The sequence below is a fragment of the Rhinolophus hipposideros genome, assembly GCF_964194185.1.
Source record: "Rhinolophus hipposideros genome assembly, chromosome: 18".
Classification (NCBI taxonomy): Eukaryota; Metazoa; Chordata; class Mammalia; order Chiroptera; family Rhinolophidae; genus Rhinolophus; species Rhinolophus hipposideros.
Window position 1 is genome coordinate 495,925 of NC_138064.1, and position 67,583 is coordinate 563,507.

At 56.3% G+C, this 67,583-nt stretch overlaps 4 protein-coding genes and 1 long non-coding RNA gene across 10 annotated transcripts in view; 1 reads left to right on the forward strand and 4 right to left on the reverse strand.

Annotated features, from left to right (window-relative positions):
* The window catches only part of PURB (purine rich element binding protein B), a 10,738-nt gene extending 1,099 nt beyond the window's left edge, over positions 1-9,639 (reverse strand). Inside the window, exon 1 of the mRNA XM_081079750.1 lies at positions 1-9,639. This exon is cut by the window's left edge and continues 1,099 nt beyond it. Coding sequence (XP_080935876.1) covers positions 6,346-7,257 — 912 coding nt within the window. The 5' untranslated portion in view covers positions 7,258-9,639 and the 3' untranslated portion in view covers positions 1-6,345.
* An 8,525-nt stretch (positions 9,640-18,164) lies between these two features.
* MYO1G (myosin IG) lies at positions 18,165-34,826 on the reverse strand. Its single transcript, XM_081080139.1, has 22 exons — positions 34,605-34,826; positions 33,193-33,401; positions 32,968-33,061; positions 32,099-32,264; positions 31,789-31,842; positions 31,187-31,282; positions 30,865-30,984; positions 29,914-30,123; positions 29,671-29,816; positions 29,173-29,287; positions 28,889-29,059; positions 28,617-28,687; positions 27,742-27,816; positions 27,465-27,597; positions 26,646-26,812; positions 26,142-26,349; positions 24,268-24,491; positions 23,588-23,732; positions 22,979-23,083; positions 22,709-22,822; positions 22,007-22,161; positions 18,165-21,917 (listed from the first exon to the last, which is right to left on the reverse strand). The coding sequence occupies exons 1-22, from the start codon at positions 34,697-34,699 to the stop codon at positions 21,761-21,763; spliced, it is 3,030 nt and encodes a 1,009-aa protein (XP_080936265.1). The 5' UTR covers positions 34,700-34,826; the 3' UTR covers positions 18,165-21,760.
* Positions 34,827-37,090: 2,264 nt separating this feature from the next.
* LOC308510600 lies at positions 37,091-41,262 on the reverse strand. Of its 2 annotated transcripts, none has more exons than XR_013995378.1 (5): positions 40,137-41,262; positions 38,368-38,432; positions 37,881-38,150; positions 37,320-37,444; positions 37,091-37,201 (listed from the first exon to the last, which is right to left on the reverse strand). It is a non-coding gene; the product is annotated as an uncharacterized lncRNA (long non-coding RNA). The 2 variants fall into 2 exon arrangements; XR_013995379.1 differs by having other exon boundaries at positions 37,881-37,976; positions 40,137-40,604.
* A 1,310-nt stretch (positions 41,263-42,572) lies between these two features.
* CCM2 (CCM2 scaffold protein) lies at positions 42,573-62,337 on the forward strand. 2 transcript variants are annotated; one of them, XM_081080143.1, is made up of 10 exons: positions 42,573-42,735; positions 51,575-51,748; positions 55,948-56,031; positions 56,426-56,609; positions 57,141-57,277; positions 58,244-58,379; positions 60,391-60,448; positions 60,721-60,859; positions 61,017-61,155; positions 61,848-62,337. In XM_081080143.1, the coding sequence occupies exons 1-10, from the start codon at positions 42,709-42,711 to the stop codon at positions 62,120-62,122; spliced, it is 1,353 nt and encodes a 450-aa protein (XP_080936269.1). In that variant the 5' UTR covers positions 42,573-42,708; the 3' UTR covers positions 62,123-62,337. The 2 variants fall into 2 exon arrangements, with proteins under 2 accessions (XP_080936269.1, XP_080936270.1); XM_081080144.1 differs by lacking the exon at positions 42,573-42,735 and adding an exon at positions 49,158-49,334.
* The window catches only part of NACAD (NAC alpha domain containing), a 7,775-nt gene continuing 2,494 nt past the window's right edge, over positions 62,303-67,583 (reverse strand). For 2 of the 4 annotated variants that reach the window (XM_081080138.1, XM_081080136.1), the window contains exons 2-8: positions 64,785-67,583; positions 64,581-64,693; positions 64,439-64,510; positions 64,007-64,153; positions 63,787-63,927; positions 63,589-63,711; positions 62,303-63,502 (exon numbers count right to left, since the gene is read on the reverse strand). The exon at positions 64,785-67,583 is cut by the window's right edge and continues 903 nt beyond it. In XM_081080138.1, the coding sequence (XP_080936264.1) occupies positions 63,488-63,502; positions 63,589-63,711; positions 63,787-63,927; positions 64,007-64,153; positions 64,439-64,510; positions 64,581-64,693; positions 64,785-67,583 (3,410 nt within the window). In that variant the 3' untranslated portion in view covers positions 62,303-63,487. Of the gene's footprint in view, positions 63,503-63,588; positions 63,712-63,786; positions 63,928-64,006; positions 64,188-64,438; positions 64,511-64,580; positions 64,694-64,784 lie in introns of all 4 variants that reach the window. The other 2 variants (XM_081080137.1, XR_013995377.1) reach the window with 2 other exon arrangements.

A 67,583-nucleotide genomic window follows, 5' to 3' on the forward strand; every position in this document is an offset into this window, starting at 1 on the left:
TGAATGTGCTCTGCATTCATTTAAAACCAGTTTCTGGCCTGGCCCATCCATTAACTTCTAGGAATCCAGAGCTTCTGTACAGAGGTGACAGGTGGTCTGGGAGAAAAGGGTTTATGCTTCACATCTGAACAGTTTATAAGGAAACTCCCAAATTCCTACACACAAATGTGCTTAGTGATACCGTAAAATCCTGTTTTTATCAATTTTCTTAGGACTCTCCCTGCGGTTATACGTCGCTGAAAAAGTAATTTTAAAAGGGAAAAAATGTACTACTTGCCATGCAATTTCCAAATATACAGACTTGTGAACCAGCCTGCTGCTGCGACAGGGTAAGACTGGGGATGAGTCTGTCTCTAAGAAGGAAGAGATGGTCTAACTTAGTTGTCTTCACAGACTTAGCCGTGGAAGTTATTGAAGGTAGGATAAAAAAGACAGACTGTCTTTTGCAATATGCTCATGGACAATGAACTTGGACAGATCTATCGCTTTCTCTCCAACAATCCACGTGTCTTCATGCGAGAGATGTGCCCAGCCCTCTTCTCCACGTCGAGGGCGATTTTACATATGACACAGGCAAAGTGAGACTTGCTCCACGACCCAAAGTCTCATGTTAACTACACCGACAGTCTCTCTTTTATCAAACCTTTTGTTAGAATCACCTGTAGAAATAAATGGTAACATTTGAGCTTCAAATAAAGCTCTGTCCTCCCTTTACTAGAAGTCCTACTGAGCAGCGAAACTACAACATGGCATTTGCTGTTGTTTTAACAGGGCGTTACCTCTCCCAACTGGAATGTCTAATTCAAAAGGCATGAGTCAGATTTTCAAGTGAGAAGTAAAACAATAAAGGTGATTACACTGATGGCATATTCCCTATTTCATTAGGAAATATAACATACATTCATAAAGGTCTTACGTGGATAGACATACAGATATCAGTTGGAAATTACTTAAGTTTTCATGATGCAATTTTATTATTTTCTAAGTTTAATTTTCAGTACTGACAACCGGACCGCATTTGTTAACATGAGTCTGTTAAATGCATTGGTAATGAAACTAAGTTTTAAGACTGAGGACTGGGAATGGTGACTTTAAATAGGAAATAGGAAAGCTAGCTGTATCAATAGAACCATTCAGGGGGCTGCTCCTGCGAGCTCTCGACACTCCTTGGGTCTGACATTTGAAAATTAATGACTGTTTTTATAGATTAAAAACGGGAAATGAAGTTACAATCTGCCAATTCTACCTTATATTTGGAATTTCAAACGGGGCATCAACATTTTTTGTTTTTAAGGTAAATGTGGTTCTTTTCTACAATCCCCTCCCCCTCCACCATCCACCTGCCCCACCCACACACCCATTATTATCCAGTTTATTCAATGGGAATAGTGACTGTTCAGGAAGATAGCTAATTGGCTTACAGGACTCTAACACCAACCTTGAAAACTGATCAGCTCACTCATTGACTCTCAGCACTGTTGACAAAAAAAAAAAAAAAGTTGCCTTAAGGCTCGAGGGAAAGTAACTACACTGTGAATGCAGCACTGTCACTCTCCAGTCACTGGAAGCCAGCAAAATGCATTCTGGATCAATAGTACAAACTTTCTAATTTGCAATGAGCCATACTCTTCCTACCAGTCAGAACAATCTTCACAAGCAGCTTATCTACGGGGCCCAAGGAACCACGATCCATGTCACACAGATTACACGTCTCTCATGATCAAAAAGTGCTTATCTTGAGAAAAGTGTTAGGGTTAAAATGACAACATACAACGTAAGGTCACTCCACATGTTCTCAATGAAGTACAAAATGGGAAAGAAGCAAAAAAAGATGGGAGGCTTTGCTCTCTGAACAAGCCTCATGCACGTGACTCAGGGTGTACTAAAATGAAAACTGCTTTTTAAGAGTTAACGGTGGGATTTTTACACCACTATATATATTCTACAACCTGAGCTTGAACACCAAAGCAGTGAACTTTGTACTTATCAGAGCAATTCTGATACTTCCTAAAAATAGAAGACAACTCAATTGGATTACTAACTCCAGGATCCAAACATTACATTTCCCCAATCAATAAGGAGACACATTAGACACTAAGAGTGCTGCAGACGACTCGGCAACGAGTCATTTTTACAAAGTCCCTTCTCTCCTCCCCCTTCTCCCCGATCAAGGCCACACTATTTGCAAATGAATATCTACTGAGAGATCGCTTGTACACTGGACAAAGTATCATAATCGGGTTCAAATGAAAACAGAATCTACAGTGAAGAATACTTATGTGCATGGCTTACACACTCAAGCTTCTTAATTTCGTTCACCTCAAGAACAAGGTAGACGCAAATGAACTGTCACCTTTTAATACCTTGTGCAGATCATTCTACCCCCTGTAAAGCCAGTCAAGGTCATTTAACAAAGCGTCCTCAGCAACTTGAGCGCCTGAGGTGTGCAGCCGTTTACAGACCACTCAATATGAGGGCACTACTATAACCGCCTCTCTTGCCCACAACCCTGCATTTTCAGATAAGACAGAAGAATTGTTTTGATTTGAGAAAATTGAAGCTTGAATCTCTTAAGAGACCTGCAATTTACTGCAAAGTGATCAAGAGGCAACAGAAGGAAGCAGAAGGTTAACGGCTGCCCACACTGGAAGCCTCTCAATCATTTTGCGGTAAACAATTATGGAAAGTGACCTGACAAGCAGCCGTGTGACTATCACAGCGCCAGTCATTGTACCATCTACACGCCTCCCACAGTAACATAGGGTGTCTGGGTTTTGGTTTGGTTTTCGCTTTGATTTTTGGTGCCATGCAGATTTACACTGTGTTCGGTGCGGCATATGCACTGACAACTTCCTCTGCTGACTAGAACTACCATTCTACTCGAATGACAGGTAGGGACAATAGAAACCAGAAGGGATCCTGGGATCTCGTCACAGAGTTTTGCTCTTTCAATTCTGTTCCTAAAATTGGACTTCTCACTTCTGTAACTGCAGCAGTTTGAAAAAGGAACATTCCACCAATTATTGGAGAAGAATTTTACTTCCCTACTTCTCAGGAATATGACAATTTTGAACATGTCATTAGCTGGGATGTTTGCCAAGGTCAAAATACAAGCCCTAAATCACTGTTCACAGCAGTGGTTGAAAACACTACATTTTCTGCCTGGATTTAACAACAATCATTTCCTTTAATAAGCCATATTTACAACCGAATTCTCCAAGATGGCCCGTTAATATCGCCTCGTTTAACAGAACACATCAGAAGTGCAGTCTCTGTGCTTTGCAGACTTCTATTGTCCCTAGTGACTGGAATGAGGATCAGTGAAATGCTACATCAGTCCTCAGCCCTCCTGCAGTGGGAAGAGAGGCCATCGACCGCCCCTGCAGGAGAAACAAACCTCTGAGATTGGTTAAGACTTAAAACCCACCACTATGACATTTATTTACCACTGACTCTTACATAGGCAGGTCAAAATTTTAATATAAATTACTTTTCCAACACATAGCTTATGCATTCTTTGCTCCTTTTTTCGGAGGATTCTCCAATTGATATCTAAAGATTTACATATGATATATTACTGTTCTATGGTCTAATGACTAAGAAAACTTCTCTGGTAACCAAAGCTGATTCCATATATGGCAGTGTTCTTGGCATATACTCTATACGCCTCAGACCACTTCCACATTCTTTCTATTCAGCTAATTATAGCTTAGTAGCCACTGGTAAGGATTGTGAAGACCCTGTCATTTCTACAGAATAGAAAGGCAAGGCTAGTTACTGCAATTCAGCCAGACAAAAAGAAAAGAAAAAAGAATAAACCAACCCCTTGAAAAGGAGAGGTACTGCACCTTTGCAAAACTGAACCGGCTCACTGCCGCTGAGCAACAGGACCACCGCTGAAGCAAGAAAGCAAATTGGTCTACACAGGAATTGTACATGGTTTGAAAATGAAGAAGTTATAGCAGCCAACTAACTGCTGCAACCTTAATTCTCATTGCTGCCTCAGAGTTTGAAACTTAAACAGTTTCTGCAAACCTAATGCTAGTTTCTCAGCTCCTCTACTAAAACTATTCAGGGTTTTGTTCTCCGCAGCAAAGAAATAAACACTCAAACACATAGGTAAATACAGCAGGACATTATTGAAAACAGCTGCCTTGTGGTACAAAATACAGTACAAGTATATGGATGTCATTAAAACATCGAAAATACTATTGCTCCCATACAATTTAGGAAACATTCTTTGCAACGGAGAAAAATTTTTTAAAAAGAAAAGCTTTAAAAAAAAATCTGTTTAAAAAGTCTACTGTGGACGATGAGTAGAGAAATAGTCTGAAAAGGGCACCGATGTTTGTGGCTCTTCCACTTAAAAAAAAAAAAAATCTAAGATTAACAGTATTCTGAATCATAGTCTAATTTTTAAAAAAATCTAATTTTATATACACAATTATTTCCCTCCCTCTCAGCCACAATGCATGAAAATGACCTTTTTGTATATTACTTATTTCCCAATAAATACAAAAAGATTGTATATATTGAATAATACCAAAATAAGATAATAAAAAGGGTATGCAATAAATTAAAAGGCAGCTCAAATAAAGGGCAGTCATGCAGTTAAAAAAAATACTAAGATTGTGGAGGTGGGTTACTTGCCTCCTGGTTGAGAAGGTGTCGCACAAAGCATACCTGAAACTTTGGAAAGAACATTAGCTCCCATTCGACTCAAAGTGAAAGTTACCTAGGTCTGTGACATTTCTAGGAATGAATACCTTTCCATGGGGTGGGATTAACTTGATTAGTAAAAACCATTTCTACTGAAAATCCAGTTAAAATATAGAAGAGGCGATCCTTGAAAACCCCAACTTTTATTCTTGAAAGACAGCTGGATAACCCGGCAAAAGACAGTTTGTTGAAATTTCAAGATGGTATAAAAATGCTTCCAGGAGATAGTCAGCACATTCGCGTTCACTCCGGCTCCATGCAGATGGATTTCAGCTTCCAAAGGGCGCGTTGCTGGAATCGCGCATCCATCATCTGCCAACTTTGATTGTGAGGTACTGATACAGTGGATCAAGTTCTTAAAAATTTATTTTAAAAAGAATAAATGATGCTGGAATTCTGGACCTGAGGATCTTTAGTATCTGAACAAATCCACAGATTCAACTGAAGGTAGAGGAAGACTTCAGTTTTGGTTACTTCCAACTTTTCTGTAAGGATGTATATTCCATTAAAGCTCAGGCTTGTAGCCACACTGTTCCTTTTTCAAGTTTTGTGGTTTAAAATCCAGCCAACCAGTGGCCAAAACAGCCGAATTAGCCACAATTCACTGGCTCACACCGTGGAGCCACAGGGATCTGGCTATCATTCATACCTAAGCCAGTTCTTGGTAATGATCTCCCTGTTTAGAGATCATGGGAAGAACTTTAGTGAGCAGCAACCAGTCCACTCAAACAGTTTTTTTCCTTGTGCTTTATGCCTGATTTTTCCTTGTGCCTATCTCAGCAACCCCCAATGTAAAACTGCTCTTTAATTTTCAAGAATTTTTGCCAACTTTTAAAATATTTTAGTAACAGATTCTAGTTCAAGGACTGACACCTGAACCCATCTGCAGCCTGGAAAACAATTCTGCGAAGACAAGACATGGGCCAGGGTCCAGGTAGCGTGCAAAACCATTCTGAATAAAATAGATACAATTTGTTGCTGTGTTCCCCAGTGACTTCTTGAATTCCTATTCTGCCCTGGCCGTGATGATTTCAAGTTGCATTCCTTTTCATGAAACCTGTACCCTCAGAACCAGTAACTGCAAAGGCCTCTCTCATCAAGAATTCCATGAAGGTCTAGATCCAAAATGCTCATTTCAAAGGAGGTGAAGGGATAGACACTGCAACAGTGAGGTCTGATGACATCTTTCCACCAAGTTCCCAAGTGCAACACATACTCAGCTGTTATCAAGGGGTACGGGCACCTCAGAGGTGTTCCTTGGGGACCGGTGTGGTGTGCGAGGACCTGTCCCGGCCAGGGCTCTCCTGATGGGTTTAGGAACCTCGGCTGGGAAGCAACAGAAGCTGACACTAATTGCTCAGCGGAAGAGAGCCGCTGTGTCCTGTCTTCGCAGGTCGCTGTCAGTTCCTTGCAACTTCCCTGCTTTTCTCTAATGGTTCGTGAGTGTTGTCTTATGGTTATTTCTCATCATCAACTACATTGTTTTAGATGTTGTCTTCTCCCCGTGGGGCCTCCCCTGCTCCCCGGCAGGTGTCTCACTGGGGATGAGCAGGAAGAGGAGCTCTTCAGCTGGGGGGGCTGGGGGACGGAGGCGGGGTGGGGGGCCCGTGGGGGAAGCGGCAAGTCTCAATCCTCATCGCCCTCCTCACCCTCAGACTCGTCTCCGCCGCGTCGCTCATAAAGCTTATCCCTCTGCCGCTCCTGGATCTCCTTCATCTCATCCGCATACCGGCAAAAGGCGCCGCCGAACTTGCCCCAGGCCTTGAAGGGAACGGTGATGGCGTTGCGGTAGGACGGCTTCACCTCGCTCACGCGCAGGAACACGCCGTACTTGTTGCAACCCACGTCGAAGAAGAAGCGCTTCGAGTCCACGGTGATGGAAGTGCCCTCCGGGAGCTCCCCGTACAGGCCGCCGCCCGGGCCCCCCGCGCCGCCGCCCGGGCCGCCCGCCAGCTCGTCGTCGTCGCCGCCGTAGTCGTCGATGAGCTTGGCCAGCGCGTCGCGGAACTCGATGAGGCCCTGCGCCGGCAGCGCGATGGTCTGGCCGCTCTGCAGGCCGCCGGGCGCGGGGCCGCCGCCGCGCGTCACCGTCTGGCGGATGCGCAGGAAGCGGCCGCGCTGGTTCTCCTTGAGGTCCAGGTAGTACTTGCGGTTCTCGCGCACCAGGAACTCGCTCTTGAGCGCGCGCCGCGGCCCGCCGCCCTCCTCGGCCGCCGCCGCCGCCACCTGCTCGGGGCTGCTGGGGCCCAGCTGCGCGTAGTGCTCGATGAAGTCGCCCAGGTAGTCGCGGAATTCGGCGGCCACGGCCATGGACAGCGTGAGGCGGCTCTTGGAGCCGCCCGCGCCCACCTCGGCGATCTTGAGGAAGCGGCCCTTGGCGTTCTGCTTCACGTCCAGGTAGAAGCGCTTGTTCTGGATGTCCAGCCGCTTCGAGGCCAGCTCCTGCGTCTCCTGCTCGCCGCCGCCGCGGGACGCGGGCTGGAAGCCGCCGGGCCCGCCGCTGCCGCCGCGCTCGCTGCCGCTGTCGCCGTCCGCCATCTTCTCGGCCGCCGCGCCCTGGCTGCCGCCCGCCGCCCGCCGCGCTCGCGTGCCCGCCCTCTGCCCTGCGGCTCGCTCTCCGGGGCCCCCCAGCCTCGCCGCCGGCCCGCTCACGCGCTCCCGCCGCTCATAGCCGGCCGCCGCCGCCGCCCCCCATCGCCCCCGCGCTCCGCCCCGCCACTTCCGCCCGGCCCGCGTCCGCTTCCGGCGCGCGCCTGCGTGACGCCACCCGCCACGCCCACCGCGTCCGGGCTGCCGGAAGCACCGCCCTCCGCGGCGGCGGGGCGCAGGGCAGTGACGTCACGGCGGAGAAGGGCGGAGTGGGAAGGCCGCAGGGACCGTGGGGATGACGGGAGCGCTGCGTGTGCTCGTGGTTCGGGTTTTACGGATGTGCCCAAACTCGTCGAAGTGTGGGCTTTAAATAAGTGCATTTATGGTACACGAAGTTATACCTCCGCGCAGTTACTGTTAGAGAGAGGCATTCAAGGGGGGACGACGTCGGGGTCTTCTGCCCTCAAATGAAACAAAACTAACCCGCTAGCGTTGCTGGGTAGTAATCCGTGAATCGTGTTTAGCAGGGCACCTAAGTTACGGTGAGTGCGCAGTAGTGTGCGCTCGGCTTTAGTTCACAGAAGACACCGTGCCCGGAACATACACGGTAACGTCGCTGTCACTGTCATTATCACATCCTCGGAACAAAGTGGGAAAGGCCTGAACTAAGACGGGAGGGAGGCACTCCAGGAAGGCCGTGACTCCCCCTGAAACCTGGTACAGGCACGGACCACCATTTACACGTCAACTCAGGAGAATACGTGTTTCACGTGTCGTACCGCATGGAGAAACGGACGCGTTACAGAAGTGAAAACTACGGCTTTCTGTGAGGGGAGAGCCACTCGTCCTGGATCTGAGTCCCATACTCACTCCCAAGACCCTGTGTGATCTTGGGCAGTTGAGTGAATCTGTTTGCTCATTTGTTAAATGGGAATAATAGCACCTGTCTCCGGGGGTGTTCTAAGAATCACATACGATCAAATGAATGGCAAAGACCTTAACCCGCACAGGCACCAGGAGGACGGGGGAAGGAGGAGCTCTCGCGACCTAGGTCGTCAGGAGAACCGTGCAGGACAAACTGTTGCCCGCGAGGCGCTGTGGCTGTAACAACCCCTCCCCTTAACGTCCTCTCCCTCTCTGGGAAAGGGATTACTGCTTCTTTGCTTTTCTTCTTCACGTGACTCGCCGCGGGTGCTCGTACTGGATTGCAGTAGTTTCCTTTTTCCCCCAGTAAATCCTTTTTGCTGACAGAATGCCTAGTCAATTTTGTTTTATAGTTGATAAGTGGGATAAAGCATATAAAGAATATAACCTGACTCAGAGGAAGCTTTCCCTGAGTATTAATCACCTCGTCTCCTGTTTCATAAAAAGACCCGGTAAGATTATTTCTGTAGTTCATAAGCCTGATGATTGGCTGTTCACTCTATTGGGGGTGTTCATCGCCCTCAAACACCTTGTGATGACATGGGCACATTACCCATCTGATGTGAAAAGAAAGGCCCAATCAAACAAAATTAGAACACTAGCTATCCGCCAAACACAGGAGAATCCAGGGGAAGGCATGAAATTTTGGGGCCTTGGACATTTCAATCTTGAAGAGGATTTGGACATTTTGAATCCCAAGGGAAGGAATGCGATGTCAGGTATCACGTGGCCTTCATGAAGGCTATCCATGAGCTCCTTCTATAATTTCTTGTTAACCAAACCACTTCCCTGCATGGGGACCCCAACATTCACTTTATGGCAAGGACTCTCTACCCCTCTGTTCATTTCTTATCAGTTTGCTTTTAAGGAATCAAGTTCTATTTTAGAGTTAGATTTATTGTGTGAAGATTAATAAACAGAAACATTCTTTACATTGGAGTGGGGAAGGCCTGTATGGGGAGCTCTCCTGCCCTACCCCTCATCATCAATTATCCCAACCTGGAAGAGCCATACTTTCCATTTCCAACAGGAAGATGTTTTTCTACCTTACTCCAGCAGGAAGAAGGAGGATCTTCTTGCCCTGCAACCACTCAGCCAATGAAAATCCACTATACTTCTAACTCCCAGTTTCCCCCAATGGACTGTTTGTTTACAACAGACGCTCTGAACTTCTTTTTCCTCCATAAAAGAACATTCCTCTCCTTTATTCTTTGGACTTGCTGGTGATTTACCTGCCTTTAGACTGCATGTCCCAAGTTGCAATTCTTTGTTGTTCCCAAAGAAACCCATGTTACTGGAGAAATAGCTGGCTATTTTTTCAAGGTCAGCAATTGCTTTGTTTCCTTTGAAATTTCATTCTTTGCTTTTAAGTTTAGAATCTTCTACCCGCTCAAATATTCATTCAATAGTCGCATATTTTTTCAGACTTTTTACTGTTTGATGTTTAATATATGTGATTATACCATATACTTATATTTAACTCTAGTTTATCTGGAATACTCTGTGGTGTGTGGTATGAAGTGAAGGATCTAAAAAATTTCCTTCAAATGACCAATTGTCTCAGTACTATTTATTGAATAACCCTTTAAGCACAGATCACAACAGGTGGAGATGGGTGTAGGTTATTCTGGGCAGAGGGAACATTTGTTCCCAGATGGCTAGAAGTCTAGTTTAGCTGGAGCCCAGGATTTGTGAGGAGGGGGTGGTGAACAGAGTGGAAGCAGCGAGATTGGGCCCATCAGAGAGGCCCTGACTTATAGGTGGGAGTTTGGACTTGAGTCAGGGGGAGTCCCCGGAGGAGCTGTGTTAAACAGGAGTGTGACGTGATGCCTCTACTTTGTGCTTCGGGGAAGTGACCCATGGCAGAGTCCAGCATGGGTGGGCCCTGTTAGGAGGCAATGACGTTTTGCAGACACAAACCAGCAGGGCCTGGACATGGCTGGTGGAGAGTCAGGGAGCATATGGGACTTTGAGACAGAAGAAGGGTCAAGATTTAAAACCCCGACATGGGAATGTGAGAGAGGACTAAAGGGTGGTTTTAGAGCGAATGCTCTGAGTGACCAGCTCCCAAGGCTGTTCGGGGAGGACAATTTCTTGTTGGAGGCGAGGGGCATACTGGACTGAGACCTCAGGGACCCGGACACTGCGAGTATTGGACGCCTCTCCCCCACAGAGTTCACAATAAACTGCACACCACAGGACGAGCTGCTGTGATACATTTTTGGAATATCAAAATTTTTCCTGGGAAGTTTATTACTTCTTGGTAGCCTGAGCACCTGCTGTCACTGCCTTTTGGCAAATCCAGCACAAATGAGAGTGGCTGTGTCAGTGTGTTAAATTTGAGGACCTGGCTGGACGCCAAAGGGGCGATGTCCAAGCAGCTGTGCAACCCAGACAAGCGGAGTCGAGAAGAGGGGCAGCAAAGGACATGCAGGTTGGGAGCTGCCAGCAGGCAGGGCGGACTTGACGTCAGCTCCCAGGAGGCTGCGTAGAGAAGTCAGGGACAGGAGAACAAGATGGGGAGAGAGAAAGGCTGAGGGGGTCAGATGTTACAGTTCACGGTGGGCCTGCACATGCATGTCCCACACATCCTGGAAGTGTGCCCAGAGTCACACAGCAATTCAGAGGTGCAGCAGACACTCACTGCCGCTCGAGTCTCCAGCACTAACTCCTGCTTTGACACTCGCTTTGGGGGGAGCGTGGAAGCCAGATGTCATAGTGCTAATGAGTGAATGTATCGACAGGAGTGTGGTTTGAGGGGCAGCTGGGGTGACACAGGTGGAGAAGGACAGTAACTGGCAGAGGGAAGCATAAGGCTGCCCAGAGAGACCTGAGCCATTCGCGGCATGGTGCTGGGGAAAATGGTCGTTAGATGAGGGCCTGGATTCAGCATGGAGGGAAAGGGTCGGATTCTGTCTGGGGGGGATGAGAAGACATCCTTCTTCCTTCTTCTGAGACCAGGGGGAGTGAAGGTGAGCCACAGGGGCTCCTTATAGAGAGGAGAGAAGATGAGGCTGGTCCTGCCAAAAGGCTGTGTCCACCCCAGGGCCTGAGAGTGAGACCGTGGGGTGAGGAGGCTGTGAGGCAGAGACTGTGAGGCCGGAGGGACGAGAATCCAGCACGGCTGGGGCAGAAGCACCTGCTGCCTCCCACCACGCGGGCTGCAGGAGCACATGGGAGCAGCCTTGCCAGGGCTGGGGAGGTGGTAAGGGAGTGAGGGGCTGGGGACAGTGGCCTCAGATTGCCAACCCCTTCTCCTGGTTCCAGGTTGGGAGAAAGAGGAAGCATTCGGGCATTGCAGGGCATGCCTTTTCCCCCTGCGAATCTTAACATTGAAACTCACAGAGCAGTTCAAGAATAATACTTCTTTATCCAGACCTCAAATGCTAACATTTTACCACATCTGCTTCATTATCTCTCTTTTTCTATTTTTCCTTCCAGAGCCATTTGAGAGTAAGGTGTGGACATGATGCCCCTTTACCCTTCAACGTCTCTTTCCTACAATGGGGTCATTCTCTTGCCTAATCAGAGCACAGTGATTAAAATCAAGAAATTAACACAGATTCAATACTATTATCTAATTGACAGATTTGATTCAGATTTTGCCCAGCATCTGAACCATGTCCTTTGTAGTGAAAGATCCCATTGCATTCAGTGGGCCGCGTCCTTTCTCTCTGACCCCTCAAGTCTGTCTGTCTTTCCCAGCATTTTCTGGAGTTGACATCACCGGGGTGTGAAGGCCAGTTACTATGTAGACTGTCTCCCACTTCGGGTTTGGAGGTACTTCTTTGGAGGTACCTCAGGCTGAAACCCTCGTGCCCTGGAGAGCCTAGGGGTGATGTGTGTGTGTGTGTGTGTGTGTGTGTGTGTGTGTGATCAAATCAGTGGAAACCGCCAGTAAGCTGTCCTGTTGTGCATGATAAGAAGCTGTCCAACTTCTTGGACTGTTCTGCCCCCTTTCTACCCAGGAGGACAGTGGACGTGGGAAGCAGGCAGGATGGGTTTTGGAGAAACTGGTAATGAGGGTTATCCCCATGGGCCCTAACCCCAACCTCCCCGGGTGCAGGTCGGCTTGATGCTCTGGGCACAGGGTGCAGTGGGTGTGTGCTAAAGTCGTCAGTGATGTTTTCTTGGATTTGTGTGGCTGGAAGCAAGTGTGTTCTTGCACAGTCTAAGGAGATTGCCTCACCCAGGCTGGGCAGAAGCCCGTACCTGCTGTCTATTCTGGAACTTTTGTCTTCTGTGAGGTAGAAAATCAACTCCCTGTGTTGATTTTTGGGCCCCAGGGGCACAGTGGCTTACCCATCAGCTCAGGAGCCCCCCACGACTTGTAGCTCCTTTGGGCCTTGAAAACAACCTCCTGGGCCCTCGCAGAGGCTGGGAGAAGCTCTAACCTGTTTAACCCATCCTCATTGCACTCCCACGTGGCCCCCTGAGCCTCCAGAAGATATCACTGTCCTCAGACAGGACCGACCGTCCTGCCCCACTGCATCCTGTGAAAGAGGCTGAGGGGCGCTGCCCTGAGCATCACGGGGGAGGTGTGCACGCTCAGGCGCGGCCTTGCCTACTGTGTGCTATTCAGGGGCCCACAGGCTCCACATTCTGTAAAGTTGAGTGGAGAGCACATGCTTGAAAAACCCAGACCTGCTTTGTCTTTCTCTGAGGAGTATGTTTGTTGGATGAGAGAATTAAAATCCCAACCCAACAACCTTAAAAGGACCAGGATCCCTAGAAACAGAGCTGTCAGTAAGTGTATCAGCTGTTATGGCTAACAGGTCTGAGGAGGCCATAACTCGGGTCACTAGTGTTTGCAGTCCCCCACTCCAGACCTAAGCAGTGGGGGTGGGGTGGGGGTGGCCTGTCCTCGGCCCAGTGGGTGCGAGGGCATCCACCAGCTGCTCTCAGCTCCACAGAGCCAGCTGTGCACACAAAGCCTCCAGGCAGGGCTTTTGCAGCTGCTGTGGGGAACAGGTGTGCCCTTTCCAGGCGCCCCTGAGGTCACTTGTGGTCTCTCCATGGAACCAGACAATGCTCATCTGTTCTGGCTTCTCATTTCATCCAGAAAATCCCAGAGCTTCATCTTCTCCCTGGCACTTCCTGGGACTCTGCCTCTGCCTCCCCCACACCTTCCAGAAGGCCGACTGGCTCAGAACTGGCCCTGCCAGATTCTACCTTCCCTTAACCCAGTTAGACAAGTTGGAGACGCCCAAGTCTGTTGGGCACAAAGCAAGGCCGTGTGTCGAGGGACAGGTTTCCGGCCCAGCAGTAATGACGGCAGCTTGAACTACAGCCACAGCCTTTAAAGAAACCTTTAGCTGAACGAAGTTACAAACCAGAAAGGGAAGGCTAAAATAAAGCCTATGGGACTGGATTAGGACTGAGGTATCAGCGTGAGCTCATGGATTTACTGCACAAACACACCTGTGTGCACACACACGTAGACATGGAAACACACACATATAAACATGAGATGGATATAGAAACACACAGACGTAGAAACACACACACACACACACACACACAACACACACACGTGGGCGTATTTATACAAAACACTTTCTAGAAACAGTGATGCCCCAGTAGCACCTGGATCTTGTTTTCTCAATACAATTCTCCAGTAAAAGGAACCAGAGCTCCTGGGAGAAGTGTCTGATTCCAGGGCCAGAGGAGAGAAAGCATGAGCTAAGCCTAGAATATCTTGTGTCAGAAAGTAAGTACTCAAAACATGATGGAAGATGTCAAAAGGACATCCCTGCTGGAAAATATGTCTGGGACAATTTAAGCATCAAAAAAATAATGATAGATGTCAATTGTAAGCCACTGACTAAAATAAGAATCCATGTACACCTGCTGATACAAATAATGAGAGAAGGGAGAACTCTTTTTTAACTAGGAAGCCCAATAAGACATAAAGAAGAAATGATGGAATTTGATGGAATCAGTTAGCCATTTTCGTAGTAATGATTAATGAGGCAAGAATCATCAATAGATATTAAAACCAGTGGGTGAAAGTTTGAGTAGAGTGAATATTCACCTGGTCTCAGAGACCCTCCCTGTAAGTACTTGTTCATTACAAAGGGGAGAATAGTAACTCTGCAATAGTGCCTCTGCAAGGACAGTGGCAACCACTGTCCTAACCGCATGGCCATGGGATGTCACCGGGAATGGGACACAATGATATCAGGTGTCTCCTGATAAGAGCGCCAAGGACACACACCACCTTTGTAAGATTCCGACCAAAAATGCAGAGCATGCCACTGGCCTTGGGGAAACAGCAGAGGAGCTCATGCTGAAGGGGGCTCTGCAAAGCCACAGGCTGCAAACTAGTCACAGAATGCCAGGTGTGAGGGGAAGTCTGCAGGAACGTGGGGCAGTGTGGGATTTGGGCCTCTCTTTTCCATAAGGGCATTATTGGTGAAATCTCAATCAGGTCTGTGGATCAGATAATAATATTGTGTTAATGTTAATTTCCTGATTTTGATCAGTGTGTTGTGGTTATACAAGAGTGTTATTGCTTTTAGGAAATGCTGGAATATTTAGAAGTGAAAAAGGCATCATGCCCTCAGTTTACACTCAGATGGTCCAGAAAAAGACCAGCACAGGTACAGAGGGGCTACTGACTGCTGAAGACCAGGGGCTGCATCTCATCTTTGTGTCTCCTTCACGGTGACGACTCAGTAAATATCTAATGGAATTATACTGAAAAGGAAGTATATGAGCTTCAACTTTCCAGGTCTTGTTGAGCCATTTTGTAAAGTGTGGAAACAGTACACGTCAGTCAATCACAACTGGGCATTCTGGGGAAGTCAGTGTGTTTTTCCTCCTATTAAAAGTCTGCTGGCAGCCAGTGTGAGCTGCCGTGAGCTGCCCTGAGCTGCTATGAGCGACCAACTGACAACCGACGACCAACTGCCTCAGCCGAGGGAGCGCAAGGCTCATAATACCAGCCTGGGCCAGGGAGCTGTGTCCTACACAACTAGACTGAGAAACCACGGCTTGAAACAGAGTAGGGGGAGGCGGGTTTTGTTTTGTTGGAAAAGAACAAAACAAAACAAAAATCTCTTCTTTTATTTAAAAAATATGTTTTTATTCTAGAACATTTGGAAAATACAGAAAAGCAAACTAAGAAAATGTAAATGACTCAGAATGCCACCCACGACCCAGAAATATCAGTGTCTCTCCTTCTGAGTTTTTCCTATGCAAAATTTTAAATGCAAATTTACACATATATGTGTGTACATATATTCATATTAGAAATGAAGACCATTCCAGGCACGCTGATGAATAACGTTAAGTTTTTATTTTATACTCATGTCACGCAGGGTGTCATGCAGTGTCTTTAGTCCCACTCCCTGCACAAGAACACAGGACATGGTGAGGCCAAAAAGGAACACCCACGGAGCCATAGATAGGGGTCATACCACTATATTCTCGCTGGCGGCATCTGCCTTTCTGCAATCCGCTCTTGCTAGCTCGGCCACCATCTTCTTGCTACCTCCCATTTTGCTGCTAGCGTAGCCACAGCAGTTATATTTGTGGCCAATGGCTCACTGGTTACAGCTGACGGCCAACTAGCCACAGCTGATGGCCATCCAATCACAGTTGATTGCCATTTACTACCTGAGCCAGCACCTTTCCACGTGAGGCCGAGAGCCTGGAAACTGCACTCCGGGCTCTGTCTCCACAACGCAGAATTAGATTGATCAAAATCTTTGGTTTATTGGGCGGCTGGACGGCTCAGTTGGTTAGAGCGCGAGCTCTCAACAACAAGGTTGCTGGTTCAATTCCCATATGGGATGGTGGCCTGTGCCCCCTGCAACTAAAGATTGAAAATGACGACTGGACTTGGAGCTGAGCTGTGCCCTCCACAACTAGATGGAAGGACAACGACTTGGAGCTGATGGGCCCTGGAGAAACATACTGTTCCCCAATAAAATTTAAGAAAAACGATCCTTGGTTTATGATGTTTTCTTATTATTAGTCATTGCATGATGGCTCTCTTTTGATCATTTATTACTTTGTTCATTCAATAATAATATTTTAATAAAATCTCTTGAATTACCAGCCAACTCAAGAACTAGAACACAGACAATAATTTAAATCCATTATATGTGTTTCTTCCAGAATCTATTCCCCACCTCTCAGAGGCGACCAAAATCCTAAATTATAAGAAAATACGGTGTTTATTTTTATTTTTTTAACTTTATAAAAAGAGAATCATGTTGTAAGCTGTATTAGTCAGAGTTCTGAAGATAAACATAAGGGAAGAGCTGATGTTGCATCTTGAATCTAAAGGCATCTGGACACAGAACTTCCTTTTGCTCGAGTGACCTCAGTCTTTTTTCTTAAGGCCTTCAACCGCTTGCACAAGGCCCACCCACATTATGGAGGATAGTCTGCTTTACTCTAAGTCCGCTGATTTAAATGTTATTCTCATCTAAACAATACCTTCACAGTGACACCTAGACTGGTGTTTGATCAAATATCTGTATCCTGAAGTTTGACCAAGTTGACACATAAAATTAGCCATCACATAAGTAGTCTCCTGGACTTGATTTATTTTGACTTCAAATTATGTTATAAAGATTCAGTTTTAAAAAAAAAATTTTTTTAAGGTTTTTTTTTAATGCTTCCCCCTCTTCTTCCGCCTGCCCCACCCCCCTGCACTCTAATTCAAGCCGTTGTTTCTCAGTCTAGTTATGTAGGACACAGCTCCCTGGCCCATGCTGGTATCAGGAGGCTTGCGCTCCCCCCGGCTGAGGCAGTCGGTTGCCAGTCGTCAGTCGGCATTAGGAGCATGGCGCTCCAACCACCTGAGCCACCGGGCCGGCCCGCACTTTTTTTTGGGGGGGGTTTGTTTAGCTGGAGTTAATTCATGTTCACTGCTGTATAATATTCCATTGTATAAAAATGCCACCACCACGTTCCATCTTCTGTCCATGGGCGTCATGGTTGTGGCTGCTGTCACAAACAGGCTGGGGGACTCTCTGGAATTTGTTCCTGGGGTAGCTGTGTGGGGCTTTGTCTCAGGTGTCCTCCCAGGGGTGGTTTTCTGAGCTGTCAGGCATGTGAATGTCTGGGTTTATAAGGAAAAGCCAACCAGTTTTCTCAGGTTGTTATTCCAGGTCCACTTCTCTCAGCCATGTTTAAGACACATCTGGTCCACAGTTCTCCAACCTTGGGCATTGTCGGATTCTTCATTTTTGCCATCGAATGGCTGACGGGCACACCATCTTGGCACCTTGGTTGACATTTCCCTGATTTCCAACCAGGAGGCAAAGGCTCTCTGCCTGCTTTTGGCCATAGGTGTTTCCTCATTGGTGAAATGCCTAGTCATGGCTTTTGCCCCTGTTTCAGTAGGGCTAGGGACTCTTAACACAAACAGTTGTGCTCCTGCTTGGTCACTGCCCACTGCCACCCCCCTTATGCCTTGCCCTTGAGTGTGGGTGGGCCTCTGAGATATAACTGCTTTGCGGTGGATTGTTCCCTCATTGCCAGCCCTGGTCTTTTGTCACCATGGGACTCCTTCACTCACTTTGTGTGCGGGTGGCTCTAGCTGCCAGTCTTGCCTCCATCTCGGACTCCATGTGGCTGAGACCAGCCCCTCGCTCCCTCCAGCCCCAGCCCCGGCTGTCTCCAGCATTGCAGACCAGCCACACCATCTGCTCCCAAGCCTGCTGGCCATGGCTGAATTTACCCACAAATGGAGCCCAACACCAAGGGTGAGCGCCACGGCTCAGAGTCTTAGGCATGCCTTCATCTCCAAAGCCCACTCCTCCTTGCCCAGGGTGGGGTCACTCTCTCTCTCACCCACCAGTGAGTGTTGTTCTGTGTGGTGGGTCACGCAGGCAGATGTCACCCCCCTTCTCTGCCTCCAGTTGAGTTGCTTCTTTGTTTAACGGAAGTTTTATTCAGGAGATATAAATATTTTTAAAGTATCATTTATTAAAAAATAACAAAAAAAATTCTTGCAAAAACATTCAAAGAAATTTAAAAGTGAAAAAAATTCCACACGTTATCCTGTCCCCTCACTCCGTGCACCTGTTTCCCCTCTTTCTGATTCTCTGGTTCCTCCTGATTTCTAGCAACATTGGTATCTCTTGCACATTTAAACTGCAGTGTGTAGTTATAGATACCATATAACGGCGACAAAGTTTTCTCCTTTTCTCCTTTTACGTTGTTGCACAGGCCGCCATATCTCTATGCTATCTTAGTGATGACCGAGTTCAATGAGCCGACAGAACCGACTTGAGTGATGTGTGGTCACTATGGAAGTCTTGCCAGTTCTGCGTCTGTTACTAGCACTGCCCGATGGAGGTTCTCTTTACTCTCCATCTGCAAGGTGGCATCAAGCACCTGCCTTTCCAGATTGTTCTCCAGCTCATCTGTGCTGCACACCGTGGTGTTAGCAATATGACAAAGTTATAAATATGACGTTTAAGAGATCAGAAACATAACCTTACATGGAGCAGCTTGAGAAGAAGATTGAAAGGCGTGGGAGAGAGAGACTGTGACATGGGCTCCCGAGTGCCCTGTGTCCCACACACGATGTGGCCTCGGGAACATCCTCCTGTCCCCTGCCCCTCCCACTCCTCTTATTCTCCCAGATGGAGCTCAAAGCACTTCCTCTCCCATGTTGGGGGTCCATGTGCCACGTACTGGGCTGGGTTACCCATGTATTGGTGGTTTAGGAGCAGCCAGGGCTCCCAGGAACTCCTGTGGACATGCTGAGTGGCTCTAGGACACAGGGACAGTGGCTGGAGCTGGACAGGAGTCAAAAGGAAGGGTCCCTGCCACGGGGCATCGTTTGGATGGAGGGTGAGGCTGCTGGAAGAATGTCTGCAGAACCCTGACCCTGGTCCAGGTGGGCTGGAAAGGGGCAAAGGAAGAGGCACATTCACAGATGCATGTGGGGAGGGAGGCCGCGCGGTTGTAACAAACCCCACAGATGGGGCTTCTCTTATATCCTGGAAGCTGGAAGCCCCAGAGGTGTTGGTGGGGCTGGTTTCTCCTGAGGCCTCACTCCTGGGCATGTAGACACTGTCCTCTCCCTGTGTCCTCACATGGTTATCCCTCTGTGCATGTCTGTGTCCCAATCTCCTCTTCTTAGAAAGACACCAGTCACATTGGATCAGGACCCACTCATGGCCTCATTTTACCTCCATCACCTCTTTACAGACTCCAGCTCCAAATGCAGTCACATTCTGAGGTCGTGGGTTAAGACTTCAACATGCGAATTTGGTGGACACCATTCAGCTCGTAACTGGCTGTATCTCTGGGAGCTCAGTGTAGTTCCGAGCTCACACCCCTGTGGCAGGGCCCCCACTGTCTGCAGGACCCACTTGGCAGCCTCCCATGGCCTGGAGCTTCTGCCATTGGTTTTCACAGGTGGGATGGAGAGTACGGGGCTACCCTGCCTTCACCTCTCCGAACTCACCTCTGCTTCAACCAGGCGCCCCCCAAGCTCTCACAAAGGGTCACTGCTCCTTCCTCCATCTGAGAAGGCCCATCCCCCAGGGCCCTTTGTGTGTGTGTGTGTGGGGGGGGTGGGGGGACATCAGTTTCACCAAAGGAGGCTTTCAACCAGGTTCCTGGGAAAAGCCAGGGTCACATCCTAGCAGCCTGGAGCGTGATGGTTGTGGGGATCACAGCAGTGACTTCTGGGACCCTCTAGTAGAGGGGTTGGCCTTCTCTCTGTGCCCCTCCGCTCCCTCGGGTCTGGGCTGGGTGCGGGAGCAACCACGGACCAGAGATGCCCCAACAAGAGCCCAGCCAGCATTGAGCCTCTACAGCTTGCCGTTCATGAGAGGCCCCCGCTAAATGCGGTGTTCTGGAAAGGTCCGTGGGTAGCCAGAGGTGCCCCCCATGTCTGTTTTATTCGGTGGAGATGCCACAGGAGGTATTTGCACAGAGCACCCGCCAGCCGGAGCTGCGCTGGCAGGAGGACCCCGCGCCGACAGGGGCGGGGGGCAGAGCAATCGGAAGCCAGGGCCGGTGGGCAGCCTCCCGCCTGCCCCCTGGTGGCCGGCCCGCGCCCCGCATGCGGCGCCTGGACCAGGCCAACGTGAGGGACCCACGGGGGGAAACCAGGGAGAACGGCGGCTGCGGCGGTGGGGTGGATTGGAGGGTGAGCCCAGATTAAGGGTGATGCTCGGGATCTTAATAGGACCGTGGCAGATACATCTGTCAGAAGCCCCTGAGGGAACAGCTAAGATTCGAGGACGTTACTGAATGTAAAGTTTATGTCAAAATAGAAATCTATAAACAGGCAGCAAACCTCGTCAGTGGTGTGAATGGGAAGGTATTGGGGGGAGCGCACGGCAGGGAGCGCACCTAGAGAAATGGGTGGGCTGCGGACGGAGGGTGCTGGGGCATCAGTGTTGGCGGTGGGCTCTGGGCTGCAGAATTTGGGCCACTCACTGTGCGAGTCTCTCAGCTTTGCTGCAGGTTTGAACCCTTTCACAATAAAATGCTGAGGAAAGTCTTCCTGAAGGTGGCCTCTGAACTGGACCTCTCCGCGGGTACCTGAGACGGGTGGATGAAGTATCACTCCCTGGGATCAGGGTGGTCAGGTCTGCACATTTGGGGTGCTGAGGAGAGTGAACAGGGAAGCTGATTCTGGTGGGGACACCCCCTGCTCCCAAGCAGCTTCGAGATGGGCCCAGGGTGCCCACCTATCCCGGATGCCCTCATGGGAGAAGTTCCCACATGGGGGATCCCACTGCTGCTCGGGGGGTACTCGGCACGGACCCCTTGCATGTGGTCACTTTGCAGCCCCCACTGCCCCTCCTGGGTCCTGTAGGCAGTGGGCCTGCCATTGGCCACTGTGGTCCCACTGTGGTTGCTCCCTCAAGGGCCTGGCAGACGGGGGAGGGCAATACAACACCCACCTGGTTTTAATGACAAATGCAAGTGGAAAACAATGGGATCTGCCATCCTGGGGGCCGGTGGGGCAGGTGTCCCCCATGCACCCTCACAGCACTCTGGGAGGCCCCCCTAGAGGTGGGGTTCCCAGGGCCTGGAATGCCCACACCTAGCACAGACAGGCAGTAGCCGGGGCAGCGTGGACCCCCCAGTCAGCTGGCGGGGACTGCTCAATGCCCCCAGTGTGCACTGGGACCCCTGGCCTCCCCAGTGGCCTAGTAGGAACAAGGACAGGAGTCCTATGGGAGGGGGAGAGGGAAATGGCCCATACTGTGGGGATAGTCTGAAACCCATGGGGAGGGGTGGCAGCCTGGGGCCTAAAACGCATCTTTCCTCTCAGACCAGGGTTCCATGTCCAGCTGGTCCCTAGGCTGAGGACCCACCAGACTGGGCCCCCAGGCCTCCTCCTCCAGTTCAGGTGACCCCCCCAGGAATCAGCAGAGGACACTGGGGTGACATTTGCCAAGTTGGCACCACCCATGCACATCCACCCACAGACACAAGGCTCCTCAGCGTGCAGGCAGCGTCCTTTATTGCCCCGCACTGCGGGGTGGGGCCTCCGGGGCAGGACGGCGGTCAGAGCAGCTCAGCCAGTCAGAGCAACTCAGCCGCTGGGCCACAGGAGGGTGAAGGCGCCGCGGCTGCAGCGGAAATCTGGCTCCGGCTGCTCGGGCCTGGGCTCCACGGACACCAGGCGCCTCGTGCCACGCTGGTTCAGGGGGATGCAGTCGGAGACGCGGACCTCCAGGGCACGGCCCTGCCTGCAGCGAGCGGGTGGGAGGGAGGGAGGTCAGGCTCCAGCGGGCCGCGGCCGTTGCTACCCCGGACCCCAGCGGCCAGTCCTGCTCACCCCTGGCAGTGGGCGGCCAGCACGCCCACCAACTCCCCGACGCGGTTGTCCAGCGGTGGCCGTGAGCGGTGCAGACACACCACCAGGTCATCATGGCCCCGCGCGTGCAGCACCACCAGCTGGTCCCGCCCGCTGGTCACGCTCAGCCCGGTCACCTGAGGGGGGCTCAGGGTTAGGGGGCAGGAGGCCCTCCTCCCGACTCTGTGCCCCAGCCCCACTGTCTGTTCCCCCAGCTCCTCTTCCTCCCCCGCCACGAAATGCTCCCGAGCTCCAGCCTGTGGGTGTGGAATACCTGAACAGCACCGTGGGACTGCGGAGCTGACCTTTGTTTTCCATCCTTTCCATTCCACACAAGTAGCCGCAAGGGTTTTGGGTACGGGCCAGATGCCCCTCCCCCCTTCTACAGCCATAGGACCTGGGCCTGGATCCCTGACCCAGGGTGCTTTTTGCCCTTTGGGAACAGGACCTGCGGTTCCAGGCAAGTGTGCCACAGAGTGAGGAGGGGGACCTGGGTACACGTGGTGTGGATGGGGAGACCCCCTAAGGGGTAACAGGTGTGGGGAGAGGGCCCACCTGGCAGATCAGAGAATAGAGGAGGAAGGGGAAAGGGGCACTTGGGGGGGCAGCCATCCTGAGCTGAGGCTGTTCTAGAAAGTTCCGGACATCCCAGGTAGGCAGGAGGGCAGGGGCACACAGGCTCACCGCATCCAGGGGAATGGCCCGCATCACCCGGTACTGCCGGCTGGGCTCCAGCTTGTACAGGTGCTGGTCAGTGAGCAGCAGCGCCCGGTCCCGTCTCTTGTTGAAGCGGTTCACCTGTGGGACAGGTGCCCTTAGGGGTACCTGCTACCCAGCGCCCCCTCCCTGGCCTGTTTTCTCCCTGCTGGGTTGGAGCTATTTCCCAAGTCCCAGGAGCAGACATGAGACCTTTAGGCTGAGCTGAGGCCACCGTGCCCTCTGCCCACTCCTCACCTTTCGGACGTGGCTGGAGAAGAGCACGACCCTGAAGCCGTCTTTGTCCCGAAGCGTCTTCAGGCGCTGAGCAAACATGCTGGAGGCGGTGGGGTTGTCGGTGGCCTGAGCACAGATGGGGGCAGCTTGGGACAGGGTCTTGGGACCACGCTCAAATAACAGCAACTCTCGGTGAATGGCACAGCTACCCTACACCTCAGGAAACCGAGTCAGGCTGTGCAGCCGCCTCTGCTGGGTTCCTTGCAGGCCCAGCGCAGACCCCACAGCCTGAGGTTCCAGGCATCACGTCTGTGCCCTCCAGCCCTGCTTATCAGGCCTGGACAGATGCTGAGCACGCAGGGGCCCAATGCACCTGGCTCCTCCACACGACGGCCACCTGGGCCGACCCTGAACCCCTTAGCCTCTCCATCTCCTGCAGACCTGGGCCAGGGGCATGCTGACAGCGCCCGCCAATGTGAGAGCCAAGGAGTCACAGGTGGGGTGCGGTGCCTGAGGTCAGGGGAAGGGGAGTGGGAGCAGGGTGGATGACGAGGTCCTCAGTAAAGTCCAGGACTCAGCCTGGACTTGAGCCCCTGCGTGGTGCCCCGTCCCCGGCAGCCCAGCACTCACGGAGGACAGGTAGTCTTGGGACCAGGCCCGCCGGCAGCCCCAGTCCTGCCGTAGCTCCTGCAGAGCCCCCATGGCGGCCACCTTGGCCTTGATCTGGGCCATGTCTGAAGGGGGGATGTTCTTTACCAGCTGCTGGGCCCGCCACCTGGAGATGGACAAGCGTTCAGATGGGCCCCTGTGCAGCCCTCATCCTTCACCATCCCTGGTCCTGCCCCCCAGAAGATACTTGAATGCCCTTTCATGCCCCTTCACCCACTGGAAGCCAAGCCTCTCAGCCTGGCACTGGCTGCCTTTTGTGTCCCCCCCACCCTTCCATTCTGAGCACGCTGGTTGCTATGTGCCCCTCTCCCTGGAGAACTCCCACTCAGCCTTCGAAGTCCAGCTCAGATGCAGTTTCTCCCACTCCCTACACCTGGCCCCGTACCGTCCCCTGCAGATTCCCCTCAGGAGACAGGCCTGTGTCCCCTCGGAATGCCCAACGGCATGCTGGGGATGGCAGAGCTCTGCCACCGACTGTGGGGCATGGGCAGCTGGCTCATGTGCACAGCCCCTGCTTTGCCGATTACCAAATGGGGCTCATGTGTTTCTAGGCAGCTCTGAGGGGTTCCGATGATCAGGTCCAGGTGTTCAGTGGGTGCTAGCTGAGTGGCAAAGGGTGAGGGGATGGCCAGGGAGCATACCTGCAGAAGAGCACGTGGCAGGTGTCCTGGAAAGGCTGTAGCACAGCAGGTGGCAGTGGCCAGACAAGGTCGCGGCCATAGAGTGGGGGCTCCCGTGCCGCCTGGAACCGTCGGTGTAGCTCTGCCAGGTGAGCACGAACCTTGTGCCTCCGGTACCAGCGCATGATGGTGTAGACAGCTCGCAGTCGCCGGCAGCGCCACCGTGCCAGTGTGCCCCGCCATGCCTTGGGGGGCCGGGTGGACACTGGGTCAGCACCAACCAGGCCCTACCTCACTCACCGCTTTCCCACGGCCTCCACCCCCACCTGCTCTCCTGTCTTTCCTAAAAACACCCTGCCAGTTGTTGGGAAACCCATCTGCCCCACACACTGGCAATGGGTGCTGGGTGGGGTGGACCTGCCCCCTGGCACCCGGGAGCCACTTCTACCTGGCTGGAGGTTGGTTCCATGGGAGTGGCCCTGCTTAACTCTTGGAAAAGAGCATCTTGGTTGATCCAAGCTTTTTAAGCTGAGACCTTGAACAGCTGGGGACTCCCAGGTGCCCCCAGGGAGAAACTTTGTGACAAGAGGTGTGGGAGCAGATGCAGCCCCTTTCCTGCCTATGAAGGGCAACTGCCAACTGTCCCCCTGGAATATTGACCCGGTCAAGATATAACCAACCTCCCACTCCTAAGAGACCCTGAGATGGAGAGGCACCCCAAGAATGCAACCATCAAAACCCAGCCGAGAAACCCTACAAGGCAGGCAGGCAGCCCAGCCGACCCACAGATTAAAACAGACTTAAGCAATGTCACATGGGCTGCAGTGTGACCCCGACTCAGACAGGAGACAATGGGAGAAGCGTGGGTGCCAATAGGGATGGCATGACAGCAACAAATCATCAGGAACTTTCTAAACCCCATTTCTGTGATGACAGTGTTGTGTCTTGTTTTCACAAACAATCCCTGTATGTTAGAGGAGGTAACAAAAATATAACTAAGTACAGTGTGCCACTCACTACTAATGGGATTCTGGGTTTTCAAAGATGCAATGGGTAATAGTGGGATACTTGTAGAAATTCGAATGCCACCCACATGTTGGATACTGAGATGTGTAGATTATATTTCCGTGTCAGATTTCCTGAGTGGCTCGTGTGGGTCAGCCAGGAAGTGAACGTCCTTACTCAAGGATGGGCCTGCTGAAGTATTTAGGGCTGTTATTACTTTATGTGGGTCAGGAAATATACAAACATATACACACAGGAGTACCTGTATGTGTGTGTGGAGAGTCAGAGACAGGGAGACAGAGACCAGGTGGGGAGCACACAGCTGTCGCAATCCAGGTGAACAGTGACCAGTGTATGAATCCTTCAGCTTTTCCGTTAAGTGTGCAATGTTAAAAATAAAAAGCTACAGGGAAAGCGGGAAGAGCCCTTGTCCTCTGGAAAAACACACTGAAAATATAAGTGCAACGATTTGCTTCAAAATAACTGGGATAGAGATGCAGGCATCTATGCCAAACCATACTGGTCACCAGGTGACAGGTGGTGCTGGGCAGGAGGAGCGTGGGGATTTAGTTCACCGTTCTGCATACTTTTCTCTAGGTCTGAAATCTTTCAGAGTCAATAAAGAAAAGAAGAAAAAAAGAATGGAAGGAAGCTAGATTCCTGAAAATCTTGTTTTGAGCACCTGAGTCCCCCTGGGCCTGAAGCTGGTGGCCACAGGACTGAAGTGACCTAAGCCAAATCCACTTTTTGCTTAAGTCAGTTTCAATCGTGGTGTGTCTCCTGTTAGCCAGCGGGCTCTCCTGCCACACTGGAAGTGTGCCCGTGGGACTGTCTGTTCCCCTTCGGACGGCAGACGCCCCCTCCCCCGAGATGGGCGCCCAAGGCCGCACCTTCTGCAGTAGTAGCACGATGATGGGGATGAGACGCGCACGGCTCTGCTCCAGCGTGACCAGCGTCCGGGGCGAGCGGATAAAGAGCTTGCTGTGGCCGAAGGCCACGTCCCCCTGCAGCCCGTGCTGCTCCAGGAGGGCACTCACGGCTGCCCGGTCAGAGCCCAGCAGGTGGTTGGGCCATGTGTATTCACAGGTCATCTTGTACCTGTCACCGCGGGACAGGGCAGTGGGCTCCAGGCCCTGGGGAGTGGAGGCCTGTGGAGCCACGCCACCTGCCCCGCCCCACACATGCCACTCAAACCCTGGCCCCGCCCACAACACCCAGACCACGCCCCCTCGCGTGTCACGGAGGGTCCTCGCTGACTGTCCTGCAGCGATCACAGAGCCGGCCTCCACTTGCGTCGATGTCTGAGAAGCTGCTTTCCCTTTCCGCCCCCTGCCCTCCCCTCCCTTTGGATTCCACACGGGGACACGGCCCACTGGGATGGGCGTCTGGCTTACCTGAGCAGAAATCGAGGGTAAGGTTGGCGGGAGGCGAAACCGGCCCTGCGGACCCTTACGTTCTCCAGCAGCCCCAGGTACGCGACCTGGTGGCGACAGTGGCCCTCGTCCAACCTCGCAGCCACCTTGTCTTCATTGGGCTTGATGCAGCGCACGTAAAAGGGCTCCTGGGGCATAGAGGACGCTTGGGAGCCCAGTGTGGGGGCTGGGGTGGGCTCCCCAGCGACGGGTGGGGGCCGCAGGTGAGCTCCGCTGTGCCGCCTCTGTCCCTCCCCCGCTGCCATGGACTTGAGGAAGAGGCTCTTGTGGTGGGAAGGGGAGGCCCAGGGGCCAATGGTGGGTCAGGAGGAGACTGAGGGGGGCGGGATGGCGGCCGGCCCCACGCGGCTGAGCCGGCTCCCCACGGTCTGCTCTTAGGCTGGCCCTGGCAGGCCCGCCAGCCCCCTCTCACTTTGGGCTCCAAGCTCCATGGAAACCTAGTGTGTCTCTGCTATCGCTGTGGCCACAGCTTCCAGAAGGTAATGCCAGCTGCTGGCAGAACCTAGGCTGGGCCAACCAAGGTCCAAGCAGAGTCTCCCCAGGCCTGTCCCCACCCAACAGGCAACGGGCCAGGGGACGCTGGCTCCAGACCTATGTTAACTTGAGCCTCCTGTGCACTGGTGGGTCCCCCCCACCCCCCCGGCTGGAGTGGGGGCTCACAGACAGGAAGCAAACACCTCCCCCCTATGATAGGCAGAGGCAGTTGAGGGCCCGACTTGACACCCAGGCACAGATAGAAGGATCTGGAAGGATCCAGGGTGGGCTGGGGCTGGGGGGTACCTTGGAGGCCAGGTTTCCCACCAGGGCCACCATAGAGTTCTTGAAAAGCGTGCCGGCTGTCAGGGGGCGCTTGGTCACCTCTGTGATGTCTTGCTGCCCGTCTGGCCACATGGTCCGCAGGGTGGGGTCCATGCTGTGGACACAGGCTGCATGCCCAGCTGCCCTCAACGAGGGCAGCCCCCACCCCAGCCCAGCCATGTGTAAGCTTCCTGGCCATCAGGCGGGGGTCAGCGCTGAACGTCTGAGGGCCCTGCCGGCCGAGCCCTGGGCCGCTCACCTGCTGTAGAAGAGCCGTTTGAAGTCCTGGAAGAGGGGATCCCTGTTCTTGTCGATGAAGCCCTGAACGGAGTACCTGGGGGCCAGGCAGGCGTGAGGGGCACGGGAGCCCCGCGGGCTCCTTCCACCCACCTGTCCTCACAGGTCACTTCTCTCCCTTCCCTCTCACGCCTGAAGGTGACTGCAGTGATTGTGCCCATTGAATCCTGCTGTAGTGCATACATGCTTTGTGACCTGGGACGAGTTACTAACCTCGCTGTGCCTCAGTGTACATCACACGCCCAGAACATTGCCTGTATATCAAGGACTGAAGTAACAAACAGAAACCCGGGGTCATTGGTCTGTTTTGATCCTGTGTCACTGAGATCCCTTGTTGTGTCCCTTGCCTGCTAGAAAGCTCAGGGCCAGTCTTGGCCCACGTGCAGCTCTGCATAGGCTCAGGGCACAGGAGGGGACATCCAGTTCTCCTGTGAGGGACACACACGTCACCTCACACCCTCTTTGGGATGAGCCGCGTGACAGGTTAATTAGTAACAATCATGCGATTTCTGAAGGACACCGGACATGGGTGTGTAGCCTGAGGACCGAGGGTCTTGTTAGAAATGCAGACTCTGCCCCGTCTGTCCTTGGTGCTGACCGGCATCTTAGGAGGACGCCTTGCTCAGAATGTGAAAGGACTAACCCTGGGTTCAGGGCACAGGCCCCTCATGGCTGCACCTGGGGTGGGGCCCAGATGTGGGTGTTTTTCTAAAGCTCTCCGGAAGATTCTATGATGTGGCAGGGCTGAGAACCGCTATCTTAAGAGCCCTGTGGTGAAGGGCATGTTTTCAGTGTCTTCAGACTGAGGGAGGACCCAGGGTGTGCTGGGGGCCTTACGTGACGTCCCCTGCATAGTGCTTGATCCGGAAGTCTCGGCCAAACTCCATGGTCTTGTCCGTGGGGCAGAGCTGGTGGGGGGAGGGGACAGACCAAGGTCAAGGTACAGAATGGGGGGGTGTCTGCAGGAAGGAGGTAAACAGTCCTGCGGAGGAGGCCGGGCCACCACTAAGGCCCCACTGAGACAGGCAGTGTGGTGCCTGTGGGGCACACGATAGCACCAGGGCAAGCTGGGGCTATGGGCATGGGGGAGACCGCAGGGGGCGGGGCACCTGGCGGCTGGTGTAGTGAGGGTGGTGGCGGTGGTGCGTGTCCAGGGACTGCAGGAAGATCCGGTCGGTGATGGTGCCCGCGGTGCCGCAGGCCTCGTCCAGCACGGCCAGGATGCCCCGGTGGGGCCGCTCTACCAGGTCCACGATGGTGGCGTTGTTGAAGTACTCCACCTGGGGCGGAGTGAGCAGGGGAGTCCTGAGCCCCACCGGTGGGCCTGTCCCCCAGCGGTCTGCTCCCCGCTTCTCCGGCCAGGCCCGTGGCACACAGGGGGCCCAGCACTCACGCTCTGCCAGGCGATGCCCTCCCGCTCATACTCCTCCTGCTCCTGCTTCAGGATGAGCTGGATGAAGAGCTGCTGCAGCTTCTCGTTACAGTAATTGATGCAGAACTGCTCGAAGCTGGGGGTGGGAGCCGGTAAGGGTCCAGCCACCACCCGCCGCGGGCGTTTACTCCGTGTGCAGCGAGGGCAGTGTGGCAGCTTCGCCCCAGAAGCTCCCCGGAAGCTCCCCTGCAGGGCCCAACGCCAGGCCCCCAGGGGCCTCACTGTGGGGTGCCTCTCTGCACTGGGCCTCACCTTGACCCCCAGTCCCCACTTGTGGCACGCACGCTCATGGCGAGGGCAAGCGAGCCAGTGATTTTGCCCACTGGACGGGTGGCACCGCTGAGGCAGGCTTAGGTATGAGCGTGGGGTCAGGGACCAGCCAGGACAGACACCAGAAACTTGCTCTCCGGGACTGAGGTTGGGGGACAGAGCATGGGATATGGTGGCCGGGCCACCCACCTGTTGACAGGGAATACTTCAAAGCCGTAGATGTCCAGCACACCAATGACTGTGTCCTTGCCATCCCTGCGGGGGTCCCGACCCCGCGCTTCCATGACACTGTTGATGCGGGTCACCACCCACTCAAAGAGCCGCTGGTACACCGCCTGGGGAGAGGCCAGGCTGCTGCTGGCTGCCTCTGGCCCTGCCGCCTCCAGGAAGACCTCCTGACTGGACCCCCCACACGGCCTGTCCGTGGAGTACCTTGGCACAGGCATCCCGGGCGTAGCTGGCCTCGGCCGCGGTGTGGTCCTTCTGAATGACTTCCCTGCCTCCCGAGGCCACAGTGCGAGCCAGCAGGCAACGCAGCACCAGCTCCCGGGGTGTGGCCGTCAACTCAGCCACGTGCTCCACCAGCCTGTCCTCAGCCACGGACAGGTGCCCCTCCTCTGTCTCTACAAACTCGATGTTTCCCTGGTGATGGGAGAACCAGGAAGATTCAGGCTCCACGTCCCCGAAGAGCCTGCATGCCTTTCCCCAGGGGACGAGGGAGGGAAGGGAGACGTAGTGAGAAGGGCACCGGAGCAGCCCAAGGCCTCCTGCCAAGATCATTACCTGAATGACCCCATAGTATCCTCTGGAAGCCGGCTGTGTGCCGCCTGCTCCCTGTGCCACGTGGTCCCCGTGATGCCTTCTCCCCATACCACCTGCTTCCCCTGCTGCCAGTGCCGCCTGCTGCCCGTGCCACCTGCTCCCCCTGCTGCCCATGCCGCCTGCTCCCCATGCCACGTGGTCCCCGTGCCGCCTGCTCCCTGTGCCACCTGCTCCCCATGCCATCTGCTCCCCGTGCTACCTGCTCCACGTGCTACCCAGGAGAGATCGGAGGCTCAGAGGAGCTGAGTAACCTGCCCACAGACACACAGCTCCTAAGTGACAGAGCACTATGCTCAGCTTACTATAGCCTGGACTGTCCTTGCCTAGGTTCATCTACTAGACATGGACCAGGTACCTCGCAGCCTGACCAGCCATGTTCTGGACACACGGAGCCCATGGCTCAGGACCTGGTCTCGAGGGAACGCACAGCTGAAGCAACGTGGCTTCAGCAGAGGGAGGAGTGGGCCAGCTACGGCTGGGTTGTCAGGGGACAGTCTCCTCCAACAGGGGCGGCTGGGCGACAGCACGTGGGCGGTGTGCCAGCCTCGCAGTCAGGCTCACCAGGTGCAGTATGGCGGCCAGGATCCGGTGCACGGAGCCCACCTCCTCAGCACTGAAGCCAATCACCTGCATGGCCTCCACCACCGCCTGGTGGTGGCTCCTCTCCTCGCTGTCTGAGGCCTGGGGAGAGAGGGTCAGCACCCCAGTGAACCCCGATTCCTCAGCACAGTGCACATGCTCACCCACTGTAGCCCGTCCCCGCATCACGCCCTATTCCCATAACTGAATGCCTGCTGACTCAGGGCCCCAGCAGTCCCGCCACCCTGGGCCCTGCTCACGCTGTGACCACCAGGACCCGGCCCCACAGCCCTGCCCCACTCACACTGAGCCCTGCGCCCTGGCGGGTAAAGTTGTACAGGGCGGGGTTTCTCTGCAGGTGCAGCTCTCGCAGCTCCGAGTCCTCACAGCCCCGCAGTACCTGGAGGACACACCTGTCAGGCCCTCCCACACATGCCAGGCAACACGGAGGACGCGTCCTTCCATCGTCCTTGACGCAGCACACCATGGAGTCAGTGATGGTGTGGATCCTGCCCGAGGACAGGGAGAACCCACTTCAGGGCCAGACATGGTTATACACCGCATGTTTAGGCAGGACTCAACTTGGTGGGTACGCAGACGCCACTGTGTCCAGAGGAGGCTCACCTCAGTGGGTCAGACATGGTATAGATGTGCCTGTGTCCCAGAAGAGCCTACCTCAGTGGGTCTTGCCCAGTGGAGACACCACTAATGTCCAGGTAGAACTTACTTCAGTGTCAGACAGGGGACACCACCCGTGTCCAGACAGAGTCCACCTCAGGGTCAGCTAAGTTGAAGACATGGCTGTGTCCAGGGAAATGCCACCCCAGGGAGAAATCCCACCGCAGAGAGGGGGCAGGGGATGGACTGCGGGCAGGTGACCAGAAGGACTGCCCCACCTTGGCTCACCTGATAGAACACATGGAAGTTCCTCTCGCCCACGTGCTGCTTGAGGACCCGTGACTGAGGAGAGAGGACAGTTGGACCCATGCTTGGGTAGTGGGGACTCGCAGGGGACCCGCCCAGAGCCCCAGGGCAGTGTTGGCAGGGGGGTGCTGGGCCTGGCCACAGAGGGAGCCCCGCCCTGGGAACCTGGGATGGCGGAGAAGGTCTGCTCCCTTGCAGGGCCCCAGATCTCGGCGGCCGGCATGCCGGCACCCTGGCAGCCTGGCACCCTGGCAGCCTGGCACCCTGGCAGCCTGGCACCCTGGCAGCCCACCTTCTCCAGCAGGTAGCTGTGGATGTGCCCACCCACGGGGTCTCCTTTGAAGTCGAAGTTCACGTCCATGTACTTTCCAAAGCGGCTGGAGTTGTGGTTGCGGTTGGTGCGAGCGTTCCCAAAGGCCTCCAGCACGCAGGTGGACTTGAGCAGCACGTCCTTGACCCTGCACGGGGCAAGGGAGGGCTACAGTGCAGAGACCTCCCATGGGGGCTGTACCCCGTGCAGCGTCCCTGCCTGAGGCGTCACCCCACGCTGCCCCTTGCAGGCCGTGGAATGGCCCTTCCCCCTGAGATGCTGGGAGACGTGCCTGCCAGGGGCCTGTGCTGGGCAGGGTCACCACACCGCCTTCCTAGACCTGCAGTGAGGACCTGGGTATGGCTCTGCCATTGATTTGCAGCTGCAGGTGGAGCAGCTGCTGGCCACATGTGCTTGGCAACTTCTGTCCCCCCGAACCCCAGCTCACCCCATGTCGACAAGAAGAGTGGGTTCCCACACAGGAAGCTGTGAGCAGCTGGTAAGCAGCCAGATGGCCCCGATTTCCGGTTCCTAGCCTAAACCCCGACACCTGGCAGGACATCCTCGGCCCTCCTGGCCGCCGGCCAAGTTCTCCACTCTGTCTGGTGCCCCATGAGCAGCCCAGCACCCATCTGTCGGCCCTCTGTCCCTCATCGCCTTCTCGTCCCTAGTGGCAGGGCGCCTGGCACTCGTCTTGCCTCTCCTCGGTTGAGGTCCTGGGTGGGGCCACCTGGAGTCTTCCTGACAGCCGAGCCCTGGAACTTGGCCTGAGCTGGCTCAGTCGTGTCTCCTGCTCCCCCAGCAGGCATGAGGTCCAGGGCTACCCCTGCCCCAGCCCCGCCTGCCCTCACCTCTCCACCTCAGCCCTCTGGCTCGGATTGGTGACGGCTGCGATATACTGCATGATGTGCTTGCTGGCTTCTGTCTTCCCTGCTCCACTCTCCCCTGCCAGACAGATGCAGTCAGAATTAGCGGCCATTCCCCCTTGACCAGTCCCCCACGTACCCCACCCTGGGTGCTCCGGTCACCTCCCATCTCTGACCAATGAAGACGGTGGGTCCCAGGCAGGGAGATACCTGAGATAACAATGCAGGTGTCCCTGGACCTGCGTTTCATCGCCCTGTAGGCAGCGTTGGCCACGGCGTACAGGTGGGGGGGCCGCTCGTAGAGCTCTCGACCCTGGTACCTGGCGATGGCCTCAGGCCCGTAGAGGGGCAGCTGCTGGTAGGGGTTCACGGACACCAGCACCTCGCCAATGTAGGTGTAGATGCGGCCCTTCTGGAATCTGGTTGGGGAAGGCGGGTCCTCAGCACTATAGGCCATGCGGGGCCTCAGGAGGCCCTAGCCCACCCCCAGGGCTGAGCACTGAGAGCGGGGGTGCGGGGTGGATCTGACTGTTCCCAGAGCCCCCCACTGCAGTGTAGTGTTGGGGTCAACACTGCTTTCCACGTCCTTATGTCACCGGAATCATGACACCCCCCCCATTTTATGAAGGGATCAACTTGCCCAAGGCCACACTCGGCAACACAGAGCCAGTAGGTAGGGAGACAGGATACACAGGGAGAAAGGGCCTGGGAGGCAGAGGGAGGAGCCTGGGTTGTTTCCTGTCTCAAGGCCTGGGCGGGGACCCAGAAGCAGAAGGAGTCCCCGCCCAGCCCCACCCAGATGGCAGGTCTGGAAAGGGTACAGGGAGGGGGCCAGGGGCTGCCAGGGCGCTGCCCTCTCCCAGCACATCCGGACTTCTCAACCCTTTCCCCTCTCCGCGGGGGTGCCTGTGATGTCCCTTTCTCTTGACCTTTCTGTCTGCTCCCCAGCGGTGTCTGGAACCTTCCCTTCCAACCACCCGGGTTCCTCTTCCTGGCTGTGTCTGACATGGGAGTTCCCTGGCAGCCCCTCTACACCCTCGTAACTGCCACCTGGGACCAGCTCAGAGACACTCTCCCGCCTACAAGCTGCGTGGCCCAGGGCTCAGTGTCCCACTTCAAAATGGAGGTGGTGATGCCTGCGGCAGGCTGGTTTATAACAGCGAGGTGGTCACGCTTAGTGTATACCTCGTAAGAGAGCTCACTTCTGTCCTCTGACTCTAACAGTCTGTGCTCCAGAGGTGAAGCCACCTCCTGTCACCCCAAGTCCCTGGTCCTTCCGCCCTCCACCAGCCACTACAGAAAGTCAGGCCCCAGGCCACTTTCCCAGCTGCGCCCCCAACACCCCACGTGCCAGACACACAGCTCAGCTTGTGGGCTTCCCTCAGAGGCCCTAGGGCCCCAGGAGGATGACGGGCATCTGCCCGGTCTGAGTGCCAGAAGGCACCCGTTGCGTGGGAGACAGGGGTCCAGGAGTACGCTCCAGCACGGACCAGCCACCCTGGCCCTGAGGGGACAGTCCTGTCTGCCCCAGGACCCTGCGTTGACTGACTGTGGTCAGTGGCAGAATATGCAGCCCCTGACCCCCTGGAGACCAGGGCGAAAGGCCAGGGCCCTGGGCCCACCTGAGCTTCAGGTTCTCCATGAAGTCCTCCATGGTCACTTGGTCCAAAAGCACAAAGTCCGGTTTACCGCACTGGGGGCCTTCCTCGTCCTCCATCCTGCCGCAGGGAGTGCCCAGTGCAGGTCCCCCACCGACAGACTACCTTCTGTGCAGAGGGTGGAGGGAGCAGGCCCGCCCACTGTCACAGCGTCCCGCCACCTCCCCTGGGGGAACAGGAAGTGGGTTCCGGCGGAAAGGCTGCCCTCCCTACTTGCCACTCCCTCCCGAGGGGCTCTGACCCACTTCCTGGTCCCCAGTCTAACAGATGCTCTGGAAGGTTCTTGCTGGGCCCTTAAGGAAGTCCACTCCTCACCCCCAGCCATGGACATGATCCCCAGGTTTCCCGACTGGACTGGTTGCAGACCTCAGAGCTAGGTGGATTCTAGGGTAGGTGCCTTGTACCTTCACAAAAAGTGAGAAGAGCCCCCGGGTCTTTGGAGCAGGGCCTAGGCTGCAGCAGTCCTTAGGGGTGGACACCAGGCCAGATGTCACAGGACCAGTGTCTGAACTCATCCTGCCAATGGCAGCCATGGACCTGGCCCCGCCCTCTGGATGTTTCCTAGGAGGTTCCTGCAGGTGCTTGGGGCCCACCCACCTGTCCCACCGGGAAGCCTCCCTTCTCCTTGCTCTTGGACCAGGCAGCACTTGTCGAAGAGGCTCCGGTTTGTCTCCAGACAGCATTCCTGGGCACAGTGTCCACCATGCGGGCAATTCTCTCCCATCCGCCTTCCAACAGGGCCAGAGGCTTCCCCAGATTTGAATCACCCACCTGTGCCTTTGGGACTCTGCACTCAAAAAGTTAATTTATTTAAAAATTGCCTTTCAATCAACTCATTTTTTAAGCTTTGAAGTAATTGCTAGAAGGGATTTTCCCCTCAAACACCTGGTAACGAATACGGAACGAAGCTGGAAAGGGCTTATTCAGGTGATCACTGTGCAGCCTGCGCCAGACCTTCTCGAGGATGGCGCATTGGGGCTCCTCTGGGAAAACTGGGGTTGTTTCACTGTCACAGCTCCGTAGCCCCCCCTCCCCCACGGAGGGTGCTTTTGCAGGGCTTTCCAAACCTGAGAAGCTGGGGTTTCACTTCCCTAAACCTCTCCGCTGACCATCTGGGTTAGTTAACGGTGAAAGGAGCAGGGCTGTTCCAGGGAAACCTCAGGGACTGAGACCTGAACTTGGTGCTATTTACAGGAGTCACAAAGTGGTTCTTTGGGGTTTGTTTCTATGTAAAAACGTCAAGACCATTCTTAGGTCGGGGACTGGTCCATGGGTGGAGTTTGGTCCTGGCTGTGGAGCTGCTGCTGTGTGACCTTGTCCCCACCCACCACCTCACTTATCTGTAGACTGGGATTTCCCTTCTTGGGTGTGGCTGCACATCTGAGCGGCCTCAACCTTGTCTCAGGCAGGACAAACGGGCAGAAGCGGTGGTTGGCGGAACAGGAGGATGCGGGGGGTGGGGCCGCCCAGGTCTGAGGGCAGTAGCACCTCTCCCCATCTCATCCAGATCAGGTCTAAGGGGCCTCTGCAGCAGACCCTGGTCCCCTTGTTTCTTAGCTCCCCTACACAATGCACACGTTTAGGGTTTGCACCCCATCACAAGGCACACTGTGGGCTTAGCTGCAGGGAAGGGCCCCACCAAGGTGCTCTGAAGGCCTCAACTTGTCCTCTGAAGGCGCTTGGAGGCCACTTCCTGCTCTCCCCGGCTGTTGGGAGGGCTCCCGAGTGAGTCTCGGTTCTGATCAGAGATGAGCCTTGCGGCCTGGGCCTCAGGGTGTGGCTGCTGTGACTCAGGGCGCAGGTACCTTGGGGTACGCTGTCACTCACTCGTCACTAAAAAATGAATGTGAAAGTGGCCCAGTCAGCTCTGGCCTGCTGACACTCCTGAGGACACTGAGCTACCGTGTCTCCCCGAAAATAAGACTGGGTCTTATATTAATTTTTGCTCCAAAAGACACATTAGGGCATATTTTCAGGGGATGTCTTATGTTTTTCATGTACAACAATCTACATTTATTCAAATAGTCATGTCATCTTCTGGAACATCGTCATAACGACTAATGCGCCTGTCTGGCTGACGATCTTAACTGGGGCTTATCTTTGGGGAAACACGGTAAGGTTAACCTGTGGGTGCACCCATTAGTGGGTTGTGACCAGGTACTTCTCAAATGAGATGACGTGAGTGCATCTCTTCAGAGGCCTCGCCCAGGTCTGAGGATGAGACACAGGCCCAATCGGACCCCCACCAGTGAGGACAGCAGGCAGCAAAGCCATCCCGGGTGTCAAGGCAAAGCTCCTGACAGGCCGCTCTGCACCCCCGCCCCCACAGTTTTAAAAGGCTCGAGTAGGAGCATGAGGTCACTAGGGCCCCTTCCACCTTGGCTCAAACTACCTCTGAGCAGGTCCTCCCCAATTTGTACCCAGTGTACGGAAAGGAGAAAAGCAGAGGCTGCATGGAAGCACGCATTCCAAATCCAGTTTATTAAACGTCCCTTGTTTCTCATTCAGATGTCAGAGGGGCTGGGTCCTCGTTCGGGAAGCAGACGACACAGCACTCACACCTGTGGTCAGAATGTCGGTCGGACATGCACTCCAGGCCCCGAGCCACTCACAACCCAGCCAAGTCCCAGGAGTTTCTGACTCCTCCGGGAAGGGGAGCGTGGGAGGCCAGGGACCCACCTGCTCAGGGAGGTGAGGGTCCAAGGCCTGGCTTCGGATCCTGCCGCACCCTCACTGGGTGTATCACAGGGATGGGTCCCCAACTCTCAGCACCCACTTCTCCATCTGGAAAACCTCGGAGGCCTCTGTGAAAATCAAGTGACATAAGCGTGTGGCCAGGGACTGTTATAAATACCAACCGCCACAAGAGACAATAACAACTAAAGCGGGGCCCACTCCCGAGGGAGACTCCGTGGCAGGCAGCCTGCCCTTTGCAGGATGACACAACCCACCGAGGAGATTCTGGGGGAAAGGCTGCACATCGAGTCCAACACCACAAAGGCAATCAAACCCCTGACAAAGAACAAGGGCCCATGAGCCCTGGTACCAGACAACTGTCTGTCCACAAATGGTCTTGTGAGTTTGAAGTCGATCAGCCTTTCTGCAACTCAATCACCTGATTTACCACAGGGACAGTCAGAACAAGTGGATGCTTTTGAAGGTGGGTTGGGGGCACTCATGGAAAACTAACATATAAAACAAGTGAAGTGACCTGCTAGGCCAGACCCCACCTGCACTTACCACTGCAGCTCCCCGGAACAGCCTGACAGCCACCCAACGGACTACTTTTCAGGTGCCTTCCAGCTCTGACACGATGGGGTTTCTGGGGCTGAAACACTGAGGGAGGGACACACACACACACTCCAAGTGTCATGTGCTGGGCAGGGACACAGAGCAGAGTCTGCTGGGGGGGGGGGTGTCGAAAAGGGTTCGCCCCCCACTCCCTGCTGCTGATGAAGTCGCTCGGCCAAGTTCACGGAGGTTGACGCTGGTGGGAGGCTCCAGACTCGACTAAAGGCACAGGCAGCTGATTACTGATCAGCAGGAGTCAGAGCACCAGCCCCAATTCCTACAGGGTGACACAAGGGGACCCAGGAGGTACCCGCCCATGCCTGCTCTCTGCTCTGGGCCACCCTGCTCAGACACCCCAAGGCTGTCTGTCCCTTGAACAACATTGAGAAGGCCACCAGGGCCAAAGGGCAGTCAGTGCCTTGCTCCCAAGACTCACAGAGAAAGAAGGGTCTCTTGACGGCAGCCCTGCGGAGGCCGGTGTGTTCAGCATCTGCACCTGGACTGAAGAGAGATCTGAGTGTGCTGGAAGCCTCGACGTTCACCGGGGAAGGTGTGGTGTGACTCTACCACCCCCAGAGGCACAGTGGTGCTGCTCCACCATGAGCACGTGGCCACTCTTTCCATCCTGGCCCACCACTGACTGCACCCAACAGCCCTTACACCAAGGCAAGGACAAAGGCCATCCCTCCAACCCCAACCTCCTCCCACTTGTAGATTCCACGCCCTCCGCTGGCATCCTTGGAAAGAGCAGACCAAAGGGTTAGAGAAGCCCTGCATCCACTCCTAACCTGCCAGTTTCTGGCTGGGCAGCCCTGAGCATGCAATTCTGATGGTGGGCTTCCCACCTCTAGTGGACCTAAGACCACCTCATGGTGGCCCTCAAAGATTTAAACTCTTATAGGCGATGTAATACAGAATTGTACACCTGAAATCTATGTAACTTTACAATTGTCACTCCAATAAACTTTAGTTAAAAAAAATTTTTAACTGCGTGAAGAATTAATAAGTTTGGCACAGGGCCGGCCTGGCCTCAGGTGGTTGGAGTGCCAAGGTAGCCAGTTTGATTCCCCCATGGGCCAGTGAGCTGTGCCCTCTACACCTAAGACTGTGAACAACGGCTCTCCCTGGAGCTGGACTGCCGTGAGGTGAGCAGACGAGAGCAGCTGGAGGTCGGCGTGAGCTGCCGTGGGCTGCGGAGTGCTATCGTGCGTAGCCATGAGCGGCCGACCTATGACCGGCGACAGACTGCCTCAGTCAGAGGGAGCGTAAGCCTCGTAATACCAGCAAGAGCCAGGGAGCTGTGTCCTACACAACTAGACTGAGAAACAACGGCTTGAACTGGAGTGGGGGGTTGTAAGAAGCGGGGGGAGAAGTTTGGCACAAAACAGGAGTTCAGGAAACATTAGTGCCCTCCCCTCTCACAAGGTTTTCAGACCAGCACACACACTAGGATCATCAGCCACCGGTCCTGCTGCAGCATCTCACCTTTGGCTCTTTGGTTACCATGCTAACTGTAATCATTCTGCACCCTCAGTCCCTCAGGTCAGGGCTCAACGCCTCCCTGCAGGGGCCCACTTCTACCGCTCCCCCCCAGATCTTTATTTTCAGCTTGTTTTCAGGATACAGTAACATAAAACCTGCAACAAGCCTAGAATGCAGCAAACACCCAAGTCCAAAACAACTCCTACAAAAACGTGGCTGTTTTATGACTCCAGTCTCATTGCCACTTGCCAACTGTGACGTCTGAGCACCCGAACTGTGGGTGCTATGAAGGAAAACCTAGATTTTAACACTTACTTGTTTAAGCGCACATGGCACGTGGTGTTACCACGTCCGGCAGTGCAAACGCCAAAGGGAGCGAACAACTGTCCGAAATGTCTATAACCTCGCTCTGGATGCAGCAGGGCAAGGCCTCAAACCGTTTCGAAATGCTCTTGCAAGCACTGCAGGAATGCTCGGGGTCACCGGAGACCCAGGCACGCTGGACGCTTGCAGCCTCCACTCCCTCCCGCACGCCCTTAGGCCTGGGCCGAGCGCCGGGCTGTCCTGAGCAGCAGGGGCCCTGCAGCCGGGGCGCAGGTAACAGGAAGGAGTGCACTCCAGACACAGTCCTCCCCGGCCCAGCGGCTTCGTCAAGCCGAGACGACAGCAGCTAAGGGCACGCCCTGGGACCCTGCAAGCGCAGAGCAGTGCGTCCCAACTTACCAGGCCCCAGGAACATGGGTATGGTCGTCTTACTGCACGAAACGGCCTTTTCTTCCATGTTGTTGTACAGCTCGGAAACTGCACGTGGGGACCGCGGACGACATACAGAGGCAGGTCCGGGAAGGACCCGGGAAGTAGGGCGGAGGGTGCGGGTCCTGGAAGGCGCTCGCAGAGCAGCTGCCCGCAGACCTGCTGCGGAGGAGGCATGCGCCTCCCTACTGCTTCTGGTCCCACGGGGAAGCCCGTCCCCGGCGCTGCCCTTACCCCGCAGGCCGCGCGTGTCCTCCGAACCGGGACCCCCGCGGGCCCACGACCCTCACCTGGTCTCAGCAGACGGTGGGACCCGCCTGGGACCCTCGATGGCCTCGGATGAAGCGAACACGCGGGAGCGTCCCGCGGAAACACTGCCGCGCCGAAGCCCCCAGTCATGGCTGCCGCCACACACGCTGCGCACGCCACACACGCTGCGCACGCCACACACGCTGCGCACTGCGTCATCACGCAACACGCCGGAAGCCGCGCGCCGCCGCACGGGGCGCCGAGCGAGCCCTGGAGCGTCGCTGTCGGGCGTCCCCGTCGTCCCGGTCGGGGCTGGAGCTCCAGCCCAGTGCTCGGGTGGGGTGGGCGCGCCGCGAGCCGGCCCCCTGGGCGCGGACGCGGGCCTCGTGAGGAGCGGGGTCCGGCGCGGCAAGGGGACGCTGGGTCTCCGTGTTCACAGTGGGGAGGACCCCAGCCCTTTGCTTCCAGAATTGCATTCTCTGCGCTTTTCAAGTGAACGCAGAGGCCCAAGGCTAACCCAGGAGTGGTTCCCAAGGACCCTCACCGTGGCCGGTCCTGGCGTCCGGGACTCCGACGGCACCGGCTGCCTGGCGTAGTGGGTTGTGTCCACGCGCTTTGTTTCCGTGGGCGTCCTTTCGGCGCGTTGTCTGCGGTGTGCACACGCTCCTGCTTAAGAACGGCGTCTCGGCCATTTCTGTTCCCTCGGTGGGGCCCCCAGGCAGTCAGGGAGGTCGTGGGTGAGACAGCGAGGCAGTGGCCACGCGGAAGAAGGGCGCTGTCGGGTACCTTCTCCCGCCGAGCTGCGACCTGCAGGGGATGCTGCTTTCCTTAACCTTGCCTCTGTCTCACTGGGGTCTGTCGTGAGACACCGAATGTGCAGACAGACCACGGCCAGACCATTCACAAACCTGGACCTCTGACCTCGACCTGCAGCAGCCAGCCCTGGAGCCGGCTTCTGTGAGTGGCACGGGGTACAGGCTGCTCTCCGCAGTGACAGCCCAGGACGCCGCACAGTGACCGTGCGAGCAGCCGAATGGCCAGGGCCTGGTCCACAGCTGACCGCTTCCCTGAGTTCTGTTCCCTCTTCCAGCTTAGGGCCAGCCGGAGCAGGCAGGCACGCTGCCCAACCCATCACTCGGGTGCCGCGGTGCTTGGCCCCCGCTCCCGGCGCACAGCACAGCCCCGTCGGGGCCCCGGAGCCCCTCTCCGTCAGGGAGCTCCCCCTCTGCCTCCGCGTCTCGCCACGTGCGGTGCCGGGGCCGACCCCCTCGCCCAGCAGGTTCTGCGCACACAGCTTTCCCTCCTGCTGCTCTGGGTGGCGCTCATCTCCGTGACCGTCGCCTTGTGATCATCGTGGGCAGGCCTCCACCTGCGCGTGTGGGCTTGTGCACGTGGAGCAGCCTGCGGGAGGCTGGGAGGACGGAAAGCACATGCGGGGCTCTCTGCCCCCGCCCGGCACACAGCTCCTCCGTCCCTTGGAATTTCCTGAGTGAAAAGAGTGTGTCTTGTTCTAACGAGGGACCCCGGGTGGCCCCTGATAGGCTGGTCACCTGAAAGGCCCAGCCATGGTCAGAAGCTGGGAACTTTCGGTCCTGCCCCATCCCCCATCCTCTGGACAGGGGAGGGGGCTGTAAATGGAGTTAAGAATCGATCATGCCGACGTGGTGATGGAACCGCCATCGGTCTCAGGAGTGAGGTTCCGAGGCCTCTGCATTGGTGTACACGTGGAGGAGCGGGGACTGAGCCCTTAGGAGAGGGGGAGAGGCTTCCTTCTCCTCCCCACTTACCTTGGCCTAGGCGTTTCTTCCCTCGGGAAGCTTATCTGTATGCCTCACCATATTCTTTTAGAGCAAACTGGTAAACAGTAAGTAAACTTTTCCTGAGTTCTCGGAGCCGTCTAGCGAATTAGTGAAGCCGGGCTGGGGGCGGGGCAGGCGCGCTCCCGCGCCCCCCACGGAGTGGGGCAGGCTCGGGCCCGACAGGCGCGCTCCCGAGGCCGTCGAAGGGCGGGGCCGGGCAGGCGCGTTGTCACCGCCCCTAAAGGCTGGGGGCGGGGTCGAGGGGCGGGGCCGCTCGCAGGGGGCGGGGTCGCGCCGTCGGCCCGGAAGTGCGGGGTGCGGGGCGCGGGGCACTAACGGCCCCTGGCGGCCGCGGGTGGAGACGACGGCCGGCGGCGGGCGGGCGGCGCAGGAACGCGGCTCCAGCGGCCGCGGGGCCCGGGCGAGCATGTAGCGGCCGCGGGGGGCGCGGGGCTCCCGGGGCGGGCCGGGCCACGGGGACCGCTCGCGGCGCCATGGAGGAGGAGGGCAAGAAGGCCCGGGCTGGAGCCCAGAGCGCGGCGGCGGAGGGCGGAGGGCGGAGGGGCCGGGGCGCGGGGGCACCGGGAGGTCCGTCCCGCAGCCTTTCGGGCTGCGGCGCGGGGCGCGGGGCGGCCCGGGGGAGGGGGTCCGGCGCGCACGCCGGAGGTGAGCGTGGCGGGCGGGCCGGGCCGGGCGGGCGGCGGGAGCGGTCTCCGCGGATGGCAGGAGGCGCGGCCCGGGACAATGCGCTTGGGGGTCCTCTGCCGGCCGCCCGGCGGGGGAGGAAGGAGCCGCGCCTTTCCGCCCCTGCCGGCAGTGACTCCCCCAAAGCCAGGCCCTGCACTTGGCCTGCCCCGGGGGCCGTGGCCCGGCGGCGGAGCCGGCCCTGCGCGGGGGCGGAGGGGCCCTCCGGGGTCGGGGTCTTCGGCACAGGGGTGCAGGCTTCACGTGGGGACGCTTGCTGCTTCGTGGCTTCAGATTTCTGATGTGAAGCAAAGCTGAGGCTGCCCGCGGTCCAGCCTTGCACAGCCTGTTCCCGGGTTGGGGTTTGGTCTCTCTAATGACATCGAATGATCTCAGTGACGTGACATTTGGCAATTGGATTTCGGACAGAGTTCGAGAGGCTCCTTAGTTTATGAAGTTTTTAAAATATGGCTTTAATTATGGGCCAGAGTAGTTGATAAAAAGGCTTTAATTATGGGCCAGAGTAGTTGATAAAAAAGCTCAACATGTTCAGACTGAAATACCACGTGGGCTAAGTTACCATTAAAATGGAAAATGGGTTTCAAGAAATGTTTGTTTTTCAAATACAAGCTTTATAACCTGCATAAGTGTCTTACCTATCATTTTCATTTTAATAAACGTGTGTGTCTGCACTTTCATGTTTAAGTTTAAAACAGACTTTGATGAGTCCTCTGACCTTCCCACCCCCTGCTCTTCAGAGCCAGCTGTACCCTTCATTGGAGTTACTTCCTCATTGCCCTGTTTTACTTACAAGGCACCCACTTTAAAGAGCTGCATAACACTCAGTGCTGTTCAGCGTGGCACATGCTTCTGCCTCTCTCACTGTCCTCGCTCGTTGCTCTATGTTATGAACACATGTATCTAACTTTAGTGCAGTAGCTGTTGCAGATACCTACATACAAAGATGGTTTATGTTTGGAAAACAGGCCAAGGAAGTGATTCAGCCTCCCGCGTTAGTCCCCAGAGGGATGCTGCCCCCTGTAAAGGGGAGAGCTGAGTTTAAGGTTTGTACCAAAGCTGGCAGAAGGCCCCAGAAGAAATTCAGTCAGTTCCCTCCTTCCCTGTCTCAGACAGCCAGGTAGGCCAGGGCCCGTACGTGGCGTGGCACCAGCACTCCTGGCCACACAGCGTCTTGCACACTGAGGCCAAACTCTCTTCCTACCTGCTAAGGAGAGTCACTGACAGATCAGCACCTACCCTTTCAAGTGGGTGCTAACCTTCAGTGACAGGGAAGGATGGGATGGACTGAATTTCTTCTAGAACCTTCTACCAGCTTTGGTAGAAACATTACAACATTCAGCAATGTTGAGAGACAGACAGAGGCAGTAAGACATTCTTGAGCTTGTGGAATAGAAGTGAAAAGCTAGTAAAACTCAAGAATTTTGGAGTTGGGGACCGTAGAAAGATTTCGGCATAGAGTGTTACTGAAGAATTTCATTGTCTCTATTAGAAGAGATTCATTGTTTCTATTAGAGGATACATAGTTGCTTAAGCCAGGAGTTTTCTGTTTTCTCGCATTCTGCCACTGCCATAGCTCATTTTCCCACAGGGCCCACCACTCGTCCTGGGGACCGCACACCCTGGGGCATGGAGTCCTACCCAGTCCACAACTTAGCACACTTGACCCACTGCTCTGCCAACCCCAAGCTGGTGGGCCCTTCCTGCTCTGCTCCCCCATTCGGTGTGAGGTCAACTCCAGCTCATGAAATTTGGTGTTTAAGTTGTTCCCATTGTGGTGGACTAACCAGAGACACCTATTTCAAACCGTATACACAAGTTCAAGCTAAAACAGCAGGAGTAAGGACTTAATAGTTTTATGGAAGTCCAGGCTGGACATTTAAATGACCTTCCCAAAATGCAGTTTTAAGCCTTTAAAAATGTGGATGGGTGGCCTCTTCGGGTCTTCAGACATTTGTCTGGGTGGTTGTCAAGCAGTTACTCAGGCTGGTTCTAACGTGGCCTAATTCTTCAGGACAGGAAACTGCGAGCTGCCAGAGAACCAGCAGGTCAGAGCGGTTTTCATGTCCAGTGGCCCCAAGTATGATCCTGTGCTGTCTCAGCCTACCTTGGCACACAGAATGGGGGTGACTTGAGCCTGTCATGCCCCGTGGAAGGAGCTGGGAGATGGCATGCGGGAGTTGCTGGCGGGAGATGGGTGGGTGCTGGCATGTCTGGGGGTGAGCGTGTGGACAGAGAAGTCTGCTGGATTCTAGAGGCATGGGCCTGTTGGGTACCACTCTCCCGCACGGGGGTCCCTGGAGCCACTGACTGGTACGTTTTAGACCACAAGTCCTGATTTGCGGTTTGGAGAATAAGGCTGCCTCCTTACAAACGGATCGAGTTCCACGTGTTTTGACACCAACAGGATGTAACTCCTTTTGTAAGAAACCGGTGTACACTTGCGTGTACACTTGCTTTGGATATGTAACATTTTATAGAAACATTTGACTCAGATGAACAGCCCTTGGGAGGTGCTGTCAGGCTGTAGGTCGCATTGCTGGTGGCCGTGATTTCAGCCTAAATAAATGTAGTATTTTTATGTCGATCTACTTTGTTTGCTTTGTTCAAATAAAAAAGGGGTGATAAGCTACCCTGGAAATGTAGGATTGGATACTACATATAAGGAATTATTACTGATCTCATTCAGTTTAATATTTGTGCTATGTTTTGTCGAGTTTTATCTGATAGACACACATGCTGAGATTTTTGTAGGCAAAATTACATGATTTCTGAGATTGGTGTTACTTAAACTAGAAAAAGAAAGAGGGGAGATAGCTGAATGTTTTTGCGGTGGGTATTCATTATTCATCATTCTGTCTACTTTTATGAATTTTTGAGTTTCCCTATAAAAGGTGGGGAGAAAAGATCCCAGAGGTTATGTATGGGCCTGGCTTCTCAGCTCCTGTAACTACCAAATCATCCCTCAGCCAGTGTCCAAGGGGCTGGAAGCTTGAGCTCGACCAGCATCTTTTAAAAGTCTATAACTCCAGCCATCAGGCAGGCATGCTTTCTCTTTGGTGTGCACACACATGTGTGTGTAAACATTTGCATAGCTGAAAGTGTAAAGAGACAGTACTTCCTACAAGTAATGTGCTCCAATTTTTAAAAATTCTGTTTTGTTTTTTCATTAAAGAGAGTAGGTTGTGACCTACTAAGTTGCTTTTATAACTAAATTGACCCTATAGCCAACACAGCCGTAACGTGGGTTAACAAAGTGAATTTGAGCCTCTGCCTCGTTTTCTCTTTGCTCTCGGATAGTTGGCACAGTGATTCTCGGGTGGCGTGTGGAACCCCAGGGCGAGGCAGCCAGAAGAGCAGGCAGGAGGTGCCAGGTGGAGACCGACGGTCAGGCGTCCAGTGGACGGTCCAGACAGACTAGCAGATGTCACACTTGTTCCTGTGGTCGGGGAGTTACCATTTACATAGTGCTGTGTGTTCACTAATTGTCAACATAAGGAACCGTCTGGTCCCTGTGATTTAGAAAGCACATCGGGGCCTCGCAGTGCTTCTTTCACTGCTTGGGGCATCATGTGAGGGGAGGGTAGTGTGGAGGGGGCCACTCAGCACTCTGCCCTGTGAGCTCAAGGACAAGTGGCTTCGTAGCCAGTAGGTTTGGTCCCCTTGTCATTTCTGTCAGCAGTGGCACTCATCCACACGGCAGTGAGCCAGGAGTCAGCAGTAAGTGTTGCCGCTTTCCTGACCAGCGTGGAATCATCCTGTTACTAGCTGAGTGCTGGGGACATGCTGAGAACAGCGAGAAGGTGGCTGAGGACTGCGTTTCGTTGGAGAGTGAGCTGCTCACGTGGTGTTAGACTGAGGGCCAGTGCTAGTGTTTCAGAGATGGGGGTACCTGCCAGTTCCACACGAGACATGGTGTGACCTTCAAGAGCAGGGGAGGTCGGGTGAGACGAGTGCTGGGAGGGCCGCGGGGGAGTCTGGTTTGGGCCCTGCCTGCAGCTGGAGCCGCTGGGGGTTTTCGTTTCTCCTTCTGAGGATGGCTCATTGACAGTATGCCGGCACACATGCTGGGGACACAGTGAGCTCGGGGGCCGCAGGGCCTGCAGCAGAGCCCAGAGGGCAGGTGAGGGGGACCGTTAGGAAGCGTGCTGTGATAAGAGCGCATAAGGAACCTTTCTGTTGTGAAGCATTCAAGCCCAAGTGTAGAGAAAATCATGAGATGTCACCTGGCCCCAACGTCAGGCACAGTCGTGCCCCCCCTGCTCCCGATGCTGTGTGCTGAGCAGCGTCCCCCCAGTTCTGGTGTGGAAGTCCTACCCCTGGGTCTGTGTGTAGAGATAGGGCTTGAACGAGGTGATTGAGGTTAAACGAGGTCACCAGGGTGGCTCCCGTCCCATATGACCGACATCCTCATAAGAAGAGGAAACTTGGACAAAGGGACCCCGGGGGTGTGCAGGCAGAGGGACAAGCTTGTGAGGACACAGGGAGAGGATACCAGCTCCAGCCCAGGAGAGAGACCTGCACTGATCGAGCAGCCTCCAGCCCTGGGAAGGGAGGAGTGTGTGCTGCTTGAGCAGTGGTCTGTTGTCCTCTGTCCCTGGACAAGGACAGCAGGTTACTCTGAAGCAAGCCCAGGCCAGCAGGCTCCTGTGACAGGGTCTAACGTGGTAGTCCTGGGCAGGGACTGCACACGTGTTGGGACCTGGCCTCCATCTGGCCTGGAGCTGAGGACCTGAGCTCCACCGTGGCCCCAGACACGGGCGGACAGGTGACTCAGAGTGGCGGGTCACCTGCTCTTGGCTCTGTGCATGTCCAGAGCGCACTCCCCGTGGGTCTGTCGTGTGGCCTGGGCCGGCCCTGCCGGAGCACAGTGGTTCCTTCACTGGGCTCTCAGGGTCATCCCTCCGTCTGACCCACCAAGGGGACAGCTGCTGTTCCTCAAGTGCGCTGCTCAGGTTTCACAGGCCGCAGAGTGAGGGAGGTGAGATGTGGGTGTGTCAGTTGAGTAGAAATAAAAAGATTTTTCCTTTAGCTCTGCCAGTGCCAAAAATGTGACACTTCTCCCCTAAGTGCATCTGAGCGCAGTGGTTTGTGGGATTGTGTTAAGAACTAGGGCATTTGATCGCAGGTATTGGATGTGTGCGGTGAAAACAATCCTTTCTAATATGTGGGAAGTTGGGATTTGGGCTTTTGTTCGCAGCTCAGGGTGGTGAATTGCGGTGTGTATCTCGTAACCCAGGGGGCGGGAAGAACAGGTGGATTCTGCAAGTGTGTGGAAACCGGCAGTGTGATCCGCTGCATTACTGGTCTTCAGGGAAACCCGGTGTGGGTGTCACTCGCTCATGCTGGGAGGTGCTGTGTCCCCTATGTTGTTACTTGTCACTCTGTGAAGAAAAAGAGAAACTTATTTATTTGACTGTTTATTACCCATTCTGTAGTTGAAAATTCCGTGCTATTGTTTTCCAGAAATCTAATATGTCCTGTGTGCCATGACCATTAACTCTGCAGTCTGGTCTGGTTTACAATGTTACAAACAAGCAAGAACAGCCAGAAAAAGTCCGAAAAAGAAGAGCAGGAGGGAGCGACGCAGACTGGGTCAGACTGTCATGCCCAGTGAAGCTGTGGGTTGTCCCGTGAGCAGGAACAGGAGAAAATGCAGGCACAGCACTGCTTAGGGAGACCGAGGGGGCACCTGATTAGTGGTGGCTGTCGGCACCTGGGCAGGTGTGTGGAAAGGAACACAGTAGGTTCACCCTTCCTATTGCACCCCAGGACACAGAATAGACGGTTCAGAGACTTAGATAAAAGCAAACCAGCCATAGAAGTACTGGGCAGAAAGGTGGGTGATTCTTCAGTGACCTGGAAGACGAGGACGCTTTCTTACCTATTCCTCAAACTCCAGAAGCAGTGAGTGCAGTGACCCAAGACCTGAGAACATCAGCACAAGCAAAGTGAAAGGACAACAGATCCAGAAAAATATTTGCAGCTTGTCACACAAAAGGTAAACGTCCCATTTATGAGGTTCTTCTAAAAATAGAACAAGGAAACGATAGGCAGGAGATGGGAACAGTTCTCAGGAGAAGACACATAGGTGGCTCTGGAAGGCGACACTGGCCCTCGGACGAGGGGACACGCTGGCTCCCTCGCCGGCTCTGGGTGCTGCTGCCTTGTCATTTCTTCTCGGGACTCCAGTAAGCGGCTTGGGTGGGGTGGGGGCGGAAGCTGTGGTTTCTGTTCTTCCGGTTCTCTCACTGCTCTCTTCAGAGGGAGGCTCACATCTGGCCATATTTTTCAACAAGATCAGAGCGAGCAGGCGAATGCACTGTGCCTGTTGGCAGAGGAGGGGAGGAACCAGAATTCCTCCACAGAAATCCCTCCCCTTACAGCTTTCCCAAAGGGTCAGTCCATGGAGGACGAGGTGGGTGCGAGCCGGCGTGTGGAGAACTGTCTAGAATGATCATTTGGTTCCCCAGGGGCATTGTGAGCCCAGACGACCCGGCCCCGTGGCCTCTGGTTTGGGAAAATGGGGGTGTTCCCCTGGCTTCCGGGTCTGAGAACCTGGCTCTGGGTGGAGGGTGGGAGGTGCGCAGCTGTCTGTGGGTTGTCTGAGCTGAAAGGGATAAGAGGCAGCAGGTGTCAGGGCTGCTGGGAAAGAGCAGTCTGCACGTGGACTTGTGCACGGGACCCAAGATCCGAGTCGGAGCATGAGCTGGGAAAAGGCCAGGAGAAACCATGTCCACGGCCTGGGAGGAGCACATGGCCCAGGGCAGTGTCTGTGGTGGGACCCGTATCAGTGGAAGGGCTGGGGGCTCTGAGTCCTGCGTGTCCTGGGACCTGTGCAGCTTCTGAGAAAGGCCTCTCGTGGGTGTCCGGGCTCCATCGCGAAGCGTCGTGCTCCTTCTGGGGCGGAGCTGGTGCTTCTGTCTTTCGGGGTCACAGACCCAAAGACCATTATGGTGACGATGCAGCTGGGGGCTCAGGGAATGTCTTGCTCAGTGACAGGTGAATGACTGTGTCATGCGGGGTCCCAGCTCCCGCTCCCCACACAAGAATGCAGGACATGTTGAGGCCAAAAAGGAACAACGGAGCCATGGATAGGGGAGTCACACCACTATGTTCTCGCTGGCAGCTGATCGAGACACAAAAGCCAACATCCGCCAGCACCCCAATGAGGGGTCTTCCTGCACCCCAGTCTCGCTGGCGGCCGGGGGAGACACAGGAAGTAGGATCATCACGATCCTCATCCACTTGCTAACCATGCTGGCTAACCGTGTCATCCGCAATCCGCCGTCTGCTTCTCTGCCAACCAACCAACCAACCTCCTAGCGTAGCCACGGCAGTTATATCAGTGGCTAATGGCTAACTGGTTACAGCAGACGGCCATCCACCCAAGCCAGCACCCCTCCACGTGAGGCCGAGAGCCTGGAAACTGCTCTCTGGGACTCTGGCCCCACAGACTGCAAGCCTAACAGTGCCCTCAGAAGCTGTGATCGGGAGACCCCGGTGGGTTAAGCCATCCACTGTCAGTTACTGCAGCCCTGGTTCTGTGTCAGAATGTCCTTGATGGTTCCTGTTTCGTTTTTCAGCCAGAACTTCCCTTTACATTTCATGTGCAAAAGTAACACCAGCCCCAAACCCTGAGGTGCCCTTCTGCTCATTGTTTCTGGAAAAGCTGAGTCCATGCTCAGCTAGGGTCCTGTGTGGCCGGTTATAGGGGCAGCTCCCCGCGCCCCACACGCCTGTGGCAGCCGATTCCTCACCATCGGCCTGGTCGCCTGGCGGCACCTTTACAAACAGGCCGCTTTGGGGGAAGCTCACCGTGGAGGCTCTGGGCCAGTGATTTCACTGTGGATGTAGTTTCTGTCCATCTGCTTTGGGTGTATGTCCCCTGTGTGACTGAGACTGCCGAGGGTGGGGACTGCACCTCATGCACCTGCGGGGCCTTCCCGATGTCTGGCCTGCATAGGCCCCAGACAAACGTTCATTAAGTGGGTTTTGCTTCTGCCCCAGCGGGGATACTGTGGGGCAAGGAGGGTATACTAGAGGGCTTCTATACTAGAGGGGAGATGGGCAGGCCTCCTGGGCTCACAGGCAGGCTTCACCCTATTCTCCCACCCCCAACTCTTGCTCTGACATTTACTTTGATTATAGCATTAGCCCCCAGGGCCATCTAGACACTGACCAGGGTGTGAGGTCGCCCACAGTGGTCCCTGAGCCCGGAGCCCCCGAGGGCCTGGCAGAGGGAGCTCATGCTGTGTTCCTACATGAGGAAAGGCAGGGGACTTCAGCCAATGGCTGCTGTCACCACCGTCCTGGCCACACCTGCCTCGCCCTCTCAGATCTTGGGGCGAAGTGACCAGTGCAGCAGGAGGTTGGATGATGCTATATTTTGTTGTCTGGGACAATCTCCCCCTTTCTGCCCTCTCCCCCCTCGCTGAGAATTGGTCCTTGACCTTCCAGGAGAACAGGTGAAGGCTCAGCCCCGCCCCGCCCCACTGGTGTGAGCTGGCCCAGGGAAGCCCGCCACCGGCCTGGGCGTCTCGTGCTGTCCTCCACAGCGTGGGACAGGCTGCTTGTGGCCACTTCTGCATGTTAGCCACGGGCAGACGTGAAGCCTACGTGAGTAATCGCTGCGTCCATTGCCGTTTCTTCCTGCAGCCTGGAATCGTGTCGCCTTTTAAACGAGTGTTCCTGAAAGGTGAAAAGAGCAGAGACAAGAAAGCCCACGAGAAGGTGACAGAGCGGCGCCCGCTGCACACAGTGGTGCTGGCCGTGCCTGAGCGTGTGGAGCCCGACAGACTGCTGAGCGACTACATCGAGAAGGAGGTGAAGGTAAGGGCCTGCTGCCTTTCGGTTCCTCGGCTAGGTTTAGAGCTGCCCCGTGTGTGTGGGTCTCCCGAATGCCATCCAGCCTGTGCCAGGACACGTGTGGATAGTCCCTCCCCCAAACTCATGACAGCCAATAAGTGAATACAAAGGTGCAGAGCCAGGAGGTTAGAGAGAAGAGAAAGGGGGCCCTGCTCAGAGCAGCGATGCCGGCCTGATGAGCAGGCGGAGCCGGCTCGGTGCACGGGGCACTTTGTGTCCTGGCCGGGACCACTCTCACCTGGCCGGCATGCGGGCAGCTGGGAGGTGTCCTGGAGCAGACGTGGGCACACCTGGCACCGAGGATGGTGGGGAGACCCAGAGCAAAGACCAGAAAACTGAGGGAAAGACTGTGGATCCTGTCCTGTAAGACGGTCCTGGGGGTGCTTTTTCTGGGGGAGCTGAACTGCCGTAGAGGTGCTGCCTCCGTACTGAGCACAGCCGATAGTCAGTGGCCTGTGCGCGTGGCCGTGTCGCCGGCAGCCCGGGGCCTGTGTGCATTTGGGGAAAACATTTAACCTGATGGTAGAGCCCAAGACAATCTCAGGAGGTAAATGCGAATGAAGCAGCAACAATGTGGAAAATGGGGGAAATAAAAACGTGTTCTCAGAAAGATAAGAGGAAACATTGTGAACGATGAAATAAAATCTTTAAAACGAAGAAAAGGTGGAGACAACAGCCTTTGGAATGACAAGTATCTTAATTGTACATCTAAAAGTTCATTACAGGGAGGATGAGGAGGCTAAATACAAGGTGCTGGAAGGAGGCTGGCCTGGGTGGTGAGCACACACTGCAGGACACAGGTGGCGTGGCGTGGAATTGTACTCCTGAAACTTAGTGTTATTAACCAGTGTCACCCCAATACATTTAATTTACAAATTCATTAGCGGGGGCGAAAGGTGAAGGCAAGAAAATCATCCAGAAAGACTAACCAAAAGACAAAGTGATAGAAAATTAGTAAAGAAAAGAGGCAAGAGAGAAACTAGGAAGTTACTGGATCAATCCAGAGGGTCAGCATCAGACTCAGGAGAAGAAAGAATGGGGAGAAGGGTGGGAGGAGCTCACTGAGACAGGAACGTGAGCACCTCGCAGACCCCGCCGAGGGTCATGGCTCAGACCAGGCTTCCGGTCACTCACAGTGACCCGGAAGTCAGTCCGGAGCTGTGAGCCCAGAGCGCCTCCTAAGGACGCAGCTCGACACCGGGGCTCCGCGGTCTGGCCCAGAAAGGAACCAGCGAGGCATCCTTTCTTCTGCCCCTCAGCTGGGCCACTGCTGCAGGCCAGGCCATGGACAAGGCCGTGACAAGGGCACCCCCCGCTGTGCCCCACCCAGCAGGGCACAGGCTCTGCCCCGGACACTTGTCCCTAAAGGCCAAAGCAGACGTTGCAGGGTGGCTGACCTGGCTCACTGAACACGATGGCAGTTTTTTCTGGAAGCAGTTTACGCTGCTTAAGCTGAAGTGGTGAGCTCACCGAGACCGGCTGCTGTGTTGTCTTCACTGGTACCTGGGCTGACCTAGCTGACGTGACCGGCAGTCAGATGTCCCCTTGGTTTCTCACATCCATCACAGCCATCCCTTGGAGGCTGTGTCCTCCATTGCACAGCGCCCTGTGACATCTCCCGCAGAGGGTGTGGCCTGCCCCGCACCCCACAGCACCGCAGGAGTGCAGTCAGGACCATGAGAACTGTCTGCAGGTTGTCCCTTCTGGAATAGTGATGGGTGAGACCTGCTGTTTCCTTTATTGATAAAGGTTGTTTTACGATAAATATTTTACAGCAAAAAATCTCAGATGAGTGAGGACTCGCCTCTGTGAAGGAGGAGGCCTCGTTGGAGGTCTGTCAGCTGAGTTTGGAGCATGGTGGCTCAGCGAAGAAGAGGGGACCAGAGCTGAGTTGTGTCCTCAATCCTGGGAGTCGGGCAGACCCAGCGCTGTCCTGCAGACACAGCCGCAGGGCGCTTTCATTTCGGCAAAGCACTAGGCATATTATCGCCATTTGAAGGAAAATACAAAATTAATCATTTAGGATGATAGAAAGCTAAGAGTGATAGCTAACATACAGTGTAATCATTATGATTTAAAAGGTTTTAGCAAATGAAGTTACTAAGTAAAGCTAATAAGATAAAATTATTTTTATTGCGGTAAAATACACTTAACATAAAATTTATCATCTTAACCATGTTTAGGGGTACATTTCAGTGGCATTAGGTACATTCATATACCTAATGCAACCATCATCTCCAGAACTTTCTCATCGTCCCTGGCTGCTGGCACCACATCTTCTATCTGCCTCTGAACTGACTCCTGCAGGAGCCTCGTGTACGAGGACGCACAGGATTTGTCCGTCTGTGACGGGCTTCTGTCACTCAGCACACTGTCCCGCACGGTCCTTGCTCGCTGTAGCCTGGGTCAGAGTCCCCTTCCTTTCCAAGGCTGAAGAATGTTTGTGTATATAAATGTACACACCACGTTTTCTTTGTCCTTCATCTGCTGACGCACCCTCGTGTTGCTTCTCTGTTTTAGCCACTGTGAGTCGTGCTGCTGTGAACCCTGCTTTCAGTTCTGAGGGGTAAATACCCAGAAGTGGGATTGCTGGGTCATATGGTAGCTCCAGTTTTCATTTTCCTTCTTTTTTTTTTTTAAAGAAAGCTTCGGGGGTTTTCATTTGTTTTCTTTTTAAATTTTTTTATTGGGGAATATTGGGAACAGTGTGTTTCTCCAGGGCCCATCAGCTCCAAGTTGTTGTCCTTCAGTCTAGTTGTGGAGGGCGCAGCTCAGCTCCAGGTCCAGTCGCCGTTTTCAATCTTTAGTTGCAGGGGGCGCAGCCCACAACCCCATGTGGGAATTGAACTGGCAACCTTATTGTTGAGAGCTCGCTCTCTAACCAACAGAGCCATCCGGCCGCCCCACCAGTAGCTCAGCAGCAGCTCGTTGTCTTCAATCTAATTGTGGAGGGAGCAGCTCATTGGCCCGTGTGGGAATTGAACCAGCAACCCCGTTGTTCAGAGCTCGCGCTCTAACCAGCTGAGCCATCCTGCCGCCCTAGCTTTAATTTTTCTGAGGAACCTCCATACCATTTCCCATAGCGGCTGCACCATTTTACATTCCCACCAACAGGGCATGAGGTCCCCATTTCTCCACGTCCTGTCCAACGTACAGTGCTTTCTGTTTGTTTTCTTTTATGATGACAGCCATCCTATTAGTGTGAGGTGGTATCTCACTATGATTTTGATTTGTGTTTCCCTGGTGACGAGTGATGCTGAGCACCTTTCCATGTGCTTATTGGCCATTTATGTGTGCATCTTCTTGGAAGAAATGTCTATTCAAATCCTTTGCCCGTTTTGGAATCAGGAGATTTTTGTTGTTATTAAGTTCTAGTTCTCTATACATTTGGGGTACTAACTCCTGATCAGACATGACTTGCAAATATTTTCTGCCATTCTGTAGGTTGCTTTTTTACTGTATGGATAGTGTCTCGATGTACAAAATTTTTAGATTTTCATAAAGATCAGTTTGTCTGTTTCTTTGTTTCCCATGCGACTGGTCCCACAGTTGTTGTCTAATACCCGTGGATGCCCGGTTCCAGCACTTGGCTCCCTGTCACTCTCCTCAGTCTCAAGGGCAGTGTTCACCTTACTATCTTGCTCTCTGATGGGTCGAAGAAGAGTTGTTCAGCTTTTTTCTTGTGATCATGGGATGATGACGACTTCCAAGCTTTTTACATGTCGAGCTGTGGTCGGAAGTCCAGTGTCACCCCTTTGTAATAGTGACCCTAAATATGCGAGTTGGTGAAAGACTGGGAAGTGTTGCGTTCTGTTCTGGGAAGGAATCAGTAACCATTACAAACTCACGACAACCCATGTCAGTGGTAGACACATGGCGTGAGCACTAGTGACACGTGCTGTGTCCGCTTTCAGACCTCCCACGTGCTGAAGGAAGACCGGGCTGAGCCAGGTGCTCGTGGCTGCGTGTCACTTCGCCTCTGTTGGCAGGACTCGACAGCGCCGACACAGCGTGGCCACAGTGCGGCGTGCCCCCCTGCCTGCACCGCCTTCTCAGCACTCAGAGCCCTTCCTAGAGGCCTTGCTTCACGGCAGCGGGCTGGTGGCAGGAGTGAGGCTGGCTGTGCTCCTCCTCACAGACTTTGTCTCTTCTCTCTCTCTCAGTACTTAGGTCAGTTAACATCCATACCTGGATACCTGAACCCTTCCAGTAGGACCGAGATCCTGCATTTCATAGATAGTGCAAAGGTAACCTGCTACCGATCGCTGACCCTCAACCTTCTCACTGCTGACCGGACCTCTGACCCTCGGCCTCCACCTCCCAACCCTGACCTCTGACCCTTGCCTTCCCCGCCCCCAACCCCGCTCTCTGACCTGGGCCCTCATGGTTGTGTGGGCTGACGCAGTACCTCAGGCTGTGGGTGCCCTTGAACATAAAGTCAGTTCCTCAGTCTGAGCATGAGCTTTATTCCCCAGACGTGCTCCTCATGGTTTGGGGCTGTTTTCTGACTTCACGTTTGCAGTCAGGCAAACCCTGCACCACAGGTCTGAAAGTGAATGCGGAGTAGGCCCCGTGGTGACTACGGTCAGACCCTGGGCCCAGGCTGGCTCCGCGTGCCTGATGCCCTGTGGTCCCTTCCAGAGAGCCCACCAGCTCCCCGGACACTTGACCCAGGAGCACGATGCAGTGATCAGCCTGTCTGCCTATAACGTCAAGCTGGCCTGGAGGGACGGGGAGGACACCATCCTCAGGGTCCCCATCCATGACATTGCTGCCGTGTCCTACGTGCGGGACGACGCCTCACATCTGGTGGTGCTGAAGACAGGTGCGGACCTGGGGTGGGGGTGGGGCCTTGGGAGGAGCCGCTCGCTCCCCGCTGAGAGGATTCAGGGTCTGCAGTCCTGGGTCACTGCTGCCCACTGTGCCCACCAGGCAGCCCTTCTGTCCCCGAGTCCCCAGGCACAGTGCTGAGTCCGGCCACTGTTACTTGGAGCCTCGCAGGCCTGTGCTCTGTCCAGCACTGCCCCCTGCAGGACACTGGGTGTCGTCCTGGTCGAGGCAGCAGGACTCTGGTTAGGCCTCAGCCCAACCAGCATTTGGAGGTGCAGGGACAGACGAAGGTCACCCAGTTGGCAGATGGTGGGGCCAGCCTGCTGCCGGGTGTGTCTGAGCTGATGCCCCGGCAGGGGCGTTCCGGGCCGAGGGACACGGCGGGGCTCTCACCTGTTCCTGCCCTGGGTTAGAGAAGGCCATGGAGGGTGTGTGGCCTGTCCTCACCTGAGCCAGGCAGGGGCAGCCCAGAGCCTGCTGTCGATCGCTCCACCTACCCTAACCTGCTGTGCTGTTGGCTTCTCAGCCCAGGACCCCGGCATCTCCCCCAGCCAGAGTCTATGTGCGGAAAGTTCCAGAGGCCTCACCACAGGCTCGCTGTCAGAGAGTGGAGTGGGGCCTGTGGAGGCGTGCTGCCTGGTGATCCTGGCCACAGACAGCAAGGTGAGCAGGGCTGGGAACTGGGACCAGCCTCGCCCACACCTGGCCGAGGCCCCCAGATCCCACACACACACCGGGCCGAGACCCCCAAGTCCCCCTCCCACCTGGCTGAGACCCCCAACCCCCCCCCACACCTGGCAGAGGCCCCCAGGCCCGCCCCCACACACACATCTGGCCAAGGTCCCCAGGTCCCCCCTCCCACCTGGCCGAGACCCCCAAGCCCCCCCACACACCTGGCAGAGGCCCCCAGGCCCGCCCCCACACACACACCTGGCCAAGGTCCCCGGGTCCCCCCTCCCACCTGGCCGAGACCCCCAAACACCCCCCCACACCTGGCAGAGGCCCCCAGGCTCGCCCCCACACACACACCTGGCCAAGGTCCCCAGGTCCCCCCTCCCACCTGGCCGAGACCCCCAAGCCCCCCCACACCTGGCAGAGGCCCTCAGGCCTCACCCTTCTCTCCCCTGCTGATGACGGCTTCTCCTGCACCCCAAGCTGTGCCCTGTGGGGAGATTCCTGGGATTGGCAAGTTAAAGACTGAGGCCCGTTGGTTACGTGAGGACCACCAGCCTCGGGGAGCATCTTGGTCCCCTTCTGTCCAGTTTCCGCGTCTGTGAGACTACGGTAGCCGTGCCCCATCTCAGGTGGCCTCTGATCGGCATCCTTCCTCGGCTGGGCCCACCCTCCAGCCAGGCATTTCCTCCTTGAGGGTCACTTCCCGGGCCTGTCCCCACCAGCAGCCCCTGCAGACATTGCCCGGTGTCCTGGGGGCCCTGCTCCAGCAGCTCGTGTGGGAGGCGTGGGGTGGGGGATGCTGAGCCCCTCCCGAGGCTGGGACGGGCAGGGGCTTGGCCAGCCAGGGCAGTGGGGGCTGCAGCCAGCATCCTGGTGTGGGCTGGTCACCCATGCGGCACCCGAAGGGCTGGGCCTGGGAGCCGCCCAGCGAGGTGCAGCCCTGTCCCCACTCAGGTGGCCGCGGAGGAGCTGTGCTCCCTGCTTGGGCAGGTCTTCCAGATTGTGTACACGGAGTCCACCATCGACTTCCTGGACAGAGCCATATTTGACGGGGCCTCAACACCCACCCACCACCTGTCCCTCCACAGTGGTGAGTGCGGGCGGTGGGGCTGCTGCCACATGGGAGCCAGGTCCCCCGAGATGCCGCCTGGGCAGCGTCCTTGTGCAGGGACGTTGCCACTGCCCTGGGGTCCTGGGGGTTGGAGTCACCACCTTGGTTCCAGACGCACTGTTCACGTGCACCGCAGGTTTGGTGATGGCCAGCCTGGGCGCTTCCTGCATAACTGGGGGCCAGAGCACTTTTTCTGGAACTGCCTGTGGCTGAGTCACCTCCCTCAGAATGGGGCCAGGAGGTGCTCCCAGCACTGGGGCTGCGAGTGGCTGTGAGACCCCTGCTTCCAGACCACCCAGGCTCGCGGTCAGTGGGGGGCCCTCCCAGGACAAAGGCTGCTGGGGTGGGGGGGCCTGGAGGCCTGAAGGCAGTACGCCCGCCACCTGCCGCTGCCCATGTGCTGCGTGTACACAGCCCGCTTCAGCCCAGCCTTCTGCTTTTCAAGTCTGTGTTTCATGGAGGTTTCATGGCTGCTGTCAGTTAGATGCGCAGAAGGGAAACGGGAGACCATGCAGCTGCAGCCCAGGGTCAGTGTCACCTTTCTGTGCAGGGACGTCCTGCCCTGCCCCCTCCCCATGGCTCACGTGTCAGCCAGTAGCACGAAGCCTGCAGTCCCCCTTTGTGTGTTGGGGGCTCTTTGAGGGGACCTGTCCCAGAGCTGGCTCTCCTGCTGCCTCCTGGCACATATCCCCAGAAATGCTGGCGAGGCGGGCAGTCTGTCCTCTTGTGTCTGGGGAGGCTGGCCCAGTGGCCAACAGCTGCCCCAGTGAGTAGCCTGTGGTTTGTTGAGCCGTAAACATTCAATTTCACTGTGATTGGTTTGTCCCTATATGTTAAAATTTCCAATAGGGTCTTTTTTTAAATAAGGTGTTTTTTTTTTTTTTTTTACTAAAATGTACACAGAGAGGAGCGTTCAATGTACGCAGTTAGGGTCGCGTTGCGCCCTTTGCGCCCGCACACCCGTCGCGCACATCCTCTGCTGGCTTCTTCCATGTCAGTTGTCCTGTACCACTGTCATAAGTCACCCAAATCTCACAGCTCAGACAGATCGGGGCTTAGAGTCCAGCGGGTCTTCCTGGCCAGGGTCAGGTGCTGCCGGGCTTGTCCCTCCAGCTCCTGCCTTTTCCAGCTTCTGGGGTTTCCTCCATCTCCACAGCAGCAGGGTTGTGGGTATGACCTCGTGTCCCTGTTCTGTCTGCTCCTTTGCCCCTTCTCCACAGTGGAGGGCCCACCGGACAGCCCAGGACAGTCTCCCTGTTAGGTCAGCTCTGGAGCCACCTCCTTCCCCACTGCATGTCACCTAACGGTCTCAGGTCCCGGGTGTGGGCGTGGACGCCCTTGGCTGCTGCTCTGCCCACCACACTTGCTTTGCTCCCACTGCCAGCAGCATCTCTTTTCCTCCCTCTCACATTCCCACACTGTCACCCGCCTCTCTCAGCTCACTTGCATGTAACGGTGCTTCGGTGTCCCTCACAATTTGTGCCACACAGTCCTGAGCTCACTGTCCAGTGTTTCCCGAGGAGTGGCTGTGTACCAGGCCCTTTGCTGTTCTGAGGGTGTCTGTTCTCGGGGAGCAGCCGTCCATGCGTGGAGCTGGGCTGGGTCCAGGCTGGGGGTCAGCTGGCAATTCCAACTGTGGCTTCTACCCTTGCCTGCCGTGTGACATGGGCAGGCACATAACCAGTGATTCAGTTCCTCATCTGGAAGGGGGCCGTGGTGATCCTGGGGAGTGCAGAGAAGACCAAGTAATACAGGCCCTAGGACCCTGCTGGTGGGGCCCCCACCTGTAAAGGGGCCTTTTCTTGTCTTTGGCCGCTGGGGAGCCCTCCTTGCCCCTCAGCCCAGGCCAGCAGGTGTGCGTCTCACAAGCCCCAGGAGGACTTCCCTAAGGCCCAGACTCGGCCTTGAAGGCCTGCCAGTGTCCCCCGCCTGCTGACAGCCTGGCCCTGCACCGCCACGACTAACCGCAGGCTGCTCTGCATTTCCGTAGATGACTCTTCCACCAAGGTGGATCTGAAGGAACCCTACGAGACGGACGCCAGCACCTTGTGAGCACCTGGCCCGCACCTCCCCTCCCCATGGGGTCCCCAAGGTCACACTGGTGATGTCATCGCTCCTGTGAGACCCTGCTAGGCCCCGTCACCTTCCAGGTCCCTCTCTGCGTAGTTGTGTGGTCCTCTGTCCCTCCCATCAGGCCCCCCCCTCCACAGCAGGCCCCTTCCTGTCACCCACCCTGACCCCCAGTGCCAGCTGGGTCCTGCAGGGTGTCACAAGAACGGGCAGGGCTGGAGCCGCACACCCATGGCTCGTGTCCCTGCAGCTCCTTCCCCGAGTGCGTGCACACAGGAGGTGTGTTGCCCTTGAATTTCTGTGTGCCCACGGTGCCCCACGCCAAGGCTGCCAGTGAGAGCGAGCTGAGTACCACGGCCGCCGAGCTGCTGCAAGACTACATGCTCACGGTAGGCCGTGCTGCAGGACCACCTGCTGTCAGGCCTGCGTGGGGCCCTAGAGGGCTGGTCCCTGGGCCCGCACGAGTGTTTCCCAGAGGGCCCCCAGGCGGCGTGGGCGGAGGGCACAGCGTGGCCCCCCGTCACCTCCGCCCGCCTGCCCCCGCAGCTGCGCACCAAGCTGTCGTCGCAGGAGATCCAGCAGTTCGCCGCCTTGCTGCATGAGTACCGTGACGGGGCCTCGGTGCACGAGTTCTGCATCAGCCTGCGGCAGCTCTACGGGGACAGCCGCAAGTTCCTGCTGCTGGGTAAGCCGCGGGTGGGAGGGCTCTGCAGGGGGCGGCGTGGGCAGGCAGGGGGGGAGTGGAGTGTGCTGGGGTCGGGCACCACTGCCAGCTGGGGGGCCAGCCCTTGCCAGGACCCAACTGGTGATGGGGCGGACCCTGGATGCGGCTGTGCCTCCGCTCACTGACCCTAGAGCACAGGCTGCTTGACGGGCATCTTGGGCTCCGCCCCCAACAGTGTGAGGACACCGGTTGTGCCCTCATCCGCTGCTGCCCGAGGTCTGAGGCCCCTAACCCCAGGTCAGAGGGTCCTCCCCATCTTGTTCTCACATGGGAGGCGCCTCTTGTCTGGAAGTGGGTGGTCCCCCCCAGAGATGGGGGTGCTTCACTTGAGGCCTCCATCAGCTTCCCATTGTCCCTCCTATCACTTCCACCTGGAAACCTGCCCCCACAGGGCGACCATGGCAGTGTCCCAGGCCTCCGGCAGCCCCACCCAGGGGCTGAGGGCAGGGGCCTTTTCTACAACAGGACTTTTTGAGAAGCACCCCTTCAGTGGGGGGCACCCATGCCCTCCCGGGGTGGGTGGCGGCCTTGGGAGCTGACCAGGGCGTAAGGACAGCTCTGGGCCTGAGCTCCCAGCTGTGCGTGGGCGCCTGCCTGCCAGGACGACAGGATGCCATGGCTGGCGCAGGGTCACACATGCGATGTGTCCTTAGGTCTGCGGCCCTTCATCCCTGAGAAGGACAGCCAGCACTTCGAGAACTTCCTGGAGACCATTGGCGTGAAGGACGGCCGTGGCATCATCACCGACAGCTTCGGCCGCTGTCGGCGGGCCCTGAGCTCCACCTCCACCTCCAACGGGAACAGGACGGCAGGCAGCTGTGATGACCAGTCGGCCCCCTCCGAGGGGGACGAGTGGGACCGCATGATCTCGGACATCAGCAATGACATCGAGGCCCTGGGCTGCAGCATGGACCAGGACTCGGCCTGACGGCGCCGGGAGGGTCCTCTGCTCTGCAGCTGGCCCCCTGCTCTGATGGCGACGCTGGTGCATGGGCGGGGGCTGCCCTGAGCCGCCTGCACACCACCACCTGCACCGGGCGGGTTCTGTGGGCCAGACCCTGGACAGCTGTCGCTTTTGCACATGACAACCCATTGAAACTCTCAGACACTTTAAAAGAAGTTTACTGCAATGTGAATAATTTATCTCTGGCTGCCAGCGTGTTTCTGATCCTGGCAGGAGCTGGGTGCCCACTCTGGCCTCTGCCCAGGACCCACATGCCCAGGGCTGCCCTTTGGCTGATGCTGCCCAAGCCAGCCAACGGGGAGGGTCTGGTTGGGGCTTTTCCTTCCTGGATGTGGGGCCTGGAGCGGGTGTCCTGACCACCTGTGGGTGTGTCAGGCCTCACTGTCAGGACCCGGCACCGGGCTCTCTGAGGGGTGCTGGCTGGCCTCTGGCCCCACGCCCAAGACCCCGGTTCCTAGGACTCACTGGCCATCACCAGTGGTCTCCAAAGCAAACCCTACCCCGCTCCCTGCCACCAGAAGCACCACCCCCGCCCTAAGCTTGTCATCATGGAGACTGGGGTCCTGGTCTTCAGGGAGGCTGGTGGGCCCCGGGGGCTCGGCCCCTCCTGTGCCCTTGGGATGCGCCGAGGCAGTGGGAGTGGCTCCCGGGTGGAGCCTGGACTGTGGGTCCTGCCCCTGAAAGCGCCTCCTGGCAGTGACCGCAGGCCACTGAGGGGAGGGCGGGCAGAGCCCCCTTGCACAGAGGGACATGGTGTCCTCTGAGCCATCTGTGTGGACAGTCAGGAACTGCTCCTTCCCCTCCAGGGGCCACAGCAACACGTGGGTCCCCCTGCCTGCCTGGGAAGCAGCCCCCATTCTGTGTGTCCTTGTATTTTTAAGAAGAGGACGGTGACAGAGCTGGGTCACAGTGGGGCCAAGACCCTTGGGGTTAACTGCCAACTCTGGGCGCGACTGCCTTCCCACAGCTTCTCCACCCCCAGTGCCCCTGTGGGGACTTCCTTACAGACCTCCAGTCTCCAGGCCACACCTTGGGCCACAGCCCAGTGACCGGACTGCCTACAATCTCTGGGCAAGTCAGTGCTCCTGGAACAGCGGAAATGAATCACCACCCTCGGACTAGGGGAAGGTCCACCATCCTCTGGGGACACTGGGAAGACCACCACTGTCCTTGGGTGTTTCGTGGCTCCAGGAAGCATCCTCGTCCCCTCACACCCGTTTAGCCAGAGGCTGTTGGGGAGCAGCTGAAGCAGGAACAGAGAGGCTGGGACACCCATTTATTGAGCAGCAGAGCTGGGGGCAGGGATCGAGCCGGGGAGAGGGTCAGTGGCTACATGGTCAGCTCCTGCAGGAGATGTGGACACAGGGTCAGGCTGGGGACGGGGCCAGCAGAGCCAGCATCAGGGCGTATCAGGCAGGCCAGCCACTCACCATGATGGCGTTGACGATGTCACTCTGGTTGTCCCTGAGGGCCCTCACGGCTTTGGCCCTGGACACGTTGGCCTGTGCCATCACCAGCTCAATGTCCCGAAGCTCCAGCCCAGCCTCGTCCACCTGGAGGGGCCAGCAGGAGGTGCTGGGGCTGCCCCTCCCCGGCCGGAGACTGTCCCCCCCCATCCTGACCCTCACCTCCTCGTCCTTGTCCTCCTCCTCGCACTCTGGCCTCACCCGCGGCCCGGGCGCTGACTCGGGGACCAGGATGGAGGGCTCCGCGGGCACCTTGAACTTCTCAGCAGCGGCTCTGTGCACTTGCTGGGACAGGTCTTCAATCTGCAGCACCGGGCGCAGCTGTCAGCCCCGCCCCGGCCACAAGCCCCGCCCCGGCCACAAGCCCCGCCCCGCCGCCCACCTTGGCCTCCCCGAAGACCACGTAGGTGTCCGAGGCCGGGCTCTTGAAAACGTCGGGCTTGGCGATGACAAACAGGATGTTCTTGGACTTCTGAATGGTGATCCTGGTGACGCCCTGGATCTGCCTCAAGCCCAGTTTGGACATGGCCTGGGGGCATGGCAGGCTCAGGCCTGGGTGCCACCTGCGTCCCCACAGAATGGAGGGGCTAACAGGCCAGGGGTGGCAGCACACGGCCCGGGGAGGGGGACCCCGTGGACCCTGGAACCCCATGTTCAGAGCAGGGCGTCGGGCTCAGGCTGGCGTGTCCGATCACTGCATTCGCCTAAGGGCCCCCAGCAACAGGATTCGCCAGCCACGGGTGGGAAGGGTCCTGGGTGGGTGGGTTGTCTGGCCAGCCTGGCTCCTCCCCAAGGGAGCAGGGCCCCAGCCCACCTTTCGGGCCTTCTTCTCACTGCGGCTCTGCTTGGCTTTGGCCATGGTGTCCTCGCTGCCACTGGCCGAGGCCTGGGGAAGGGCCAGTCTGAGCACCAAGGGCGTGTGGGGAGCACCGGGCGCACCCTCCCCCGGGCAGCACCTGGGCCAGGCACTGTGCGGCCTGTGGTCCTGACCGGTCCTGCTCCTCCAGATCAGCTGATGATTCCCCATGGCTGTCTGAGTGCTGGCCTGAGCCAGGAGCCCGGGGTGACTCTGGGGACAGGAGGTGGGTGAGGATGGCCCGGCCCCACATCCCACCACCTTCAGCCCCCAGGCAAGACAACGCCCCAGGCCAGACCCTCACCTTCCTCCAGGCTGTCCTGGTCACCCTGCTGCTCGGCGGCTGGGAGCCCTTGAGGACTGGCCGGGCTCTGAGACCCAGGGCCAGGAGGCACTTGGCAGAGGGGCGGGACCCGCAAGGCCGGGTCTTTGGCATGGGTGTCCCCCACGGGGGCCATTTGGAGGTTGAGGAGGGGAGAGTGGGGCCAGAGGCTGACCCGCTGCCCAGCCCCAGTGGGGTTTGTGGTTCCTGAGAAGGCAGCCACTGCCCACTGGGCTCCTACCTGGGGCGGCGGAAGGCTGAGAGCGCCCCGGAGCTCCATACCCTCCACAGAGTCTTCCTGGGGGCCCTGGCAAGGGCCGGGGACAGGGGACGCTGACGGGGGCGGGGCTGTCGCCACGAGGACACCAGGAGCAGAGGGCTCAGGGCCTGGGAGCCTGTCCTGGGGCTGGGGTGATGCCGAGACGAGAATTCCAGGTACCGCCTGGGCCTGCTCTTCACTGCCTGGGCCTTGCACAGGCTCTGGCAGCGGTGGCGGCAGTGGGGAGGGTGGTGGAGACGTGGGGGCAGGCTCTTCAGGGCGGCCCCCACCTGGCCTGGGCACAGCTCTTGATGGAGACTCTGGGCAAGGGCCCAGCTTGGCCTGTGAGGCCATGGTGGCAGGAAGCTGGGGGCCCAGGGTGGCTCGTTCCTCTTTTGCTGTGCTCGGCGGCCACACCAGACCAACCTTGGGGCAGCCACTTCCAGGAGTCTTCCCGGTGCTCTGGGGTGCTGGCTTGAGGCCTCCAGCCCTCTGGTTCTCAACTCCTGGGGCCTCCTTCAGGGGCAAGCAGGGCTCAGCTTTCCCTCCACAAGGCAGGTGGGCATAGGAATAGGCCACTCTGTTGGGTGCCAGCAGGCCCTCAGCTGCTTCCTCCCCACCAGAAGTAGGTCCAGGGGCGTCCAGGGCTTCTGTGGGGGGATGTGGAGGGTCCAGGATCTCCAAGGCTGGTTTTGGGGGGCCCAGGGCCTCCTTGGGGAGGTCAGGAGGGTCCAGGGCCTCTGTGGAAGGATATGGGCAGTCCTGGATCTCTGCAGTGGGCTTGGGGGTGTCCAGGGCCTCCAAGGCAAGTTTGGGGATGTTTTGGGCTTCCAAGGTGGGTTCAGGGGCATCTGGGGCCTCCATGGTGGGCTCTAGGGGTTCCGGGGTGTCCGAGGCGGGTTCAGGGGTGTCTGGGGCCTCCATGGTGGGCTCCAGGGGTTCCGGGGTCTCCGAGATGGGTTCAGGGGTGTCTGGGGCCTCCATGGTGGACTCTAGGGGGTCTGGGGTCTCTGAGGTGGGCTCTAGGGTTTCTGGGGTCTCCGAGGTGGGTTCAGCGGTGTCTGGGGCCTCCATGGTGGGCTCTAGGGGGTCCGGGGTCTCTGAGGTGGGTTCAGGGGTGTCTGGGGCCTCCATGGTGGACTCTAGGGGGTCTGGGGTCTCCGAGGTGGGCTCTAGGGTTTCTGGGGTCTCCGAGGTGGGTTCAGCGGTGTCTGGGGCCTCCATGGTGGGCTCTAGGGGGTCCGGGGTCTCTGAGGTGGGTTCAGGGGTGTCTGGGGCCTCCATGGTGGACTCTAGGGGGTCTGAGGTCTCCGAGGTGGGCTCTAGGGTTTCTGGGGTCTCCGAGGTGGGTTCAGCGGTGTCTGGGGCCTCCATGGTGGGCTCTAGGGGGTCCGGGGTCTCTGAGGTGGGTTCAGGGGTGTCTGGGGCCTCCATGGTGGACTCTAGGGGGTCTGGGGTCTCCGAGGTGGGCTCTAGGGTTTCTGGGGTCTCCGAGGTGGGTTCAGGGGTGTCTGGGGACTCCATAGTGGGCTCTAGGGGATCTGGGGTCTCCGAGGTGGGCTCAGAGGCATCTGGGTCCTGCACAATGGACTTGGGGACATCTGGGATCTCTGAGGTGGGCTTCGGGGGACCCGTATCTCCATGCGAGGCCCAGGGTGTCCCGGTGTCTGCAGCTGGCTCTGGGCCACCCTGTTGAGTCTGGTTCAAGGCTGGAGGCTCCAGGTCTCCAGTGCCACCTGAGTCCTCCTCAGGCAGTGGCTTCAGTCCCAAGGTCTGGCCTCCTTCCCCCTGGGCCGTGGCGGCCGTGGGCTCGGACCCTGAGATGCATCGTGCGTCTGTCTGCAGGGCCCGAGGGCTGGCAGCAGTGGCAGGCCCCTGGCCCGAGGGCAGGCCTGCATCCTGCAGGGACAGACGTGTGGTCACCACAGGGATAGAGTTCTTTCCACCCAGTGGGGGCACCTGGCCTGCATCTCCCTCCAGGTTCTGCTGAGCCTCTGCACCGGCTTCAAGGCCCACCTCCCACTGCGTGGTCCAGGGAGGGGCTGGGGACTCCAGGCCTAAGGCAGAGCCAGCCCCCTCCTCCAGGGGCTCAGGTGTGGCTGTGGCAACAGGTGCTGTTCCTACGGAGGAGCCCACCTCCCCCTGCTGGGCCTGAGGGGTCTCCCCTGTGCTGCCTGGGCCTTCCTGTGGGGCCGCAGTGGACACCTGGCCTGAGGGGGGGCCTGCCCGGGTGACCTCGGTGGCCCAGCTGGCCTCTCCCTGGGAGATCCCAGGAGAGGCCTCCTCCTCAGGGCCATCCTGGAGCTGGGTGGGGGGCTGTGCGTGGGGTTCCCCGCTGTATAGCCTCTCCTCATCCGCCTCCGCGTAGGAGGCCGAGTCCGGGTCGGAGGAGGCGGCTGAGTTGTCGTCCCAGAAGGCGAAGGCCTCGTCCACGCCCTCGGTGATGGAGAGGTCAGACAGTGACTGCAGGGAGGACGCGAATGTGCTGTCATTGTCGTCCTCGCCTGCCAGGTCCCCGCCGG

Excerpts from the sequence above, each read along its gene's own strand:
- MYO1G (XM_081080139.1), bottom strand. The coding sequence starts at position 34,699 with ATGGAGGACGAGGAAGGCCCCCAGTGCGGTAAACCGGACTTTGTGCTT. Across the intron at positions 31,843-32,098 it reads ACAGCTACCTGCTGGAGAAG|TCACGGGTCCTCAAGCAGCA; the intron begins GTGGGCTGCCAG and ends CTCTCTCCTCAG. Across the intron at positions 26,350-26,645 it reads TACCCTCGATTTCTGCTCAG|GTACAAGATGACCTGTGAAT; the intron begins GTAAGCCAGACG and ends CCGCGGTGACAG.
- CCM2 (XM_081080143.1), top strand. The coding sequence starts at position 42,709 with ATGGAGGAGGAGGGCAAGAAGGCCCGG. Across the intron at positions 51,749-55,947 it reads ACATCGAGAAGGAGGTGAAG|TACTTAGGTCAGTTAACATC; the intron begins GTAAGGGCCTGC and ends TCTCTCTCTCAG. Across the intron at positions 58,380-60,390 it reads CCACCTGTCCCTCCACAGTG|ATGACTCTTCCACCAAGGTG; the intron begins GTGAGTGCGGGC and ends GCATTTCCGTAG.